This window comes from Garra rufa, chromosome 3, assembly GCF_049309525.1.
Source record: "Garra rufa chromosome 3, GarRuf1.0, whole genome shotgun sequence".
NCBI lineage: Eukaryota > Metazoa > Chordata > Actinopteri > Cypriniformes > Cyprinidae > Garra > Garra rufa.
The window spans coordinates 43852941-43925029 of record NC_133363.1 but is presented as its reverse complement, the minus strand read 5'-3'; the positions used below and the strand labels follow the sequence as shown (position 1 = coordinate 43925029).

Below are 72089 nucleotides of genomic sequence, written 5' to 3'. Positions count from 1 at the left end.
ACAAACTTGCCTCCTAGAGTTCTGCCTTTTTTGCTGAAAACCACCCACAAATCATCAATAAGAGGGTTAACAGCTGCAGCACATGAATGACAGTTCTGTCTTGGTCGGGAGAGAGAAAAACAATTCAAATATGTATGACTGTGTCACTTAAGGATCCTGGTCAGTGATTCGGCTTCACAGTTAAACTTATGCAACCTGGTTATGCGTGCTTTCTCTATGACAGCATGTGACAATGACAGATACACTGGGGGAATACCCACATAAAAATGTTGCAGAAACACTAAGAGAAACAGTAACAGATAATGGGGAAATGCTATGTGTATCCTACAACATGCATGCATTTGAATTACTAAAACAGAAGTTAGATCATAAACGGATGCTTTAAAGAAAGGAATGTCTTCAAAGCATGAAAGAATGAACACAATGTAACACTGAAAATGACAATGTAGACACAAGATAAATGGCAACTTAATGTTAAATCTTAGATGTATTACTCACCAGTAAGCAGAATCTAGCAGAAGCACATAGTTATGGAATAACTTCTAGACTTCACAGCTTCACTGAGAACCAACATCCCTTTCCAGTAGTTCCAATACTGTAGTCAATTGTTTAAAAGAGTCTACACTCTGATAGGTCCATGAGTACATGCTGGAAGGGGCATCATCCCACTAAGCATAGCAACTTCTGTCATGCAGACATAACAATCAGCCCTTCTGTACTTATTAAATACAACATAAACTCAAAACGCACATTCCAAATAAACACACATTGCTCTGATGCACTACAGTTGACAGCAATGAATTGATTCTGAAACTGTGGCATATTCAATAAATTAGCAGGCTTTAATCAAATAAGCATGCTCCACTTGCCATTTCAACCTTATTTAATCTGATATGGTACACAAATAACCAAAGGTGGACAACATGTTCTGTGTAAACACTGGCTGAACAAATTACAGCTGATCACGTACTATAAATAACAAAGTACTGTGATTTTAAATACACCTTATATATAATTTAAAATCAAAACAGAGCATATTGTTTAATGATTTTACATATCAAAATGATCAGATCTGTTTAATATTGATACTAGAAAAAAGAGAAAAGGACAAAATAGAAGCAAAAAAACAACATTTACATAACAGCAGTAATCTTAAAAGGCTAGTTCACCCAAAAATGAAAATTACCTCATGATTTACTCACTCTCAAGCCATTAGGTGTATATGCCTTTTGCCTTTCAGATGAATTTATTCAGAGTTGTATTAAAAAATGGCCTGGCTCTTCCAAGCTTTATAAAGGCAGTGAAAGGCTGTTGACATTTTAAAACAAAATAAAGTGCATACATCCATCATAAAAAGTACTCCACATGGCTTCAGGGGGTTAATAAAGGCCTTCTAAAGTGAATTGATGCATTTGTGTAAGAAAACTTGCAATATTTAAATCTTTATAAACTAATCTCTAGCTTCCGCTAACTGTCGTAAGTGCATTCACGGATATTTTTCTTATATGCATCGCTTCACTTCGGAAGGCCTATATTAACCCCTGGGAGCCGCGTGTAGTATTTATTTATTTATTTTTTTATGATGGATGCACTTTATTTTGCTTCAAAATCTTGACTTTCATTCACTGCCATTATAAAGCTTAGAACAGCCAGGACAACTCTGGTACAACTCTGCTTATATTCATCTGAAAGCAGAAAGTCATATACACTTAAGATGGCTTGAGGGTGAGTAAATCATGGGGTAATTTACATTTTTGGGTGAACTATCCTTTTAACCCTTTAACTGTAACCCCCATTAATGAACATTGATATGAAAGTGCACTATCCAAAATTAAATTGTTATAATTCATGAACAAATACATTTTCGAATATGATTTTGAAGACGCAATGTCAGATTTTAAAATGGGTTTCAAAGGATAAATTTTGAGGTTTTACACTTTCAACTGATATATAATTTATGATCAGAATTCCTGTTATGATGTACATTTTTGAGGTGCGCTCTTGTCATAAATTAATTTATTACTGTTCCTACATAATTTGTAACAAAAAACTGAGGTAAAATATCTATTTAGGAGTCTTAATAACAGATAATATAGTGAAGTAAACTTAGGCATCTTGCTGAGGGGACGGGAGACAGTTAAAAGGTTAAGGGATCACTTTATAGGGTCAATTCATCTCAAGTGGTCCAATGGAGGCTGCTTGACAAATTTTAATTCTCCTTTTCCTGAGAGAGAGAGATTACCTCTATGTATTGGTATTGCAAAACTTGATTTAACCACAGTGGCTGGTATTTGTGTCAAGGCTCACAACAAATTAAACATTTATGGACACCTCAATATCTTGGCTCAGGATAGTCTTAAAAAACCTGATATCTAGTGGACATAAAAAATTGATATTTTGCAATACCAAGACAGAGGTAACTGAACAAAAAAACGAAGGAAAATAAGAAAAATCTAACTTTAAAATAGTCCATGTCACATCAGTGGTTCAACCATAATTTTATGAAGTGAGCTGTCTATGGAGGGTCATAGAGCTCTCTGATTTCATCAGAAATGATTCATTTGTGTGCAGAAGATGAACAAAGGTCTTACGGGTTTGGAATGACATGAGGGCGAGTAATTAATGATGGGATTTTCGTTTTTGGGTGAACTAAGCCTTTAACTTGTTAACCATTAATAGTAACTCATACACAACTGTGGTTCATATTTTTCATGTAAATACTTCTCTCTAACTGACCATACCTACTTTCATTCAGGTCTATATTTCCCAGCTCAGTCTCTTCAGCACATTTAACTGGCCCGTGTTTATATAACGATGTGTGATCAGTGGGTGGAGGGTTATTAATGTGTCATCTCTGCTGGTCCAGATTGCTGCCCGTCAGCAGGTCTCCTCCACAGGATCTATTCAGCAACTCTTTCAGTGCTTCATTGACATCGGTATTAAACACACTGCTAAAGCTACAGTTTGGGAAGGTGACCTGGAATGAACCCACCACTTCCTGTACCCACTGCAGCTCAGCACACAGCTCCTTTTGCAAGGCCTCATAACGAATCTGCCTCTCCTTATATCGCTCGCTCACTCGGCTAACACTGGCATCCACATTCCTCATGTCTTCGTGAACGCCCCGCCTCTGGGCTTCCACTTTACGAAACTCATAACGGAGCTGGGACAACTCATGTCTGATGCTTTCGCTTTCCTCTTTGTACCACATCTCCTTCTCATTGTAGATGGACACTAGTGCGTCAATGTCTTCCTGCAGGGAGTCGTGAGCCGACGCCAGCTGTCCGAAACTGCCCTCCATGGCCGACACGTCCTCCTCCACCTGTGCGAAGCGTTCAAAGTTGATGTAAGTGTTGTTAGGAGGCATGCTGGAGTGGGACTTGATGGTGTACTCTTTGAGACGCTTCGTCTTCAGCTGCCTACGCTCTCTCTTCCTCTCTGGAGCTTTACTGCGTTCCTCTTTATGCTCATTAGACTGCCAAACAAAAAATGGGGTTATAACTGAGTGTGATGTTTCAGAATTGAGTGAGACAAAGTGCAAAAATGAATGCCTATAAATGTGACAATAGTAGCAATTGCCAACAATACATTGTATGGTTCAAAATGATCGATTTTTCTTTTATGCCAAAAATCATTAGGATATTAAGAAAAGATCATGTTCCATGAAGACATTTAGTCAAATTCCTACCGTAAATATATTAAAACTTCATTTATGATTAGTAATATGCATTTTCTCATCTATCTATAATACTGTCCTTAACAAACCATACATCAATGGAAAGCTTATTTATTCAGCTTTCAGATGATGCATAAATATGACCCTTATGACTACTTTTGTGGTTCAGGGTCACAAATGTCTTTCAGGCATGCAATCACACGATGATAACCTACCTTAATCCAGGGATGGTTCAAGGCATCTTGAATTGTGAGTCTCTTTCTGAAACACATAATTATGATGGTAATTTATGCCATATTACTAGCAACAAGCACCACATTTTGCTTTGTCACAGACATAAAGCTTACACTCAAACACACATGGATTCAGATGATCTCAGCCCTCTGGACTTACTTGGTGTCCTTTTCCAGCAGTTGTCGTATAAAATTCTTGGCAAGCTCACTGGTGTGGCCGAAGAATTCATCATCAAACTCATAGTTCATGGCTGAGATGTTTCCCAGAGTGTCTTGCTTTGTTTCTCCTAGGAAAGGAGATGCCCCGCTCAACCTACATTCACAATGTTAGCAACATATTAGAACTTTGCTACAGTGTGTTCATAATTATTAAGCACATTGATTTTCTGGTCATATATTTTTTCCTAGCACATTTTGCCAATTTCATACCACATCAATCTTAATAACTAAGTTTGTATTTAATCATTTAGAGCTGATATATAATTGCCCATGAAGGCTGGAAGTGAAAAACACCTTATATTCAGGTGTGCATTATTATTAAGCACATTTACTTTTACAGATAAAATGAGCCAAATAGAGATTTAACTCAGACTGGAAAGTCAAAAATTATTAAATGCCCACGAGAAGGATGTGATACTAATGAAATACTAGAATTTGCATGCAGTTAAGGCATGACCATTGGATAGCGAAATGCTCATTGGGTCTGCACAGGAGTTCATTTTTAGTCTCTGCAAGACTGACATTTAAGGATATGAAATGGACTAAAAAAATAAATCAGTCTTCATGTATTTTACAACACTTCAGCATGTTATTCTTATTAAGTGAGGGTCTCTGAGAACCTGTCACATTGCACTTCTGGAGACTCCAGGTAGGTTGCAGTTCTGGAAAAGCCAATTCTGTGCTTACTTGATCTAATATTTGATGTTTTTTAAAAATGTTAGCAAATGAGAATCACTAAAATTCTTCAATATATCTTGAGACAAAGTTCTTCTTAATGATTTTCAGTTTTGTTTAAGATAATTAAAGTAAAAGTTTTTAAATAACGAAAGAATATGTAAAAGTATGATATCTGGGGTAAAAAGCACCTATGCTGTTGGGGCTAAAAGGCACAATAATTAACATGGTAATTAACAGAAGGCTGACTTTTCTATTTGTTGACATGACATATATTATGTTGGGTGTCCATCTTGAAGATCACCATGTTTAGAAAGAAACCATCATATTTATAAACATGCTATTAATCATATCATATAATAAAATATACCAAATTTTTACTGCTGTAAATATATATTACATTACTATGGGATCTTCTTCAATGCTTTCAAAATCTTTACATTTTAAAATGATTTAGTTTCTGTTTTTTAAAATGTCTTTAACATATTTTAATGACAGTGTATTTATTGAACATAAATAATTATTTTATTTATCAAAATAAGCAGAAAATAGTACAAACTTTGCTAAAGTGTTTCTTTTTAACAGACATCATTTAAAAAAACCCCCATTATTTTAGCTTAAGTATTTGTATCAATACTCTGTGCCTTTGTGGGGCAAAAGGTCCCTCATTGTCACCTCATACATTTATAAGATTTCTAAACAAAATAAACAACTTGTATGATTTATTTTCACAGAAAATCTGTTGCTCCATCAATTTTTTTTTTAATACAAACGTATATATTTTTCTGCAATCATGCACTTCGGGCACAGTAAAAAGCAAATGTTTTTCTTAGGGTGTGCATTTAGCCCTGTTGTACTCTACAATTTATATGGTTTGGAATTGCTAAAATGTGCTTGGAAAAAAAAAAATATGACCAGAATATCAACATGCCCAATAATTGCGCACACACTATATCATCAGATATTACATTTATAGGCTTGACAAAATGAGGCTGGTTTTGTGTACTTACAGAATATAGGTTATAACTCCAACACTCCTATAAAAGAAAAGCATTTCATTATTTAAAAAAAAAGCTTAAATTTTGAGATGTTAACATTTACTTTACATTAAAAACTGATCTTACCACATATCTGCTTCCAGTCCCAGTGGTTCATAATTCACAATCTCTGGAGCTGAAAACAGTAAAAACAATGTGAAGCATAAAAAAATCTTAGAAGAGGAGGAAAAGTTACCCAAAAATGAACATTTGTTGAAAATTTACCAGATCATCCAAGATGTAAATGAGTTTGTTTCTTCATTTAACATACATCACTTGCTAAATGGGTGCCATCAGAATGAAAGTTCAAACAGCTGGTAAAAACATCACAATAATCCACTAGCAACCGACATGACTCCAATCAATTAATCAATCAACAAAAAGCAAAAAGCTGCGTGTTTTTTTCAAGAAACAAATCCATCATTAATGTTTTTCCAACATTAAACAAGGCCTCTATCAATAATATGGCATACTTCATCTGAATCAGGAGAGAAATATGCATAGACCAAGCACCGCTTACAAGAAGAAACTGTTCTAAACAATTCTAAACTAACATTTTGGTGGATTTTAATGTGATAAAACAACAGGCGATGGACTTTTTCACTGGAGCAAGATTATCATGGATTATGGATTTTGGATTTTGGCCAGATGTTAAAACGTTTTGATGTATTTGTTTCTAACAAACACACAGCTTTTCACTTAACAAGACATTAACTAATTGACTGAAGTTGTGTTGATTACTTGTGGATTATTGTGATGTTTTTGTTTAACTTTCATTCTGACGGCACCCATTCACTGCAGAAGATTCATTGGTGAGCAAGTAAAGTAAGTTTCTCCAAATCTGTTCTGATGAAGAAACAAACTCATTTTCATCTTGGATTGTCTGAGTGTGAGCAAATACACAGCAAATATTTATTTTTTAAATATACTATTCTTTTAAGAGTTTAAAATGTGTGTTAGAAGACATTCACACAGAACACACTGCGCTGTTTTTCTGTTATTTTTCTATGTCAAAATGCTAGACAAACATGTTTGACCACTGCACTAAAGTAAAGTATGAATGGCCGCTGAGTGTGCATATTAAAGGCTGCAGGCTTTAAGGTTTAAACAGAACATGTTATCATACCAACAAACTCCGGTGTTCCAAAGATGTTTTTAAATTCAACCCCTTCAGCGATCTTGTGGGCCAAGCCAAAATCAATCAGTTTGATTCGGGGAAGAGGGGCGTTCTTATCCAGAAGCATGATGTTTTCAGGCTGCAAACCAGAAAATAAATTACACACACAGGAGCACACCCACACTCATATGCACACAAAGCCACACTGTTTTTCTGACAGAGCGTTCTGCAGCACTCCATCTGTCAGCGCAAACGTTTAGGGGCAGTGTTATGAGACCAGTGGGTGTACTGTACCTTCAGGTCAAAATGAGCAATATTCCTTGTGTGCAAATAGTGTACGCCCTCTAGAATCTGTTTAATAAACTGTGTGGCTTCCTCCTCACTTAAAGACTCTTTCTCTGCCAGAAAGTCGAAAAGTTCTCCTCCAGACACCCTATAAACATACGTAATATCTTCTCAGTAACGAAAGGTAGGTGGACAATTTAATAAAATACGCATATAAAATATGATCCAAGCCCAAACTTATGCAATAGCGAAATCATTTGTATAAGCGTCTACTCACAGCTCTAAAATCAACACCACATCTGTCTTGTTTTCAAACACATCATGTAACATGACTATGTTGGGATGGTGTATCTGCTGTAGGATGTTGACCTCTCGGTCAATCTCTTCTCGGAGCACACCTCGCCGACTAGCGATACTCTGACGCTTCTTTATGAACTTGGCTGCAAATTCCCGGCCTGAGCTCTTTTCACGACACTGCTTAACAATTGCAAACTGCCCACTGAAAAACACATGAACAGTTATAAAACACACACAGTAACACAAGCAACAATCCTTTAAGTGTTAATACTGTATATAATATGGACACTTAAAGGACATAATGTACTTAATATATAAACATTTTCAGCTGTATACTGCAGATTGTTCTTAAATTCAGCTCATATCAGAAAACCAACTGAAGTGTTTTCAGAATTTTGAAATTGTTTTGGAGTCAGGCGATGACCCAATGGCCCACTTTATCAGCCATTCTACCGACCTGGTGCAAACTGCTGTCTCACAACCGGAAAACACATTTTAAAAGTGTATTTAAATCTTAGATGTTTCCTATGATCCTTCTATTATCTACTGAAACCAACAATAATATTTAAAGCTTGATAAAATCATCATTTATTGGGTACTTTCAACTGGGAGGTGGCTGTCCCGAACCCTAACCCCTAAATTTCAACTTATGAAAATTATTTTAAAATCTTTTTTTTTTTTTTTTTCATTTTTATTCCTTCATTGTTTAAATTTTTTTTTTATTTTGTATAAAAGTGACATTCAAAAAATATTTATTTGATATTTTCTTTGTAAATCATGAAACTTTATGTAGAAAAAATATATATTTTCTCGCATTTTTCATGTCATTACCGAAACAGCTGATATTTTAGTATTTTGGCTGAGACTGATTTTAACTACACCCTGTTTATGATCAGGAAATATTCATGTGTTTCTCTCTACAGTGAGATAGGCCGCATCATTTTGAGATAATTGTATACAAAAGTATGAAAATCAGTTTAACTTTAACCATACTTTTTTATTCCATAACATAACGGAACTGTGTTAGCCAACCATGTGCTAATTAGCATCTTTGAACTGTGCCCAAAAGTATCTAAAATTGTCACTTTTTTAAGGAAAAAAACCACATAATTCCTTATTTGGGGGAAATGAATATAAATTAAGTACATTTTTAGCATTTTAGTATGTTTTAATAGTGTTTTAGTATGTGAGGTAAAAATCTGTAATGTAATCAAAAGATTACTGTGACTACCAAAAATGTGCGAAACATGGGATGTTTTGTCAAAAATAATGTTTATTGAATTATCAACTAAGATGTTATGATAGTGTTTGGTTCAATGTGTAATCGAACTAATAAATCCATAACTTTGAAATCAGTATGATCAACTTTTTGGCTTTTACAAAGAAAAACAAAATACAAGAAATCTCATAAATCACACTTGAAATAGTGTTAAAATTGTAATTGTTATCGGTTTACCTTTTAAACATTTAAATAAAATTGCAACAAAATATATTTACAAGGTAGATGTAAACAAAATATTAATAAGTCAATACCCTTCTTATTAAATTTTCTGTGTTTCAGTAGTGACAAATCTGAGGAGAGGAAAATATTCCAAAACTTTCTGAAATGACTAGAAATAAGTACATTGAATATTAAACAATTTGCATACATACAAAATTTGACACTATTTTTTTTTAAATGTTTCCAACTCGCACCAATCCTGTAGAATAGCCCATATACTGTATATGAATGCAGCTGTGTAATGTGCATCATATTGCATCAATCAGCAAGTACAAGATAAACCACCAAGTAAACAGCTATATTTTTACCTCCCAAGTTCCTCTCCAATCTCATAGAAATTCTCGACCTGCTGCTGCTTGAACACAGCCATTGTGATCTTACTTAATAAAACAAAAAAGATTACATTTACTAGACCCATAACAAACAGTACACACAAAAATAAATTATTTTATACAATCTCTATATGTAAATTAACTAAATAAAATCCAATCCATTATGCATACAGTTTAATAAGCTAATCATATAGTACTATATAGTTTGTTGTGACCTAAATATTTCATTCATGATGGTGAGACAATTTTAGATCTTCCTGAAGTGTGCAAGATAAGGATGAGGCCTCACCTATATTTAGCCTATATTTATCCAAGGAAAGCCGGTGTCTAGAATATAGAAAAACAAGGGAAACTTACAAAATTCACAATTGAAAAAGTATATTTTGACCTACAAATTTTGCTTTCCACATTGTAAAACTTGTAATGTGCATTCGATGCTTCTCACAAAAAATGTTAACCTGATAAAGACGACAGTTTTAACTAACGTTACTATTCATCACGGAGGTAGGTCTGATCGTCACAGCCAAACCAGATCTCCAAAAAGACGGTGTAATACACTCCATTCATTTGTTTTTAATTTTCGAAATAGTTACACGCATACAAGCAGGCGTAACGTTAACTGTAATAAAAAATTAAAGTTGCCGCTGTGGTGGAGTGACTGGAGTAATACTTCAGTCGCTCCAATACAGCGGCAATATTTAAGGACTAATCCTAACCTTTGTGTGACAATTGCATGTCTATTGTGTTTACTAAAAACAGTAAGTAACAGAACAAGAAATGTACCTACCTGTCATCACCAGCAAATGTGTCACGTTTCTGAATCCTTCATGCGCTCACGAGACTACCTTCATAGACCATAGAAAAGTGCACGAGTCCGAGCAGCGTGTTTCTAAAAGTGGACGCGCCACCTGTTGAACTCATGCCTGAGCGTAAGAACGACAACACGTTGGCAGGGTTGTCCCATGACTTAAAAAAATATAACACAGCATAAAGGATTCTTCTGATTTAGCCTATATTCAGGTTGGACCTAATCGTTCAGTCACCAATTCTCTGACTGTGGGTCACAGTTTCAGTCAGAATGATCGATGTTGTGCGTTCGCTCACTCTTCTATTCTGTTTAATGCTGACATGTGCTAAAGCTTATCATTTTAAACATGTGACAAACAGTTGTTTGTAGGTTTTTAATGAGGTAATAAAACACTTACAAATACTTTAAAGTAAAAAATAAGAAAGAACATTCCAAACAACTACTTTGTGCTGTGTTCTTATTTATTTTTTATCTGTTTGACTCTATACTTCATTAAAAGATCTACATTTATATGATTTAATTTATACATTTTAAACATACACTACCAGTCAAAAGTTATTGAATAGTAATATTTCTGAGGTTTTTAAAAGAAGTCTCTTCTGCTCACCAAGTCTGCATTTATTTGCTCCAAAGTAAAGCAAAAACAGTAAAATTTTGAAATATTTTTACTATTTAAAAGGTTTACAGGTTTCTTTGATAAACAGAAAGATCAGAAGAACAGCATTTATCTGAAATAGAAATCTTGCAACATTATAAATGTCTTTATTAACACTTTTTAACAAATTAATATTGTTACAAAACATTTTTATTTCAGATTTTTTTTTCAAAAAAATTACTCAACTGTTTTAAATATTGATAGTAATAATAATAATAATAATAATAAAAAAACATGTTTCTTGAACAGCAAATCAGCATATTAGAATGATTTCTGAAGGATCATGTGACCCTGAAGACTGGAGTAATGATGTTGAAAATTCAACAAATTTTACTGTTTTTGCTGTACTTTGAATCAAATTGTTGAGCAAAAGAGACTTAAAACATTAAAAATCTTTTGTCCGGTGGTGTATTCCTCATAGAACAGCAGAAATTGCTATAGCATGAATTTAAGTTCAATAGCTGAATCTTTTTTTTTTTTAAATTTAATCTAAAAAACACTCTTGTTAAAATTAAATGTTACATGACAATGTAGAGGTACATATCCAGCTGATATGCAAATCGTGAGGCTCAGTATTAAAATTAAAAATCCAGATCACATTGTCTATCATGCTTTGAATCCAATAATCAAAATCTCATGAAAAATGTTGAGCTGAGCATATTAATTTGTTACATATTAATCCTGCATATGCAGTGGTTATAGTTCGTGATCCAATCTGCTTTCCAAATCGAAACCAGTTTTGATATTTATACAAGACTGCAATTCAGGCGGAAGAAGCTTCCAAAGATAGTGCAACAAAATCACACTGAAACAGTAAGTCGTTATTGACTACGAGCAGATAAACTCAAACAATAGAACCTTTCACGTTTGCAAGATCACACATTTACGTATGAGGAAACTAAGCAAATGAAGCATGCCAGTCTTCCTGTTGCAGTGAGTGATGTTATGAAAGTGGAAAGTTGGCTTTATTGGATGCACGCAGTGCATTTGCACAGGGAGGGAGATGCTCACAATGGAGCAAATAGAGGCAGCCTTGTACCAGAAGATGAAGATATCTCAGAAATTAAATGAGAAACAGATGGAGAGAAAGGGGGGAGATCTCAACATGGACAGAGGACTACAGAGAGAGCACATCCTCGAGTGGTTTGTGGAGACTCAGGCTGTGCTCATCCTGTGCGATGGAAGGTTTCCACCCTGGTTCCAGGGCTTCATCTCCAGACAGTAAGAACTAATGAGAGATAAGAGGTTTGGTAACTGTTTTATCATCAGCTGTAAAACCATCTGAACATATTAAATACTGCCTGTTTTCGGGTAATGGCGAATGAGATGCAAATGTTTATTAGGCAGCTGCACTGGTGCACTGTGGTAACTGTTGCTGTTTGCAGTGAAGCAGAAGATCAGCTCAAAGACAAGAATGTTGGTTGCTTCCTTATCAGACTCAGTGAAAAATCCACTGGATATATTCTTTCATACAAGTAAGAATAACAATTTTACCCAATTTGTTAACATTATTTAATGTATTAGATAACAAGAACTATCATTGAGCAATATATATTTTTTATTATACAGAATTTAAGATAACACTATTTTGAGGACTAATTCTCATTATTAACTTTGATAATAATCATGCATGTTACTAGCATATTCGCTGTTTATTAGTACTTATTAGGCGCATACTTACTAACTATTAATAAACAGCAAATTAGGAGTGAATATGTGTTCCCTAATCTAAAGTGTTACAGAGTTTATTAATCCTCTTAGGGAATAAACATACAAGTGTTCATTGTTAACGTCAGCTCAATAAAGAAAAACCTTTTGAAATTAACAGTAACTAAGATAAATAAATTCTACAGAAGTACTGTTCTTTGTTCATGTATTAAATCAGACCTTACTGTAAAGCGTTACCAGATTTAGTCATTTGAAGTAAATCCTATGTTAAAACCCCTACAATGTAGAGGGAAGTAAACTAGATAATGGCTTTGACCTTTAAAAAAAACAGTTTGATGCTGATGTGTGTTGAGTTGCTTCATTTCTCTAATGCTTTATGTTGACAGAGGACAGGATCGTTGTCGCCATTTTGTCATAAATCAAACCAATGCTGGATTGTTTGTCGTTTCTGGTGATTCCACTACCCACAATAGTCTCATAGAGCTGATCAATCACTTTAAAACCACACCGATCCAGCCATTTGGAGAGTACCTGACTTCATACGACACAGATATGGACTCTGTGGGAGAGGTATCAATTAAATAATTATTCTTTATTTAAAAAGTCTTACATATAAATAAATGAACAGCACTTTTAAAATTATGTTCAATTACACTACCAGTCAAAAGTTTTGGAACAGTAAGATTTTTAATGTTTTTTAAAGAAGTCTCTTCTGATTACCAAGCCTGCATTTATTTGCTTCAAAATAAAGTAAAAAAAGAGTAATATTGTGAACTATTTTACTATTTGAAATAACTGCTTTCTGTTGGAATATATTTTAAAATGTAATTTATTCCTGTGATCAAAGCTAAATTTTCAGCATCATTACTCCAGTCTTCAGTGTCACATGGTCCTTCAGAAATCATTCTAATATGGTGATTTGCTGTTAAAGAAACATTTATTATTATCAATATCTAAGACAGTTACATTGTTACAGAGTACATTTCTTTTCCCAGGATCCTTTGATGAATAGAGATCCAACGATCAGCATTTATCTGAAATAAAAAGCTTTTGTAATATTTTACACTGACGCTTGGAGTCAGTATAATCTTTTTTATTGTTGTTGGGAAAGACATTATAGAAATTACTACTTTCATTTAGCATGAATGAAGATAAAGACATTTATAATGTTACAAAAGATTTCTATTTTAGATAAATGCTTCAGCTTTGAAGTCACAGGAATAAATTACATTTTTAAATATATTAAAAGACAAAACAGTTGTTTTAAAATCGTAAAAATATTTTTAAAATTTACTGTTTTTGCTGCACTTTGAATCAAATAAAGGCAGGCTTGGTAAGTAGAAGGGACTTCTTTAAAAGACATGTTGGGCATACTGGCCACCACAACATACTAATACAAAATTACTAAGTACTAAGTTCACCTTTAAATATTTTACAATGCATATCCTTCTGCACTGTCATTCTTCCAGGATGGCAAAAATGAGCTTTATGATGTGGTTCAAAATAAGCCCAGAGTTAGTGCGGGTGTTAGCGTTAAGGCTCTAAGAAGTTTATGGGAACAATCTAGCAACATCCCGCAAGACACGCCTCCTGTTCTGTATTCTAAAAGTGGCCGGAAACTCGCAATCTCCACCTCTATTGACCGGAACAGCCTGTCTCAGGTAACCAAGTCAGCTGCTTACTTGGCAAATTCCACAGTGTAAAACTTTTTTACGTATCTAATGTTGAAATTCATGTATGTGCTCTGTAAATCATTAGGGTATGAAAGTCCCACCAGTGCCAAAGAAAAATGCACCACTTCGGAATTCCTTAAGCGCTGGGTTTCCCGGTACAAATCCGTCGCAAGAACAACACGGCTTTTCAGAATCAAGGACATCTGGAAGGACAGGTGGTGATGAGAGAAGTGATACCTTGGACACAGAGGGCTACAACTCTCAATTAAAGTTGCCACTCCACACTGAAATCAATAAATCTTCTTCTAACATCATGCCCTCAACCCCTCAACAACCTCCTTTAGCTCCACTCAAAACAGCCTCCTGCTCTTATGCTGTCCTTGATCTTAAAAAACGCCATAGTGGAGCTGTCCGAATGCCATATGCTGACCAAGAAGCCCTACAGCCCAATCCAGTCTACACATTTGCAACTGTGGTGTGCACTGAGCAGAAGGACCAGCCCGGGCAAGAGTATGACAACCGTATGCAGCCCGTGGACAGTATCCATTTAACAGAAAACACCTATCAAGACATACCTGAACAACGTGACATTAACACCTATGAACACATAGCTGAGAGCAACACCTATGAGGACATCCGAGGGACTGACAGCAACATGTATGCAAGTTTGGATGAGATGCAGCCACACACACCAAACATCTTGGGGAAGAAGGTAAGACCTGATATAAAAACAAACAAAAATACATAATTTCAGCACTGATTAGTTTGCATTAAAATTTAAAAACTGTTGTTATTTACAGAATCATAAGTGGTGGAAACTTCGACTGGAGAATAAGAAGTAATAGTCATCAGGTGAATACAAAAGATGAGAAAAAGTCATCATTTTCATGCTGGTGTGTACAGTATACATGTACCTTCAGTACAGTATGGTTTCTACAGTTACAAAATGCTGAACATTGTTTATGCAAATACATTGGTACAATAAGATGGTTATGATAAAACATATTTTGAAAATGTATTTGAACACTGCTCCGATTATATCTATTGTTATCACTGAATTTTCCACTGTTTTCCCAGGACTTTATCTTTAATGTAGACTAGACCTGTGTAATTTAGTATAGTGCTCACAGCACAGAGTTTCTGTAACATTAATCCAGCAATTCACTGTTTGTATGATACAGTAGTCTTTCTCTACACATCTGAAACTATAACATTGCACAGCATAACTCAATAAAGCATGGAGATAATATACAATAAGTGCTCTGTATGAGGTTAGTATTGAGTAAATTGATTTCATTGTGCTTCAAGTCTCCTTTAAAGTGATGTGCACCCCTATTTTATATTCTTACTGAATAAGCTGTAGAAAATAGAATATAGACCTACAAAAATTATCTTCTGTCAGTATTACGTGATCCATTTGATGTCAGATAATAGCTGACTTAATGGATGGTGATATACTCATATATCTGAGCCACTGAGACATTTCTGCATGGTTTGGACTCTAAATATTGATCCACTTTCAACCCCATGATGGATTGGTCAACTTTTGAAGGTTTCTTAATAGCCCTATGCTATCCACCTTATTTTTTAACACGGCAAAAAGATATTTTCTGTGAATGTGCCAGATCTCTGGTTTATTAGTTGTGCACTAAACGGTGAAAGTGTTTGCACTACAAACCAGTGTGTTCATAATTAGGATAACATAATACATTAAAATAATATGGTAAGACAGACCAGTTTGCAAGATCAAACAGCAAAATGAGCTGTTTTGTGCAACTAAAAATAGCTAAAAGTGAATGACGCCGGAAGCCAGACACATTCAATTTACAAATGGATACTGTTAACCTGTGCTTGCATTTTTAAGCCAACAAGCTTGTAAATTAAGCTAGCAGCTTGATCTTGATCTTTCAGGGGCTTTGCTGTAGACTTATGAAAAGCATTTTCTGATAATTAGCCATCTTTTTCTTTAATGCAGAAGTAAGCCAGTTCATTATCTGCTATAGGGAAATAACAACAAGAATAACAACGGTTAACAGTAAATGGTACAACTGTTTGTATTACAAACAAGTGTGCTCATAATTAAGATAATACATTAAAACAAAGGGAAAGAAAAGGATGTGACGTATGGCCAAGTATTGTGACCCATACTTGGTAATGGTGCTCTGCATTTAACCCATCCAAGTGCACACACACACACACACACACACACACACACACACCATGAACACACCCAGAAGAGTGGGCAGCCATATTGATGTGGCTTCAGCAGTTGGGGGTTCGGTGCCTTGGCATGGTATTGAAGGTGGGAGAGAGCACTGATTATTCACTCTCCCCAGAGACAATCCCTGCCGGAGTCCGACTCTCAAACCATTAGGCCACGACTGCTACAACTGGTGTGTCTTAACGGTCTTAACATAGTAAGACACACCAATTTGCAATATCATTATCAAGCAGCAAAACTACCTGTTTTGTACAGCTTAAAATGGCTGGACGTGGATCTGCTTTGGTGTGGCAGGGGGGGCCCAAACTCATATTTTGTCATAGGGCCCAAAATTGCGAGCGGCGCGCCTGCCCTTTGGGCAAGTCTTTTCTTCACACACACACACACACACACACACACACACACACACACACACACACACAGTCTGGTTTACTATCCTTGTGGGGACTCTCCATAGGTGCAATAGTTTTTACACTGTCCACACTGTACTGTCTATCCCCTTAACCTAACCCCAACCCTTAGAGAAAACTTTCGTTTTTACATTTGCATTTTTACATTCTGAAAAAAACTAATTCTGCACAATTTATAAGCTTGTTTCCCCATGGGGACCTTAAATCCTCACCAGTCTGTGTGTATTCAGGTTTAGGTCCCCACTCACACACACATCAACATCAGTTTCTTAACCACTCTTTGTCGTCAGACAACCAGATGTTCTAATCTGCTGTTATCGCTATTTTACATTTCAAGATAGATTAAATGCAAACCTGTTCAAAACACTGACGCAGTTGGAGATTTACTTATCAGTCCCTTTTGTGGCTCCAGAGCACGCATTCGGCGGTGATGAAGTTTCAGTCTTCTCCAGCAGGCGGTGACATTTAGAAACAAAATTCATTATGTCTGCCACAGAATGAATGCTTTAAAAACAAAACATGATTCATTGTTTACAAACAGTTCAGTATTTTCCAGTATACTAGTTTATCCTAGTTTGCCGGTTAACTACAACGGTTATTGTTACCTACTACAATAAACAGTAGCCTAGCCTTCGTTGACATCAAAACAGTAAATAAAATGCCATATATAAAATAAAATTATGATATATTAATTTATTACGATTCTACATTTGACGAAAACTGTTAGCATATGGTAAATTCAAATCAAGCCAAAGCTAGTAGTCCCTAAAATTATAGGGTAATTCAGAAACCTAGATGTAGGTATTATGGTAAAGTGAAATAACACCACATTATGAATAATTTCGACCAAAAAGTCCGGTATTTCCCCAGATGTATGTGAACGTTACAGGGTGTGTCTCAATACTCTAATAAATTGACGCTGCTTCGTTTATTTTCTCCTCCGTGTTACAGCCCGTGACCCGGAAATGCATCTAAGTACTGCACTGCGAGAATGGAGGAAACTTCTAAAGTAGTTAGGAAAAGCGAGAACGGCTGCGTCCCATGTGGAAGTCACTGCGATGAAGCAAGTCCCAATGAAATGATAATCAGTAAACATGATCAATTACAAAATACAGTAGGCTTTGATGAACATATAACTTACAACATATAGAAAAAATAGAAAAAATAAATCTGAAAATAGAAAAGGAAAAGCTTTACATAGAAGTAATTTGTATTATGGAAATCCTGATATAGAAATATATTATTAAATGCTTAAAAAAAGTTATAAAAGTACAAATTATGACAGTCATTATTTTGAGATAAAGAGTCAAAACTCTGAGGTAAAAAGTAATAATTATGAAATAAAAAAATTAGACTGTCATAACCTTTTGTCATAATTATGACTTTCCTCATAATTTCGTCTTTATAATAATGACATAATTATGACATGCACTGCCAGTCAAAGTTTTTGGACAGTTTTTTAAAATAAGTCTCTTCTGCTCACCAAGCCTTTTTTTATCCCAATTATAGCAAAAACAGTACAATTGTGAAATATGTTTACTATTTAAAATAACTGCTTTTAATTTGAACATATTTTAAAATGTAATTTATTCCTGTGACAAAGCTAAATTTTCAGCGTCATTACTCCAGTCTTCAGTGTCACATGATCCTTCAGAAATCATTCTAATATGCTGATCTGCTGTTCAAGAAACATTTATTATTATTATTATCAATATTTAATACAGCTGAGTAGGCTACATTTTTTATATTCATCAAAGTAACCAGAAAAAAATACTATATAATAGTAATAAATGTTTTTGTGAGCAGCAAATCAGAATATTAGAATTAGAACTTTTTAAGTCAAAATTATGAATTACCAAAGTTTCCTTACCGATCCTCCTTTGGCTCTTGACTTTCGTCTTCGCGATGACGTCACGGCAGACTCGCCCAGCCTCTTCCTCACTCCTGTGAGCACTGAAGTCGGAAACACAAGTTCAAGCGCATCTTTTATGTACCGTTAGACGAATACCGTTACTCTGCTACCGAGCCAAAGCAAGGTAGCCAGACAGGAGAAACAGAAAACATGGCGAAAACGTACGACTATCTGTTTAAACTGCTGCTTATCGGAGACAGCGGAGTGGGCAAGACATGTCTGCTCTTTCGATTCAGTGAGGACGCGTTCAACACCACTTTCATCTCCACGATAGGTCAGTTCAACTCAATGATTTGTATATGTATGTGTACACTACAGGAATGTTTATTATGTAGTCCTGCGGGAGGAGAAACAAACTGTTATAGAAATAGATGGGGGGTTGCATACATGTGACTCTCTGTTGGAGTGACAGGAAGAGGCCGTGGATGTGACAGCCCCGTTCACTCAGCTATTGTGTTTTATTAGCGTTTAACATGACAAACGGACTATTTTACATAATGAAATGTCAGGATCACCTGGAATATACCACTTTTATCTGTAATTTGAATTAGACGTTACAAACATGCTATGTTTGCAGAGCTAGCATGATTACATTCTGATTAGCTGTGCGCTAGCGCTGTGGGCTGGACTGCACTTTCGTTTCTGTGGTTAAAGAGACATTTATATTCACATACAACAACTAAACAAGAGTTAAAGGGCCACAGTGAGCAGTTTATTTGAGGAAAATTAAATTAAGTGGGTTTGTGTGCTTTCTCAGGTGGCTTATCTCATCTACAACTGACTGCTTACAACATAAAGATGTTACATCAGTTCTTACGTACACTTTAATTTTAAAGTTGACATGAAGTTAAGATTTATGTCATGCTAACTTTGTATTTTGTAAACTCATTTTATAGACCATATTTCAAGCAATTAATCTGCATATGTGCTTCTTAATGTTTTGACCTCATGGTGTTGAATCAAAGTGTCACAACTGAACCCTGGTGAAAATGACAGATTCCTCTTTGGTGACATATGCAGGACTTGTCCATGCATTTAGTCCGTTTAAACCCTGCATTTACAAGCACACATTCACCTGCCTTTACTTTTAAGTGCCACGCCCACATCTCAAAATCCAATGGACAACTGATGAATTTAATCAAGTCCCCGCCCTGCGTCTATTTCAGTCAAATGTACGTCACAGTAAGAAGAAAAGATCAGTCGCTGCTTCCTTTTCATTGTGACTTTACCACTATTATTACTAAATAAGCAATTGTTCCTTAAGTCAGCAGACCTACAGTGTTATACCAGAATATGAAACCCACAAAATCAGAATGCACACATACGTACACTACCACTGAACAGTTTGGGATCAGTAAGATTTTAATGGTTTTTTTTTTTTAAAGAAGTTTCTTATGTTCATCAAGGCTGTGTTCATTTGTTTTAAAAATACAGAAAAATATATAATATTGTGAAATATTCTTATGATGTAAAACAATGTTTTTCTATATTAATGTACCTTAAAATTTAATTTATATCTGTAAGTACACTTGACTTTTCAGAATCATTACTCCAGTCTTCAGTGTCACATGATCGTTTAAAAATCATTCTTATATGCTGATTTATTATCAGTGCTGAAAACGCTTGTGCTGCTTAATATTGTTTTAGAACCTCTGATACTTTTTTCAAGATTCTTTGATCAATAAAAAGTTAAAAAGAACAGCATTTATTTTAAAATCGAAAGGTTTTCTAACGATATACACTATTGTTTAAAAGTTTGGGGCCAGAAGATTTTTATTCTTTCTTTTTTTTGAAAGAAATTAATACTTTTATTCACCTAGGATGTTAAATTAATAAAAAGTGATAGCACTGTTAGGAAATATTTATATTTTGAATAAATGCAGTTCTTAACTTGTTAATTTATCAAAAAAATCCAGAAAAAAGAATCAGAGGTTCCAAAAAATATTTGGCAGCACTGTTTCCAACAAAATTCTATACTAATAATAAATCAGCATCTTAGAATGATTTCTGAAGGATCATGTGACACTTAGGACTGGACTAAGAGCTGATGAAAATTCAGCTTTGCATCACATGAATAAATTATATTTTAAAGTATATTAAAAATAAAAACCATTATTTTATATTGTAATAACATTTCACAATATTACTGTTTTTTCTGTATTTTTAATCAAATAAATGCAGCCTTGATGAGCATAAGAGACTTCCTTTAAAAACATTGCAAGTCTTAGTGGTCCCAAACTTTTGAGTGGTAGTGTATATGTTACAAGAAATTGTACAAACATACATGGACTAGGTCACCAGGCTTATAGTTTTTGACCATGTTACTTGTTGTGATATTTTTGACACAGCTCTAGGTAAGCCTGTCTCTACTGTGGTCGAACACGTCATTTCCTGTGCGAAACCTGTGCGAGAGTTCCTTGACCTTTTGTCATTGTTGTGCCACAGACTTCCCCTATTACCATGGACAATACTGCTGTGTCAGTTCCCGTCCCATGTCCTGTCCGAGCTTTCACTGGTGGCAGGATTAAATGCCTCAATACACACTGCCAAGTTTTCTCATAATTGTCATGAGCAGAGATCACGTTCTGTTGCTACTGAATGCAACCGGTTTACACGCATGCGCAAAGCCTGCACTACAGCAATTTAGTCGGTCAGCCATATGTTAGACCATTCTGACCTTTCTACACATTCCATCTCTGTGGTTACGCCATGAAAACGTGCTAAAGCGCTAGGCCCCTTTTCAGCGGAAGATTTGTGATGTTTTCTGAGATGAGTCAGTTTCACATTGTCTCATGATAGGACTGATTTCTGTTGTGCAAACTAGGTTTTGAGTGTAAGTGTTTCACATCACTTATTTATAAACATTTATTTGCAGGAATTGACTTTAAAATCAGAACAATTGAACTGGATGGGAAGAAGATCAAGCTTCAGATCTGGTAAGTGTACGAGTCTGCTATACAGTATAAAGCAGAGATGCCAAAACTTGTGAAAATATTTGGCAGCTGTGCCATATCGCAAAAGGGGGAGAAAATAAGAAAAATACACTACGAATCAATTTTTTTTACATTTTTAAGTCTCTTCTGCTCACCAAGCCTGTATTTATTTGGTCTGAAGTACATTAAAAGCAGTAATATTGTGAAATACTTTTACTATTTAAAGTAACGGTTTTCCATTTGAATATATTTTAAAATTTAAATGTATTCCTGTGATTTCAAATTTTCAGAATTTTTAACATCATTACTCCAGTCACATGATCCTTCAGAAATCATTCTAATATTGTGATTTTTTTTTTTTTTGCTCAAAAAACACGTTTTTTTAAGTTTGTTTATTATTATGTTGAATTTTTTTTTCAGGTTTCTATGATGAATAGAACATTCAAAAGAACAGCATTTATCTGAAATAGAAATCTTTTGTAACATTATAAATGTCTTTATCATCACTTTTAATCAAAGTAAATATGTATTAATTTCTATAATTTCTCCCAAAAAATCTCAAAAATTAGGCCGACTCCAAACGTTTGAATGGTATAGTGTATAATGTTACAGAAGCTTTTTATTTTAGATAAATGCAGATCTTTGGATATTTCTATTCATCAAAAAATCTTTAAATTACGCAACTGTTTTAAATATTGATAATAATTAAAAGATGTTTCTTGAATAGCAAATCAGCATATTAGAATGATTTCTGAAGGATCATGTGACATGATGCAGAAAATGTAGCTTTGATCACAGGAATATATATTTTTTTAACATATTCAAATAGAAAGCAGTTATTTTAAATGGTAAAATTTGCTGTATTTTGGATCAAATAAATGCAAGCTTGGTGAGCAGAAGAGACTTCTTTAAGAAAAACAAAAACCTTACAGTTCAAAAACTTCTGAATGGTAGTGTATATATATTTTTCATTTTTGATTTATACTTTTGTTTAAAATTAAAAAAAAATCTTTTGCATTAAATTGAATTTGATTTAACATTTTACTTAATATAATATTGTTGGATATTATACCAAACTTACATTAGGCCCACAGCCCTAAAAGTAAAAAGTTTGGGCATGCCTGGAATAAATTATAATCATGTACAAAAAATATTTAAAACGTGTGTTTTAAATTTGCCATAAAGGGATACAGCCGGACAGGAGAGGTTCAGAACCATCACCACTGCATATTATAGAGGAGCAATGGTAATTGTATTATTCTTTTAAGCAAATAATGCTGGATGTGCTGCTGCACACGGTTACTTCGGCTAATCTGTGTGTTTCTTTTCTGTCATTTTCACAGGGAATTATGCTGGTGTACGATATCACAAATGAGAAATCATTTGATAACATCAAGAACTGGATCAGGAACATTGAGGAGGTGAGAAACAGACCTAATGCTGGAGAAAATAAGCTTTAAGTTTCTATTTCACTTAAAGTGATATTCATTTTCCCTCTGTTTTATCAGCATGCATCATCAGATGTAGAACGAATGATATTGGGTAACAAATGTGACATGAATGATAAGAGACAAGTTTCAAAAGAAAGAGGGGAGAAGGTATGTACCATTAAAAAAATAATAATTTTATAATCTATTTTATAAAACAAATCTTAGTCCAGAAACAAGTCAGGATGTAAAAATGCTGATGTGATGTGTTAAACATTTCCTTTTTTCTGTTACAGCTAGCTATTGATTATGGAATCAAGTTCTTGGAAACCAGTGCAAAATCTAGCACAAATGTTGAAGAGGTAGGGGACATTGTCTTGTTAAAATCAATTGTTTTTGGAAAGTATTAATTATCTAATAGTGAGCCAATTAAATAATTTTATTGAGCAAGATGTGCATTTTCTTTACTGATCTAATCTAGTGTTTTGTTTTCTTTCAATGCCAGGCCTTTGTCACTCTTGCTAGAGACATTATGACCAGATTAAACAGAAAAATGGTGAGAATGATCATTTTACGATTATATAGACAATGTTTATCCAAAAAAATTGTTAAAGGAGACCTATTAGGCCCCTTTTTACAAGATGTAATATAAGTCCCAGGTGTCCCCATAATGTGTCTGTAAAGTTTCAGCTCAAAATACCCCACAGACCACTTATTATATCATTTAGAAAATGCCTATTTTGAGAAAGCAGTTTTCATACATGTGCTGCTGCTCCCAGCCTGCTTTTCCAGAATAGGGCTGTGCCTTTATAACTCGTAGCTCAGATACTCTGCCAAAAAACATGTTTAGTTTTAATTATCATCTTCATCGTGCTGAAATCATGCATTTTAAACCATATTAGTTTAAACTTCTGATATACGGTTTTCTCAGAAAGTGTCGGTCACATGGCATGCGAGTACTAAACTCAGTTCTCTTTCATGTCTTATTGCGCTTAAACTGTTGAGTACACGCAATTTTATGTTAAAAGCACATGAGTTGCAAAAACAGTCGGTTATGTCTGTAAAGGTAAACAACTGGGAAAGAAATTGCATGTTTATATTAGATCTATGTGCAGCATAATATACAGTAAATAAATCAATACTCTCTTGTCTCTTCTGTTGCTGGGACTCTAAATAGTGTTCTGTGCTCGTCTTCGCAGCCAACGACAGAACAGTTAGCATGCTTTGCTCGCTCTTTTGCCATGACGTTAGAATTGGCACACTGTTGTCATAAACAAATAGACGCTACTGTGGGTGGAAACGTGCAGATTAAGAGGTATTATTATTATAATAAGATCCCCTTTCTAAAATCTGATTGGCTTGTTTTTACCAAGGCTTACCAAAAAAAACTAAATTACTGGGTTGTTCTTTTTCACGTTTTCTGAGTTGCTAGATCCACCAGGGACCCGATTATAGCACTTGAACACGGAAAAAAAAATCTGATTTTCATGATATGCCCCCTTTAAGCTTAGTTCTACTCACTGACTCAAACACAGAAATGCAAGATGTTAATATTATTGAACTGTCTTTATTATGTCCAAAAACCTTAAATGTGGCTTTATGTGTAACACTAATGCTGAATGGATCCTTGTTTGCTGCATCTTTGTGTTTAGAATGAGAATAACCCTTCGGGAGGAGGAGGAGCAGTGAAAATCACAGAGAGTCGATCCAAGAAGCCAAGCTTCTTCCGCTGCACTCTGCTCTAACCCGGCAACTTCTGCAGCCTCAGTGTGTGAATGATTTCATTTCTCTATGTGTGTTTGACCTCAGCGTGTGCGTGTGTGAGTGTTTGTGTAAGGGGTTTACAGTACCACTGGACTTTCAGCTGTTAGCTGCTGCTGAGAGCTCTGGACTTTAGCCTGCCTCATCTATACATATTGAAGGCCTGAAGAGAGCGTGCTAGATAAAGGACTTTTGAGCTGTTCCCAAAACATTCCTTTTAAACCAAAATATCCATCAACCCCAATGGATCAATCCCAATTTAGTATAGCCTGATTTGAATTTTGAAAACCTTTTTTTTTTCATCTTTAAAATGATTAATTATATATAATCAGTTAGTTAGGTTAATTTTAATGGGTTTATTAAAGCACCATTTAATGAAGGAAAATATATGAAGAGATTACAGTATATCGAACTCTTGCTATTATGCAGTTTTTGGCAATAAAGATTGTGGACCTAAAGTAGCAACTGAAGAACCTGATGGTTTGACAGTTAAATATTGGTCAAACCGAAGGACATGCAATATATATATCATTTTTGATGTTGTTGAATGCTATGTTTCGTTATATTTAAGTCACCCATTTTATATGCAATTAATTTAGTTTTTAGTTACTGTTCCAAAGCCGCAATAAACTGTGGAATAGAAAGCAATTTTCCACAGATCATAGTCTTCCCCCTTTCCCTGTCTTTACCTTATTAATCTTAATAGTAACAAAGACCAAAGTCAAAAGAAATCGAAACTGTGATGGATACTAACAGTCAAAAATTTCTCTTTTTCTTTACTTTACTTTTTAGTTGTAATCTCTTATATTGAGCATGAAAAAGAAAGACAAAAGAATAAAGAGAGGGCTTGGAGCCGTTTCCTAATGCTTGTTGAAGCAGCAGCCAGCTAGGCACTGTATATTAGTATATGCAGTATTACATTTACTAATGGTATTATATTTTTATACTCTATCGACGTAAGCATCTTTTACTCACCACTGCATATGAAGCACCTGAAGCATGTTAACCAGTGCTTATGTGAGATTGATTTATTTGTTAATACTATTTTTTTAACTCATTTAAATGTCGTCACAGTATTCTGAATGTTGTCTTTTATAATTCCCTCTTTTATAAGACTCTTAATGAGTGTGAAGTCGTGTAGTGTTTACAACACCACTGCAACAGTATCTTCTTTTTTTGGTTTGTCGTGCACTGTTATCTGTGTGTGTGGGTCTCTTGTAGAACCTCCTCACTTTATAAACCACTTAAAGTCCCGCTTGTGAAGTCAGCCACTTAAAAAAAGAGTGCAAGATCGTGATAGTTTGAATGTGTTCAAGTGTCCTTTGAACTTACTGGGCTATTACCAGGCCCATATGGAATCTGCAGATTTTGTAGGGGGGAAAATACCTGGAATTCTGCATTTAAACATGGTTAAATTTGTTAGCAAGAGCCGAGAGTGCTTACCTCTTATTATCTTAGTGCGCAACAAATGTTCCAATTCTGTGTAAATCTGCAGATCTTTCCATGTACAGATTCCATGTGAGCCTGTTACAAATTCAGAACACAAAATTCAGACTGAAACTCTGAGAATCAACCTAGATATTTCAGAATTCACCTAGCTACTCGGAATGATTCTACTGTTTATGTTTAAGGGTGTACGATTGCTCGAGTTCTTTTGGCATTGTGCATCTGTTGCTCATGCTCATGAGGCATACCATTTGTACTTAAAGTGATAGTTCACCCAGAAATTAAAATTCAATATCTTACCCTCCTGTCAGTCCAAACCTGGCTTGCTTTGTTCTGTGAACATAAAAGAACATATTTTCAAAATGAGAAATATTTGCTTTTTGTCCATACAATGGAAGTCAATGATTTGGTTCAGAATTTGTGTTTTAAATGACACAAGGGTGAGCAAATTATGACAGAATTATCATTTTGGGTAAACTATCCCTTTAATGGCCCAGTAGTCATGTTTTGAATATGCATGCAGGCACATTTGCATATTTTTCAATGAAACAGTGACAGCACTCAGCCTCCCATATGAGCATAAAGTCTTACTGACCATTCAATGCAAGCTTTTATTTTATAACATGTCTTCCTTGATTTTCTTGTCTGTACTGTAATGTGTCAGAGTTACTGATTATGTAAAAAAGATTAAAATATCTTTTCTAAGTTATGTACATGTGCCCGATTTATTTTTGACGGTTTACCATATGAAGTAATAATATAGTTAGAATATATACAATATATTTTATAAAACAAATAGCTCCGGTGCTTGATTCTGATTGGTTGAGCCATGTTCAAAGCTGTTGTAAATTACTCCAAAAACATCCACCTTTGTTTATGTCTGTGAGTTGCTCAGCAACCACAACCGTTTCTGAGGAAATGCATTGTTTGCCGGAAGAATGTTTTTATTTAGCCATGGTTTACAGTGAATTAATAATAGCTAAGGGGGTTTCCGCATCGTGCTTAACAACGTCCCTTAGCTGTTATAAATTCACTGTAAACCATGGCTTCTTGGTGCTTATTGCTTTAATTAGGTATTTGGAAGTTGTTGAATAATAAGCAGCATTACTGAAGTTAAATTTCCCTTTATTGTGAAAATAATGGGATAGTTAATATCTACAACACAGAGGTAGACCCTAATTTCCCTTTTTGCATACCAGGTTTTATCATTAAAATTACGTACACTGCTGTTCAATCGTTTGGGAACAGTAAAATTTTTACATTTTTTATGCTCATTAAGGCAGTATTTATTTGATAAAAAAAAAATAATATTACGATGTAAAATTGTTTTTACATTTTAATATACATTAAAATCTAATTTATTCCTGTGATGAAAGCTGAATTTTTAGCATCATTACTCTAGTATTCAGTGTCACATGATCTTTCAGAAAGCATTCTAATATTCTGATTTAATATCAGTGCTGCTTAGTATTTTTTGAAACCTGTGAGTCTTTTTTTCAGGATTCTTTGATGAATAAAAAGTTAAACAATATAATAACAATAAAACAATATACACTATCATACAAGTTTGGGGTCAGTAATTTCTTATTCTTTCTTTTTTTGAAAGAAATTAATACTTTTTCTGAATTTTTGATCAAATAAATGCAGCCTTGATGAGCATAAGAAACTTATTAAAAAACATTACAAGTCTTAATGATCCCAAACTTTTGAACGGTAGTGTACCTCATAAATATAAATGTGTGAAAATATGCCTGCTAGCCAAGATGTCAATGCACAAGCATAACTAGTGTTAGAACAAAGTGTTCCATACTGGAACACAATGAAAAACAGCTTCTTTAAGCTCGCACTACTGCGATGATTTAGCCACGGCAGATCAAATCCCAGCGTGAGCGCTCATGTCTGTGTGCCTGTCCTCTCTCTGGAAGGTCTGTAGTCATTGCTGTTGACTTCAAAGGCCCCAGCCAGGTCTTTCACACTACTGGCAGCTCGAGGTTTATCCAGGATGTTCCCTGTGGCCTTCACCTTTCGTGGGTTAGTGTTCAGACTCTTAGATCTAAGCGAGGGGTACATCCTGTCCTCTGCTACATACAAGTGATCTGAGTCCGTCAGCTCCTCTCTCTTCTCTTCTCCTCCCTCTGTTTTAGTACTTTTGCTATTTGCCTCTGACTGATCAGTGTCTGTCTTCTTCTCACTTTCCTCTTGTTGCGTTTTGGTCCTCTTGCTCTCCTTAGTAGATCCTTCTTCATCTTGGGCCTCTCTTGGGCTTGTCTTGGGTGATAGGCTATATGGGGAGGGATGGACTTTGTCATCAAAGCGTGGTGGCCAGCGACCTAGCGTTGGCGACCTGCTTGCTTGATCCTGCAGGCCGTGGGGCTCCGAAGCCCACGTATTCCCAGGACCGCGCAACCTCGACTGTGGCATCGAGACGTACAAAGTACCACTCTGGGATCTGTTCTCATACGAAAGTGAGTTACTTTGAGCTTCAGTTGGGTACCGCCTTAAGGACTGCGCCCTTTCCAGATGATGTGAAACTGCTACATCTATTCCAGCTTCTAGCAGAGCTTGTGGGTTTTTAGGATGCTGAACGCTGAGTTTTGGTGATTGAGGAGTCTCACCTCTGTCTTGTGACTCGCAAGGAGAGATGAGGATGTCCACACTGGAGCTGGAGCGTGTTCTCTGCCGGAGTGGCACCACGTCCAGCGTGGGTCCGTAGCAAGAAACTTGTTGAGGGTTTAGAAGGAGGTCGCTGCTGCCAATGCTGCTACGTCTCTCTGCATGGCCCTTCCTGTCCCCTGACATCTCCTCACCACGGTCCTCGGCATCTAGGTGCCAGCGGTACAAACTGTAGCCGTCTGCGCTGTTGATGCTACCACGCCGAAGCAGGCCGGATTGGTCTACAGCCATTGAGCTGGCGGATCGAGCGCGGACTAGTTCGCAACGGTCGATGCCAGCCAACCGCTCCAGTGCGTGCATCATACGCCCGGAGAACTCCTCTAGCTGAGCCAAGCGCAGGTCTACTGTCTGTAGAGAGGCTTTCATGGAGTGCTCTCGTTCATTCACCTCCTCTAGGCGCATGGACATGTTCTCGACCCTGTGAAAACAAGTTTTAAATGGTTGTTGTGTGCTTTAACCTCAATAGTTATTCTAAATGTAGGGCTCAACGAATTTTGCATTCCACTGCATTTATTTGCAGTGTCTTACACATGACGGCATTCTAAAAACTGCAATCTTAATAGGATAGCTCAACCAAAAATAAAATTACCCCATGATTTACTCACCCTCAAGCCATCCTTGGTGTATATGAATTTCTTCTATCAGACAAATATAATCAAGAGTTATATTAAAGGATTAGTTCACTTCCAGAACAAAAATTTACAGATAATGTACTCGCCCCCTTGTTATCCGAGATGCTTATGTCTTTCTTTCTTCAGTCGTAAAGAATTATGTTTTTTGAGAAAAACATTTCAGAAATTTTCTCCATATAGTGGACTTCTATGGTGCCCTGAGTTTGAATTTCCAAAATGCATTAAAATGTGGCTTCAGACAATCCCAAATGCGGTTGTAAACGATTGCAGCCGAGGAAGAAGGGTCTTATTAAGCAAAATGATTGTTTTGTTTTTAAATTGCAATTTATATTCTTTTAAACCTCAAACACTCGTCTTGACTTGCTCTGCCTTAGTTTTTTCCGGTCCAAGACAGTTAACATATGTCGAAAATCTCCCATCTCATTTTCTCCCTTAACTTTAAAAATGATTTCAAAAGCATCCTACATCACTGCAGAAGTACCAACCAAGTGTTTGCAAAGAAGATCAAACACCCTTAACAAAAAAGGTAAAACAGCAATGTAGGAAGATTTTGAAGTTAAGGGAAAAAATGAGATTTGAGTTTTTCAAAATACCCTAACTGTCTTGAACAGGAAAAAACAGAGTTCAGGCAGAGCAAGACAAGATGAGCGTTTGGGGTTAAAAAGTATATAAATTGTCATTTAAAAAAAAGTGATTGTTTTGCTAGATAAGACCTTTTTTCTCAGCCGAAATTATTTAGAGCCCTTTGAAACTGCATTTAAACTGCATTTTGGAAGTTCAAACTCGCACGCACCATAGAAGTCCACCATATGGAGAACATTCCTGAAATATTTTTTCGCAAAAAAACAATTTTTTACGACTGAAGAAAGAAAGACATGAATGTCTTGGATGACAAGGGAGTGAGTAAAATATCTGTACATTTGTCTGATAGAAGAAATTCATGAACATTAAAAATGGCTTGAGGGTGAACTAATCCTTCAAAACATGTCTTGGCTCTTCCTAACTTTTTTATGGCAGTGAATGGGTGTTGAGATTTTGAAGCAAAATAAAGTGCATCCATCCATCATAAAAAGTACTTCACACAGCTCTGAGAGGTTTCTGAAGTGAATTAATGTGTTTGTGTGAGAAAAATATCCATATTTAAAACTTTATAAACTGCTAACTGTCGTACAAGCGTTCACGAGAGAGTGGCATTCCAGCGGATGAAGTAGGATGTAGGTGTAGTGAAATGAAGAGAATAGGCTAGTCTTACGAGAACCAAGTTTTGTTTACGGCTAACGTATCCAACATTTTTGTTTTGTTATGTGTTTACAGTGTAGCAGCTAAACTTTAGCTGTGGGCACGATTCGCTTGAATAAGGTGTTAAGTCATTATTTCAAGAACGGATTGGAGCACTATATTATTATGTAAAGGTGCATCAGGGTTGCCAAGTTTTCACAAAAAAACCCACCCAACTGCTACTCAAAACTAGACCAATCAAGTTTCGAGGCGTGTCCCCTGTTAAAAATCACTTTTCCAGGGTGTAAAATACACGCTTTTTATCGGGGTTCCCCTGGTAAATTCGCATTCCAGGGGCTAAATGTATAAATATAGCACTCGTTAACTTGCTCAATCATTCCTCTCTGTGCCAGTCACAACAGGCTTGTCCAGCTGACCAATCAGCACAGAGTAGGCTTATGGAAGGGAGGGGTTTACAGACATTATGCTCAAAGCTGCCTCGATGAACCGTTTCGAAATCATTGACAAATGACCTATGTATAAATGTATATTCTGAGAAAATTACAGTTTAAAATGATTAAATGTTTTCTGACCTTAGATGCATTTTGCCCTGTTGTAGGGGACCCCAACACAATATTAGGACACTTAAAAAAAAAAACATATGACCACCTGCTCTTTAAATATGGATATTTTTCTTACACTAACACACTTGACTTAAAGCCCTGTGTAATATTTAAGATGATCTCTAGACAGAGGTGCAATATAATATACATAACAATGTTTTCAGGGGGGTATAAAAACCTTACTTAATGAACCATTATGTTTTTATTAACTTAGAATTATCAGTTTATATCTACATACACCGCGGGTCCCCTCACATGGAAGTCGCCGTTATGTTTCTACAGTAACCCTAAATGGACAAACTGCTCTACAGATTGCGTTTCACCACTGTTGTTCGTGCGAAAAAACACTGACACAATGATAACACAGTACAAGTAACAGTAATATTCACAATAACATTGTTTTAGTGAATGATTAAGTAAATATAATTCCTTAATTTACGTTTTAAAAGAAACCTTTGCATTATTAGAAGCATTATTCTTTGCTGCCTAAAACGACGACGTCTTAATCCTGTGTGGGCTACCATAGCTTCTGTAAAGGGAGGGGTGAGCGGTGGACTGTTGCAATTCACAACCTCACCGTTAGATGCCGCAAAAATCTACACACTGCACCTTTAAGAAGGCCTTTATTAAACCCTGAGTACTTTTTATGATGGATGGATGCACTTCATTTTGCTTCAAAATCTCAACAGCCATTCACTGCCATTATTAAGCTTGGACGAGCCAGAACATTTTTTTTAAATAACTGATTGTATTTATCTGAAAGAAGAAAGTCATATACACCTAGGATGGCTTAAGGGTAAGTAAATCATGGAGTAATCTTCATTTCTGGGTGAACTATCCCTTTAAGTTTTTTATCTATGTTTTATAAAGGTGGTCACACTAGACTTTTCATTCCATTGAGACAGGAAATTTAAGAAAAAAAATGCATTGCTAACAATTGCTCATTCGTAACAACAAAAAATCCTTATTGTTGAGCCCTGACATTACATTTGCAGGTGCAGCTGTTGTTTTTCATCTAGTACCTCTGGGAGGTGATTCTGATTCGCTCATCATTGGAAGACTGCGCCTCGTCCTCCTTCTCTCTGAAGTACTCCTCCACACACTGTTCCTCAAACTCATACAGACTCTTCATTTCCTCTGGACTCAGTGTCAACTCTGAAAAAAGAAAACAAGTGTTTTAAAATAGGTCACCATAACATTGATACATTGAAGCCGTAAAAATGAGTAACAGGAGTAATAACTCAGCCCGCGGTCTCTCTCGTCCAGCTCCCCTTCCTGTTTCTTCCTGCAGCGGCAGCACAGGCGCTTCAACACAATGTATATGTGGCTGAAGATGATGAGGGGAGGAGGTAGCACCGGCCTGTCATGAAAAGTCATGATGAGCTGGTAGCGCTGAAACTTCCACACTTGGTTGGAGATGGATTTCACTTCAAAGAATGTGTTACTGTGAAGAAAAAAAAAAAAAAAGAGTTCTTTCAGTGTTATACTGCTGAGAATGAAATTATAAAAACATAAGTGTGCTATAGTGCAATGGCTCATCATTGCTTTACTTTAGTCTTTGACTCACTTGAATACAGCAATGAGCAGGTTGACCAGTAGGATGTTGGCTACCAATAAGTAACAGGCCATGATGGCAGGTGTGAGCCAGGCCCCTGGTATACATGGAGGGAGCTTCTTTCCATCTTCATCATACATGTTTTCACCACAGGGTGCTGCCATATATAAGAGAGGAGAGGTTTTCATGCATGACGTGACTACAGTGTTTGACAATTACATTTAATTGTGGGTATAATGGAAGAATTTTACACTCACGATTAATCTCCATCGCATAGACTAAGAGTATGTAAAAAGAAAGAGAAAAAGCACAGATAAAGATTATAGAAAACTAAACAATTTACGATTTCACAATCAGCCAGACATCTAAATAGTGCATTATGAGAAGTTAAATATTTTTTAAATAGTCATTGTTAAATATGTTTGTACATTTTAAGTGAAGACAAATAGTTCTAGGGTCAGAATGATGATACTTTTATTTCAGTAAGGATGCATTAAATGACAGTAAAGACAAAAAGATTTCAACAAATAATTTAAAATGAGTATTTCCCAATAGTACTATTTTTACTGTATTTTATCAAATAAATGCCCCTGTGAGTCTAAGAGACTTATATCAACAGCATGAAAAACTGACCCTAGACTTTCAAACAATATTGTAGGTTTGTACAATAAGTTGTGCTTTCTTTAATAATAGCAACTTTCACATATTTTTGTACAACTACCATGTACAGTTGAGGTCAAAATTTTTACATACACCTTGCAGAATCTGCAAAATGTTATTTATTTTACCAAAAAAAGAGGGGTTATGCAAAATGCATGTAATTTTTTATTTAGTACTGACCTGAATAAGATATTTCACATAAAAGGTGTTTACATATAGTCCACCTGAATGATCCACAGCTGTTTTTTTGTTTAGTGATCCCTTGTTTGTCCTGAACAGTTAAACTGCCTGCTGTTCTTCAGAAAAATCCTTCAGGTCCCACAAATTCTTTGGTTTTTTTAGCATTTTTGTGTATTTGAACCCTTTTTAACAATGAAACTTTCCAAAACGCTTACTGATGCTTCAGAAGGAAACACAATGCATTAATTTGAAGATCAGGGTAAATTTGACTTATATTGTCTTCTGGAAAACATGTTATTACCTTCTGTAGCTTCTGAAGCGCAGTAGTAAATAAAAAAAGTTTATACCCCTGGCTCTTAACGCATTGTTTTTCCTTCTGGAGCATCAGTGAGCATTTAAACCTTCTGTAGGTTGCATATGAGTCCCTCAGTTTTCCTCGGTGTGAAAAGATTGTTCTCAAAATCTCAAAAATGCTGAGACCTGAAGGATATTTCTGAATAACAGCAGGCAGTTTAACCGTTCAGGACAAACAAGGGATTAATGAACAACTATCACTAAACAAAAAAAAAAACAAAAAAAAAAAACCTGTGGATCACTCAGGTAACAACACAGTATTAAGAATCTTTAAACTTTTATTTGAACAGAGTCATTTTTATAAATTCAACTATTATTTTATTTTGTGGACTATATGTAAACGTCTTTTATGTGAAATATCTTATTCAGGTCAGTACTAAATAAAAAAATGCATTTTGTATGATCCCTCTTATTTTGGTAAAACTAACATTTTGCAGATTCTGTAAACGTTTGACCTGAACTGTATTTTTTATTTGTTCTATATTATCATTAAAAACATAATTTTTTAATTTTTTAAATTATATTTTTAATTTTAAAATTAAATTAGTAGCTAAATAAATAGCCAATCAAACGCATTTCTGTTGAACTTGTTGATGAATGTGCACGCTCGTGAATCCCCTCGTCATAAACAACATAGTGCAGATATGATGTAAATATTAATTTTATTCATGATGTCAATAAGAGATTACTTTTCTAGCTTCAGTGATTATAATGTGAGTTTTTGCATAGCTTGTGAGAGGCCTGGCTAACATCATGGACCGACATGTTTGTCTTGCGATGCCAGAATGTGACATGCCCAAAACGAAACAGAATGTATTATATTGTTTCTATATCATTATTAATAATCATTATTATAATATAAAGAGCAATAATTTACAATAATGATTTTTGTCATAATATTGCAGCCCTATGAAGTCCTGTTTAAACAGTCTGTTGTTATTGGCAACAGTTTTAAATACTGATTAAAGTAATTAGGTAAATTTAAGTGTTTGACAATAAAGACCCTTATTATATAAAAATTGCCCTCACAAATGTAAAAAATGACCCTGATGTATATATTTATTCATTTAGCTGCTCACAAATTAGAAGAATACAGACATTTAACCAAGCAAGGCAACAATGGTAGTACTACGACATCAAAAATACCAGAGCTGTACAAAGCTAGAGCAGAAGTGTAAACGTGAAAAATATGCCACTATAAACAGCAACAAGACTTAAACACCTGAAACTCACAAGTGGGGCAGGGAAAGACCAGCACTGTCACACTCAGTCCATCACACGTTTCAGAGTAGAGGGTGAATGTCATGGCAGTGTGAATGGTCACATGATCAGGAGATGATGATACACAAATCTTTCTGTATAGTTCACAGACACAGAAAGGGTGGAATGAGACAAGACGGATCATCCACACATGAATCAGGAAACAGAATCTTACTATGAATTCTAGTCTTACGGTCTATCGAGTCAGCAAACACTTCTCCATAGATCATCCAGTAGGGCATGTAGAAAATATTCCTCGCCAAGCGCCACGTCGGCTCCTCGTCCGGGTGCAGGATGGCCTGACGTGCCACGCCAAAACTCATGAGAACCACCAGCATGATCACCACAAAGTACAGCATGTCAATCATCTGTGCACACACAAATAAATATATAATTATTGTTCAGAAAAGAGAAAAGCTTTAGAGCCATTAATATAAGCTTTTCTGTTAGTTCTTACCATTTTACCAATCATCATGACATATGGTCCCAAATACTTGTTAACTCCAAAGATGTCAAGGACACGAATATACCAGAAGATGATGTCTACACAGTAAATGACGCGTCCGTAGCCCATGTAAGGCTCATTCTGCAATCGCAGTAACAGTCCCATGAGGAACGTGGTGATGGCAGCCAGGTCAGTGATATTCCAGTACTCCTCAAGCCATACGTTTATCTTCTGCTTCAGCTTTCCTGGCTCTGACATCAGGATCTACACACAAGCACATGTGTCTAATAAAGGAAAAACACACGAATATAACAATATAGCAACACATTTTTGTTTTGTGTACTTCACCTGTCTAACTTTCTCCAGTCCAAGAGTGATGATGTAGGAGATGACGATCCATTCTTGCAACGATGGCCATCTCTCCATTTTCACCAGGATGATGTAATTATACAGCATCAGATATACCAGGTAGGCGGTCTAAGTAGATATGTAATAATGATGTTTTAGCAGTTTATAATTTGACAAATGTGTGATTTTTTTTTAAGATGCGTTTGACTTTGATGTGTCTTTTTAAGTATTACATACCGTATTGAACCAGAACTTAGTAAACGGAGCGTTATAGAAATAGTAAATCTTCTTCCCAACAGGCACTCGTTTCTGTTTCTTTTTACCATCTTCCTCATCACCTTTCTTAGATGTTCCGTCCATGCTCACAGTGCCATCCTGAAAATAAATACCCACTTTAACCTCATAAAGATCCATTAAAAAAGGGAAGAAGCCACTTTAGCATATACATTTTTAAAAATATTTTAACTGTTTAAAAATTCTACTCTACTCAGCTGTTTTCATCATAATAATAATACATGTTTTTTGAGCAGCAAATCCGAATATTAGAATCATAGGATCATGTGACTGGAGTAATGATGTAAAGGAAGCAGCTTTGAAATCACAGGAATAAAGTACATTTTAAAATATATTCAAATAGAACATTTTTAAATGGTTTGATTATTTCAAAATGTTACTGTTTTTGTTATACTTTGAATCAATCAAATAAATGCAGGCTTGGTGAGCAGAAGAGACTTCTTTAAAAAACATAAAAAACATAGGCCTAGTTTCACAGACAGAGCTTAAACTAAGGCAGGATTAGGCCATAGTTCATTTAAGGAATTTTTATAAACGTGCCTTAGAAAAAAAACATTACTGGTGTCCATCTTGAGACAAAACAAAGGCACTGATATATTTTAAGATTAGTCAGTGCAATCTTCTTTCGCTTGAAACAGCTCAAACTTACTTTTAGTCTGGGGCTAGGTTTAAGCCTTGTCTGTGAAACCAGGGGCTACTGTTCAAAAACTTTTGACTGGTAGTGTACATATTTTTTACCTTGCCAGATTTGTTGTCATCCTCCTTGTCTTTGAGCTCTTCTTTCTCTTTGGAGTTTTGGTAAGACAGATCATCTCCAGTTCGGAAGTCTAGCAGAAGAATAGCTGGAGGAAAGATGATTCCAACGATTACCTGGAAATGATATGAAATGACAGAAATGTTGATATATATATATATATATATATATAATATTTAGTGATATAGTTAGTCAGTGACATATAAATGTACTGCGTTTAATTTTATTAATTAATATTTTGTATTGCAGACCTTGAGTCCATTGCTCTTGCCCACCCGCAGGCAGCCCATCCACATGTCAGTGAGCAGCATTTGGCTGCATGTGTGAGCTATAAAGTCTCTGTGTTTGGCAGCTACAGCCAGTTTCAGACAGGTGGAGTTACTCCAGTTCTTCAACTCATACGTCAACAGCTTCATGGCCACCTGTTCATCATGCTTGTATGACTGATCTAGCAGCTCATAGGCTAACTGACCAAATTCCCTAGTGTGAGAGGGAGAAGAAGAGAGAGGGTTTATGAGAGGTGACACTGCGACTTGATATCTTAAAGCAGGGCTGCCAACTCTCACGCATTCAGCGTGAGACTCACGCAATTGACACTTTTCACACGCTCTCACGCCACACATCCATTTTCTCACGCAGTCAAAAGCACCCTCAGTTAAAACTGTAATAATAAGATATTGGCTAAACAGATTTGGCAAAAGCTCCTGTGCGTATTTGTGTTTGTGCTCTGGAAATCGCCAAAAGACGTGTTTTCGTAGCGCTGAGCAATGTAGCCAATCACAGACATTTATGTTGATCTAGAACGCCTGTGATTGGCCATTGCGTTCTGAATTCACTCACCTCTAAACGCCAGATTGTACTTGTGAATTCTCACTGCAAATAAGCGGTTCATTGATAATAAAATGACTTTTGCGATTAACTGAAGCGACACGTTTTAGTGATTATCAAGAAAGGGCTATTGCGCACTCCAAGGCTACGTATAATCCGTTTAGAATTTGAATAAAAGTTTTGTTTTTCGTCCTGCTAACAGCTGTATACCTGGTACAAGAAGCAGAATTTCGGGAGTGATAAATCCCTCATGAATTAAGGATAAAAATATAATTTCTCAGAACAGCAGACTACAGAAAAATATTTTAATTTTCGTGTCAAAATATATTTTTTTAAATGCAGTTGCAATTATTTATAATCACTAAATCTAAGAATTCTTTTACTGCACATAACTTTTTAACTCAACAAGAAAAGTAAATAGTTTTACAGCACTGCAACAGTTATTTTACATAATTTTATGATAAAAACACAGTATGACATTTTTATAAATATATTAAAAAATAACAAATAATTTCACAATGCTGAAGTCAGACCAAATTTTAATAAAAAAACTGCTCATGCGAACATGTGTGTAGCACCTTTTTTGTATCATGATTTAAAATGCAATGTTTAGTTCTAATTTTCAATTTATTATTATTTTTTTTAACTGCAAAAACAGTTTCATTGCCAGAAAAAAAAACATTTATGGCTGGTAAATTCTCTCAAATCACCAAAAAATGTTGTTTGTATCATGAATAAAATGGCAGATATGGCAAAAAGTTTTAGGCCCTGCTTTTAAGTGTAGAAATTACAACAAAAGTATTGTAATTCCCCTACTGTAGAATAAGAGAAAATAACATACTGGTGAAATACTCATTTTTATTTACTTTACAGAATTGTTTTCCAATATTACTGTCTTTGGAATAATACTATAAAATTATTATTATTATTATTATTATTATCATTATTCTTTTTTCAAATTATTTTTTATTCTAATTTAGACTAAGACACTATATCACAACTAAAAAGAGGATTAAGTCCCCTTTAAACCTCAAGATCAAGTCAATTCACCAGCTTTTTTCTTTGTTTAGTTTTCATACTGAAACTGTTTAGGAGCTCTGAATTGTGGACTCTCAAAATGCACCAGATACATGAATTTAACTGTAAAATGTAAAAAAAATTCTTACGGGGGAGCATGCCCCCGGACCCCCCTAAAGACACTGCTGTGGGAATTCTCACTCCAAGCTGAACTCAAAAGTTGGCAGCCCTGCTTAAAGTATAGTCTATTCAGTCACATGCAACCTAATACTACCTAATAATGTAATAATTGCTCACTTTGAATTATTATCCAGATCCTGCGAGATGTCGTCCACTAGTTCACTCCGTGAAGATTCGTGCGCCATCGCTTTGTAGAGTTTACATGCCACCAGAGCTTTCGCCATGGCCTCTTCTCCCCTCTGCCACAGAAAGAGCGCCATCTTTTGGCGCTTCAAGAGAACAGCCCACACCATCAGCTCATGGAACGGGTACTGGAATCGACTGACCTCGGGGTCATCAACGTCGATGTCGATTTCTTCCTCTTTCTTCTTCTTCATCTTCTTTTTGCCTTTAGGTCTAGGGTCATCGTCCTATCAAAAACAAAACGAAGTGATTGTGTCTCTGTAAATACTACACGTTTTAGCTAACAGTCGGATTTCTTTTGTGTGTGAGAGTATATACATATTTCTGGTACTGAATACATAACATAATCTACCAGTCAAAAGTTTTTTAGTGTCTTTTTAAATAAGTCTCTTCTGCTCAACAAGCCTGCATTTATTTAAACCAAAGTACAACAAAAAACAGTAAAAATTAGACATATTTTTACTATTTAAAATAACTGTTTTCTATTTGAATATATTTTAAAATGTAATTTATATTATTATGTGTTTTCAAAGCTGAATTTTTAGCATCATTACTCCAGTCACATGATCCTTCAGAAACCATTTTGATATTCAGATTTGCTGCTCAAAAACATTTATTAGTAGTGTATTAGTAGTTTCAGGTTTCTTCGATGAATAATAAGAATTGTCTGCAACAGAAATCTTTTGTAACATTATAAATGTCTTTATCATTACTTTTGATTGATTTAAAGCATCCTTGCTAAATTTAGGAATTAATAATAATAATAAAAAAAAATATATATATATATATATATATATAGCGTGTAATGTTACACAGGTTTTTTTATTTCAGATAAATGCTGATCTTTGGATCTTTCTATTAATCAAAGAATCCTGAAAGAATCCTGAAATATTGCTATAAATAATAATAATAATATTTGCTAATAATAATAATAATAATAAATGTTTCTTGAACAGCAAATCAGCATATTAGATGATTTCTTAAGGATCATGTGACACTTAAGACAGGAGTAATGATGCTGAAAATTTAGCTTTGATCACAGGAATAAATTATATTTTAAAATTATATTAAAATAGAAAACAGTTATTTTAAGTAGCAAAAATATTCACAATATTTCTGCTTTTGCTGTAATTTGGATCAAATAAATGCAGGCTTGGTGAGCAGAAGAGACTAAAAACATTCAAAATCTAACTGTTCAAAAACATTTGACTGGTATTAAAAAATCCTGCCATTTTTTATTTTAAATGTTTTAGTGGCTTACCTCCATACCCAGGAGTTTCAAAGCTTTAGGCTAAAAGAGAATAGAAAAAGAAAGAATTAGACATGTATGTGAGCATATTTACTTATTTAAAGACACATTGGAAAATAATTAGTTGATTTTATTTTTTATTATTATTTGTCAAAAGCTACTATTATTAGTTATCTAATTAGTTATAAGTCAGTCATTTTGGCTTTACAATTTTACCTTAAAATATTTCATATTTCTGCTCTTAATATTGAAGTTTTCCAGCCACTGGAAAAATCTTGGTTGGTCACTATGATATTATTAATAAACTAAGCTGTTGTGTTAAGCTGTTGTATAATGTGTTTCAGGGGGAAAAAAATGACTTTGTATTTTCAGAAATGCATGAATATATAAGGGTATAAGGTGGTAACTCACTCTTTTCAGTCCATAGAGGTTATTATAGAGTGTGCGGAAACTTTTCCTAGTATAGTGACACCGATACGCTCCTCCCATGAGGTACTCCAGAACCAGGCCAATGTCAATCAGTGTGATCTGGTAATCTGGCGGTAGGTTTCCCTGGAGAAAACAATCATAACTCCATAAAATAACTTGGTCTTAACTGCTGAAGCAAAACTATTCATGCAGTCCTCTTATAATCAAACACACATGAACAAATTGAAACTCACACTTGCATTCACACACTGTTAAGATTAAAGTCTTATTCTTTAGAACAATAGGCCATAAAATGACAAAAAACCCAGTGTATGTTTTAACTCATTATAATAATCTCAAAAACAAGAAAGACCATAGCACAAATTATTAATAATGAACTTTACCTTTTTTACATCTCTGACCACAAAATGCAGTGTGTTCGTCGGCCCTAATTTCTGAAAGAAAAAAAAAATCATAAAACCATATACACAATTCAGCAAAAAGCCATCTTCTGTAAAACACACAGATGTTTGTGGGCTAAGTGCTTTCTCCTCAACAACAGATTACGTTATATGATATGATAATGGATAATACTGAACACACAAATGACATTTTCAACCAAACTGCATGGAAAGAGAGGAGGGGACAACAGTGAAAGCTCTAATAACTGGACACAATCTGTATTGTTAAAAGCGCTATATAAATAAAGGTGACTTGACTTGACTTGACACATGGGTCACATTTGCCATTGGTTGTATCATTAAAGCATAAATCGCTAAAACGCAGCTACTTGACCCTCTAATATTCCATAAATGTATGATTATGTGCCAACTGTGTTATAGAGCTCTTCCAGCCGCGGGATCGTCAGGAAATGGTGGATGTTGACGCCATTTTCAATAAGGAGCTTCACAAAATCCACTCTGTCAAGCACGAGTGCATCCATCATGGCCTGCTCCAGAGAATTAACCTATTTTACACATCAACATACACACAAACATGAAATTTAATTGACCAGTGAGAACATACATACACACACACACACACACACACACACACACATATAAACAGAATTACTTTAATTAAAATATATACACAGAATACATTCAGTGTATTCTGAAAATGCTCACTTACACAAGATTACTAAAGAATAAATCTTACCCAGCTAAGCAGCTCTAGTTTTCTAGGATCAGTCTCCTCCGGAGGCTCAGGTTTGGATTTGGCACCTTTGCCCTTCTTGGCCCTGGCAGGTTTACCCTTGCTGGGACGAGTGGCGATGGGGCTCTTTGGTTTATCCTGCTGGCTCGTGGATGAGGTGGGCAGGGACCCAGCAGGCTGATGAAAAAGATATGTATTTAAAAAAAAAAATTATAATACTGAATACAAATACTATAATATATATCTGAGTCTCTGCAGGTAATCTGTGTGCTATGTTCCCATTAACCCAGCTTTGCATGGTATCACCTACAGGCCAGTGTTGTCCATGAACGAAGATCTGACTACGAGCAATATCCACCCGGTTCCAGGCCAAAGCCAAGCTCAGCTGGTCTGGAGCTGAGGCATTTGTGCCTGAAAAACCCAAAGAGTGTTAATGGAATAAGAAAGAAAACTGCATTAAAATATTTTTGAACTGCGAAATATTAATATTCTGAAAAAATTACTTTTCAGAGATGTTACATTGCAATATTCAGAACTGGTCCTATAGAGTGTTTTCACGACACATCATCAATCGGCCATTTTGGGGGCACTGAGTGTAAACAATGCCACTGAACCAAATGAAACTTGCACATTTTGCTTCTGAAAATGGTCCATTATTGCCATGTTTTGGGCTGTACTAATCAGTCGGACTGGGAAAAACATTTGGAGTACTACAGACTGCCAAAGGTTATAGCAAAAAAAGGAGAAGAGTGCAAAAGACTGTCTGAGGAACAAATGCGTTTGTGGTTGGCCAAACTGAACAGTGATTTCCAGGGCAAGTATCTTGACAACATTTGTATTTGTTCTTTTCATTTCCAGTCAGGTAGGTGAAATATTAGGCTAATATCTTAACCCTTTAACTTTCACCCCTAAAATGAGCTAATAAAAAAATTATTTAACTTAAAATTCTTGTTAGTAGACATCTAATAGCCTCAAGCACTTTTTTAAAATTTATGTTTTTTATAAAACTCTACCATAGGTTGAGATGTCAGTCCATGGTAAATATCGTTTTAAATTCAGAGAAATATTTCATGAGATATTTTGCAATAATAAACATTCCTTTAACTTTTTAGTCTCTTGGATACATCTCATAATCTTCAGGGTCCACAAAGTTAAAAAAAAATTCTTAAGTGTCTGTATAATATATATAGCAGTATGGCAATGTACATGCTATACTATGTTTTTTATTGACTTATCAACTGTATGGTCATAATATTGTTATAATTCTGTTCTTTACCCTCTACCCCATTCACAACAACTTTATGGTTTCATCCCTACTTCCTTGATTGCTTGTTTGACCCTATTATCTGATGAAAGTTAGCTCAACCGTATGGTAGAGATATCAGTTAAAGGGTTAATGAATACTGCTCATATGTATCTTTACCACCTATTAACTTTAGTTTGTCAAAATATTGCACCCTTTCCTACTTGCTAAGTCTCTATATACTCTATATACTTCTCTATATAATTTAACAGCTTTTTTTCCAGGGTTTAAACAGCATAAATTAGCATGTTGTGCAATCCATGCTGTTATTTACATTCAAGTATCACCAATATAGCCGTGCATCTGGGTAACTGGATGACCAAATCGTAACATAAGTGCAAACCCTCTATTGTACACTGTGTAACATGTGGTCTGAACAAGAGTTCACCTTTCAGCAGAGCAGTTAAGATGGCCATCTCAATATCCTGTTGACCCTCTGAGGCCGTGCGGAAAACTGTGATCTGTTACAGCACAAAAGGTAAAAACTGTGGAATGCATGTAATAACATAGTATACAGAACATACAATCCACCTTTTTCTTCTCATAAGAGTGGGCGCAGCCATTTGTGAAATCCGCACCCAGCAATTATTAACTGTACAAAACAGCTCATTTTGCTGCTTGATATTGCAAATTGGTATGTCTTACCATATTATTTGAATGTATTATTTTAATAATGAGTGCACTGGTTTGTAGTGCAAACAGTTTTATCATTTACTGCACGTTGAAACCGGAGTCTCACCCACTTTCGTGTTAAAGAAAAAGGTGGATGTAAATATAATTATATACATACACTACTGTTCAAAGGTTTGGAGATAAGTTCTTTCTTTTGGAAGATGTCTGTTATGTTGATTAAGGCTGCATTTCTTTGATCAAAAATACAGTAAAATCAATAATATTTTGAAATATTATTACAATTTATTTAGTCATGTGATGGCAAAGCTGAATTTCCAGCAGTCACATGGTCCTTCAGGAATCATAATATGCTGTTATAGTTATTATTATTAGTACTGAAGACAGTTGGACTGCTTAATATTTTCTGGAAAGTGATACATTTCTTTTAGAAAGTAAAAAAAATAAAACAGCGTTTGAACATTTGAAATACAAATCTTTTGTAAAGTCCTTACTTTCACTTTTGATTATGTTTAAGCATTCCTGCATTTTTTAATAATAATCTTACTGACCCCAACCCATTGAGAAGTAGAGTAACTCTATGAAGGACAAGCACAAATTGAAATGTACGTGATTACTTCATGATAAAGCATGAAATAAACAATTATAGTATTTGTTTATTAATGTTTACACAAGTGTTTTTAATTATCATGGTTGGACAGAAAAGACTTGTGTATTTGATCTGTGTGTGTATGTTGAAAGAAAATAAATAAGTAATAGAGAGATCATAATGATTTGATGATGAGGTGAGGCAGTGAGTGAGTACTAATATGTTTTAAAAACATGCATTTATATATATCATTATGCAAACTTTTTACAAGGCTCCTAAAGCTAATTCATATTCACAGCAACAGTGATTTTTTTTGATGATGACGATGATGAATTCAATATCTTAAACTTAAAAAAGTAAGATCTGATACACTACAAATCGCTACCCAGAAGAGCCAAGATGTACAAAGATGTTTACAAATAATAAAGTTTCCCATAGCTAAATCATGTGTTCTTCACATGGTTTTGAGGAACTTGCCTCAGTGTCCCCAGGTTTTGGAAATCATTTTAAACCTCATGTCTATATTACAAAAGCACTCAGTGAGATGACAGGGAAATGCGATTGTGAAAATTGTGAGCTGTTTTAAAATTACAACACCGAAAAAAATAGCAAAACATTAAAATGAGAAAATATTAAGAACAATGTGTAATATGAAAGAGGCACATGAGGCAAAATGAATAACAGTCATGTTTATTATCATATCTATAAAGTATAACACAATATAAAACAGTACTTTGTATTATGGCAAGAATCTTGAACAAAGTCATCTTTAATCTGTTTTTTTTTTTTTTGCCATTCCCTATGTTTTACTCACCAGCTCTCTTTTCTTCATGCACTCCATCACCATGAGATAAATCTGCTGTGCCTGATTCCGATTGTAGTTGAATGTCTTCTGTATGGTTACTAGAAGCTGGTCTCTAACACTGTCATTAACCAACCTGCACAAGAACAAGGCAATGGAGACCAAGAGAATGAGTTTTTAGAAACAGTGAGACCAAGATTCCGTTTAAAGGGACCTTTAATATAACAAATGTGACCCTGGACCACAAAACCAGTCTTAAGTAGCACTTCTATATTTGTAGCATTAGTAAAAAATACATTTTATGGGTCAAAATTGAAGATTTTTTTTAAGCCAAAAATCATTAGGATATTAAGTAAAGATCATATTCCATTAAGATATTTTGTAAATTTCCTACCAAAGCTTAATTTTTTAATAGTATTATGTATTGCTAAGACAACTTTCTTTTTTCTCAATATTTAGATTTTTTTACACCCTCAAATTCCAGATTTTCAAACAGTTGAAAAAGATATTGTCATATGATAACATACTATATCACATCATACCCTTATGACTGGTTTTGTGGTCCAGGGTCATAAATCAGTTTTTTTTTTTTCAGACAGCACAATAACCTATCAGTAAAAACTTTATTTTTCTCCTTTTATGTAGTGAATTTGCCTTAAAAAATAAAACATTTGAAGAACTGCACCTTTAAAATTCATTAATAGTTACTGAATCATCATGAATATTTTCCTCACCCATCCTCCTCTGAGTACTTGTGAGCGAATGATATGATATCTGATGCTCGTCCGCTGCCGTCGCACACAACCACGGGTACAGGAGGGTCCTCACGCAGACTCTCCAACACAATGGAGATTACATTCGGCCCTCCTTCAAGAATTAGACACACCAATGGGACCCCCTGACCCAGACCTGTACAAACACATACATATAAAACATACTCATGTACAAATATGCACAGTGATTAGACATGAAAATGTGCTTCTGGGCATGATTACAGTGGTTGTTTTGACTGCAGTATGGGATGACATCTGGACCTCCCTTTGCTGTCCCAGCCTCATTGGGAACTCCAGGCATAGGATGACAAAGGGAAACCCAGGAGGTCACAGACTGGGCTTTCCATCACTAGACCAACATTCATGGACTCCAAAAGTGTTTTGACAATGTGTTTCATTAAAATTGTTTAAAGAGCTACTAAAAGTTCTCTTACGTGTGTTGATCTTCTGCAGAGAGATGTGTTTTTCCAGCTGCCTGCGCAGTCTGACTTCTGCGCCATACTTTCCGTGGGTGCCGTTGTCAGCCAGAATGAAGTGGGAATGGCTGTTGTTAAGTACAGAAAGTTTGCTGAGAGGGTTGGACATGGTTTGGTAGGGGCGCGTCACCTGGTCCAAGCAAAAAACGCAGACAAAATGGTGATACATCGCTGAAAAACCTTACAGAAGCCAAACCTCAAACATCCACTTATGTTGATCAAAACAAGTACATTCTTTCCTGTGCAATGAAACAAATGGCTTACGTCTCGTCCGATCAGATCCTCTTTATTTTCCACAATACCCCATGGTGCAATTCCGATGGCACAAACTTTCCCACGGGACTTGGAGGAGTGGTCTTTCAGCGCATCTCCTACATGCCGAATCACTCCTGTGTAATGTGACAAGAGGGAATAAACCTTTAATTATCAGTGTGTCATGTGGTGGAGTCATTCACAGTTTCTTGCTCAACAGGAAAGCAGATGATTCAGCATCTGAAACAGGAACAGATGACCATTTAATTGAGTTAAGTCAGTTAGGTCACACCATGACCTGACCTTCTTATTTTCGTGCTGCACTTCTTTGTGTTGACAAAACCCCACCTGTACTAACTCCTCCAGTGAAGATCCAGGCCCCAGTGGTAACTGCTGCTTTTATCAGGCCCTTTCCAAACACTTGCTTGAGTTTGGGCTGCAAGTCGAAGTTCTGCAGGCCTCCATGCACAGAGATCAGCAGGGTGGGAAGCTCCAGCTGCCAGTCTTTCACCATCAGATGCAGAAGGTTATCAGGCTTCGTATCATAGGATACACGGATATACTGATGATAAACAAGGAGGAGTGGAGAAGAAAATTATATGACTTTTATGGAACAAATGTTCAGGACAATTTTTAATTGTGTAGTGTAGTGAAAATCACATGAATCACAAAATACCATGGCCTTGTTGATATGACCTCCTCCCTGGAATTCAACAATGCCGTATGCATCAGTGGGTGTGGCTTGTGTGTGCTTAGCAACCGACCATTTCTCTTGTGGAGGCTCATACTGCACCCCCTGGCCTTCCTCTGTGCTCTTATTGGTGGAACCAGGAAGAATAGCCACATGTTGGTTTACCAGCTGACCGCAACTACACCTAAAACAGTCAGCAAAAAAGAAAAAGCCACCATTAACTGCAATAGCATACCTCACTAAAGAGATAGTTCAACCAGAATGGAAAATTCTGTCATTAATTATTCACCCTCATGTCGTTCCAAACCTGTAAGACCTTTGTTCATCTTCAGAACACAAATTAAGATATGTTTGATGAAATCCGAGAGTCGTTCAAGGTCCAGAAAGGTAGTAAGGACATCAGTGGTTTAACCATAATGTTACGAAGCTATGAGAATACTTTTTGTGCGCAAAGAAAACAATAATAACAAATGTATTCAACAATTTCTTTTTAAAAAAATACTAACTTTCTAACCTTACTAACTTTCTGGGCCTTAAATGTAACAGTTGCATTGCTGTCTATGAAGGGTCAGAAAGCTCTCGGATTGCGAAGATAAACAAAGGTCTTAGGGGTTTGGAATGACATGAGGGTGAGTAATTAATGACAGAATTTTCATTTTTGGGTGAATTTCTACAAGTTTAAATAACCTCTCTTGAGTGCTAAATGAACAAGCATGTTTATGGATTTATAATTTTGCACTAAGCAGAACGATGCTTTCATTTTAGTTTTGTTTTAATGAACTGTGAAATGCGCTAGGCTGTATTGTACTCGTCCCTTTCATTCTACACCAATACAAATACGTGCGCAGATTTCTCATGTTTTGCTTGCTTCATGAGTGTTTCTGCATTATATGAGTCATTTGATTATAAATCGCAGTACGTTTCAGATGAAAAAAACGCAACTTATATTTTTTGAAAGTGTATTAGTTAGGTTAGGAGATTTATAATGAGTGGTTCCCTGCATTATTACAACAAAATGCATGATTACAGTACTGAGACACTTTAATGTAGCAAAAAAAAAAAATGAACAGTGAAAATAACAAAAGTACAAAATACATTTTAATAGGTGTGAAAATAACTGAAGGATATACAAACCAAAAATTATTCAGACACTAGATATAATTTTTTATATTTTTTTACTAGTGTGTGCAGGACACTATAGTTCATTTATATAAGTCAGGATAGCAAAATAAAGTAAACTGTGACATATTATGTCTAAAAATGAGAAAATCTTAATACAGTGGATTACCAGTAAAAACTGATTAAAAACTGGAACCAAAAAATTTTCAAATAGAATCTGGGAAAAAAATTAAGTTTGGGTTTGCATGAACCTGGCTGACAGACTACAGGCTGTCATTGAGGCTAAGGGTTGTCAGACAAAGTAGCTGTGTAAATATTGTTATACTAACAGTTGTCTGAATAATTTTTGGTTGATTAGTAATCCAGTACCTTTCTATCAAAGTTATCTGACATTATCAAGATGAATTTGTTCTGACACAGTTTAACTCTGAGTTCTTGCCATTTTTTAATCTATAGCAAATATACTGTGATAATGTGTTGAAGGTGCCTGAATAATTTCTGGTTTGACTGTATCTATTTGATAAATGAAGTCAACCAACTAACATTATACATGTTCTTTTGGTTTCTGTACCCAATATTTTAAAAAATGTATGTAAATTTAGAAATATCGGTATCAGCAAGTACCAAAAAGAAAAGCATTGGTATCGGGCGAGTACTGGAAAAAGTGGTTTTAGTGCATCACTAATTTTAATATTAGTTTTAGTAATTTTTTTTTTCCGTTTTTTCTTTAGTTTTAGCAATTTTAGTATTTCAACGTATACTTATTTTATATCTATAAGCTGCCAATGCAACATTTCTCTTTAGTTTTAGTTAACAATAACAACACTATTACTCACTTGTTGGGCTCTTTGCTGGGAAATATGTGAATGCACTCCCTTTTTAGAAATGTCCTTTCAATCCAAGCCCTCTGAACCTGAAAGACACAAAACTTGTGTAAAACTTGAGAATTCAGTTCACTCAGTCTCAGCCATTTAAAGTGGAATGTCAAAACATTTCCTAAATCTCTTTTGTAATCCATTACTTAAATTTTTCCGTAGCTACAAAAAAGAACAAGCTGTTCAGCAGCTTATCTGTTTATTAAATTATCTCTGACTAACAACATGGAAAACAACACAAATTGTAAGAAGATTGTGATTATATATATAGGTTACCTATATAGACAGTGCACAAATATGAGGTGTGTTAGAGGTTTTCGCAACAGCTGTAAAGCACTCTGGGTAAATGAAATCACTTTAGACATATTAAAATTATGAAAACATCAAAACCTTCTAGGTCAATGCACAGTCACATATTTACACAGTAGTACTTTTCCCACTCACAGTATTTATGAATCAGTATTTAAGACAATAATGTATGAAAACAGCCTTGTGGTGTATAATAAACTAATCAGCTTACACAATCATCCTAATGTTATTTGTGTAACACAAGGGCATTTACAGAAATATTCCTTCAATGCTCCAACATCAAAAGTAAGCAATACTGCTGTGGAGGATCTAGCTGACAATATTCCACCAATAAATATCTGAAAATGTAATATCTAAGCACAAACTGACTTGCTAGACAGGCACTTACCCTTGAAGATTGAGAAAAATACAAAAAGCTTATCATGAAGCTTATCTTCCCCCAGCCTGCCCTCAACTGCCTGTGGCCTTCATTTATGGAGCAGAGGTCTGGACCACGTGTGCTGGACCTCAGTCTCAGAGTCCCATGACCACTGCTGAAGATAATCCTGCTGGAACCTCATGACCAATCCACTGGAACACCACAAACTAAAGCCTACTCTGAGATGAGGGGCTCTCCTCTAATCTGCCTCATTGGTCAACATACTAATCTCTCCCATTAGCCCCTCCACACTTCTTCTTAATGCTGTTTGTTGAGGTAAACTGGGAAGGATAGGAATCATATGAAAGATACCAGTGCCTCAAGTCCTTACTGAAGACTTGTAACTGAGTTTTTATAAAACTGTTCTATAAAACTGTCTCATAAATCAAATTAAGTACAAGCGCTCTCATTCACAAAGAGCAGTATCGCTGAAACATAATCTGGCTCTGTTCCAAGTACATATGAGATTTGTGTTTAGACATCTGTCGACAGCTTTTGACATCTTTGGATTTAGGCATTTTTGAGCTTCAATTCTCTCAAATCCTAAAGGGTTTAGTCATGGAAACACACATGTGGAATTTCCCATGTGGAAGGTGAAGCTGCAGAGTCACCTAAACCACTCTCTGAAACTGCACAAACAATATTATTAGAAATTATATTTTAGGCAAAAAACTTTTGTGTATATTTATATTTTTATATGATATAAGACAAATAAATATGGTATGCTGAGCAAAAGAATTAAAAAATAAAGCATTTTTTTTTTAAGAGAAATTACATTTTACAGTTGAGGTCAAAAGTTTACATACACCTTGCAGAATCTGCAAAAATGTTAATAATTTTTCCAAAATAAGAGAGATCATACAGAATGCATGATATTTTTTATTTAGTACTGACCTGAATAAGATATTTCATATAAAATACGTTTACATATAATCCACAAGAGAAAATAATAATTAAAGGTATAAAAATGACCCCGTTCAAAAGTTTACATCCCCTTGATTCTTAACATTGTTGTTACTTGAATGATTCATAACTGTTTTTTTAGTGATAGTTGTTCATGAGTCCCTTGTTTGTCCTGAACAGTTAAACTGCCTGCTGTTCTTCAGAAAAGTCCTTCAGGTCCCACAAATTCCTTGGTTTTCCAGCATTTTTGTGTATTTGAACCCTTTCCAACAATGACTGTATGATTTTGAGATCCATCTTTTCACACTGAGGGACACATATGCAACTATTACAGAAGGTTCAAACGCTCACTGATGCTTCACAAGGAAAAACGATGCAGGACAAACAAGAGACCCACAAACAACTATCACAAAAAAAAACAAACAAAAAAAAAAACAGCTGTGGATTATTCAGGTAACAACACAGTATATGTAAACTTTGAACAGGGTCGTTTTAATAAATGTAACTATTATTTTCTCTTGTGGACTATATGTAAACATCTTTTTAATGTGAAGTATCTTATTCAGGTCAGTGAATAAAAATAACATGCATTTTGTATGATCCCTCTTATTTTGGGAAAATAATTCACATTTCGCAGATTCTGCAAGGTGTGTGTAAACTTTTAACCTCAACTGTAACATATTAAAGAGCTTTAATGATTATTTCTATAGATTTTTTTTCTGTTTAATCTGCACAAATGCATAACCAACATTGTCCCCAGATGAGCTACCTGATAAAGACTGACTGGTAAATTAAATAGAAAGTAAAAACCAGAAAAATCTGCTTCCACTGATCCATAATTACAATTTAGTCCCTCAAAGCTCTCTCATTAACACATGTCAACCCCGTGAGCAGCTACATAAAGGAGCTCTGTGAGAAGCTCAACTCAGATAATCCTCATCTAAGCAAATACAGCAAAGAACAACTCAACTATATCTGCCAACAGAAAACCAAGACCAACATTTCCACATTGTATACAAAAAGAAATATAATTTCACAGAAAAATACAGTAAGATGTATTCAGTTCCAGCAGATTTTGTAAAATGGTTTTGGTGTCCTTATTCGGAATCGAAAAGCCATGCTCATTCACAAGGGCTCATTATAATTCCCCCAAACCATATGATTCTGGGAGATTGGTGATTAAGTGCTTTTTTGTGAAAATGGAATTAACAAACATTGTTACAGAACATGCTCAGTTGCAAATTCTGAGTATAAGCAAGGGACTTTGCTGGTTGTCAGTTTGTACCTAGACAAGGATAGAACATTTTAGTTCAGACAGTTTGCAGAGTTAGAAGGTCAAGTGAATCATGACCTTGCTCAAATTTTTAATGCAACCTTGATTTTTCACAAACTCCAGAACACTGTTTTCCATTCCCTTGAAAACACAAGCTGATTTGAAATGATTTCAGGGCCATTGTAAGCCCACTAAGTGTGTTTTGTCCACTTGCATTTGGATTCGTTCCACAGAACTCTGCATTAATCACATAAGATTGAGACTTAGAAATAACAGGGGTTTAAGCTACCCGGGCCAGTGCTCTTTACTGGGCCATTATCAGAGATTAGAGGACAATGCTGAAAACAGGTTGTGTACACTCAGATGTCAAGACCGCCACTAGAATCAATGTATTGATCAAATAAGTTTATACACATGTACAAAATCACTGCAGATATAAAAAGTTAACCAACGGAGATCCCAGTTTTTAGTAAAATTATACAGACCTGCAACATGAACTTTTACAAAGCTTTTGTATAGTGCTAAAATCAGTCAAATCATCAAACATGCCCAATCCTGAATAAATTCAACATAGGATATAACTTCAGCTAATTAGAATGATTCCAGATGCTCACAACCATTTCTAGATTTTTTTTTCCAAGCTGGCTCTGCTCCCAAACATAATTCAGTACAGGTATATTTTTTCACCAGCTCAAGAAAACCCAGTCAATTTCAGCAGGTGGAGAACAGGGTTTGTGGAGGTATCTTACCTTCTGAGATCCAGAGGACGTGCGTTTAATAGATGCACGCTTAAAAGACCCCTCTTTGCCTTTTTTCTGTCCAAAGCCCCTGTTGTCCATCTTTACGAGCTCCTAAAGTCCAGCCATCACTATCCAACCTTACAGTCTCAGTGACCAGCAGACAAAACAACCAAGAACTGAAAAGAGTGATGTCCAACTCCAGCATTCCACAGCCAGACTGATTAATACAGACACAGTGAGATGCAAATAGTATGACGCTGACACAAAGACCCCCTTCCCTGACTACTGTATGTGTGTGTGTGTAATCAGGCTTAATGGAGTTGCCCTATGAGTGATGCTCTTTAATGCAGGAGATTTAATAAATGGTGATTGAAGGTAAATCTGGGTAAAAGTCAAACAAAAATGGCTCTAATGCTAAATAAAAAAACGCATGGTTAGGTCACGACCTGGGAAGTATTAGGAAACCCAAAATGCAGGGCTTAGCTGTGAATAGGACAGTGCAACATAAGCACCAACATTCAGGTGATGGAATCAGTTGACTCAAAAATAGATCATTTCCAGATACAACTCTATTATCTTGTTCATTTGAAGAAAAAAGCCGATACGTGTCCACCTTTTTCTTTAACACGGAAGTAAGCCTACACTTATAAAAAAAAAGGTGCTTTACGATGCCATAGAAGAACCTTTTTGTCTGAATGGTTCCATTAAGAACCTTTAACATCTGAAGAACCTTTCTGTTTCACAAAAGGTTCTTTGTGGCAAATAAGGTTCTTCAGATTATAAAAAGGTAAGCAAGTAATGGTTCTTTAAAGAACCTTTGACTGAATGGTTATTTGTGGAACCAAAAATGGTTGTTCTATGGCATCGCTTGAAGAACCTTTTGAAGTGAGACTTCTGGTTCATTATCCGCTATAAGGAAATGACGAGAAGAATAAAAACGTGCAGTAAATGGTAAAACAGTTTGCACTACAAACCCGTGTTCATAATTAGGGTAATACATCAAAATAATATGGTAAGACTCAATCAAGACCAATTCGCAATATCAAGTAGCAAAGCGAGCTGTTTTGCACAGCTAAAAATACCTGGACGCGGATAACACCGGAGGCTAGACCCATAAAATGTAAACTTTCATTGGAAGGTAAAAGTGGATAAGGAAACTTTCTTCACAACAAGAGAAGCCAAAAACCATTTAAAACAAGTTTATTAGAGAATAAGCTAAATAGTAACAAACTGAAAAGCATCGGCATTTCTATGAAAATTATATATATTTATTTATAAAAAGAAAAATTTCACGTGACATCCAAGGCCTTGTGTGCTCCATACGTTTGTCAGTCCTCCGCTGAGCAGGTGGATGTATGAAGGCTGGAGAACTGTTTCTTGTAATAAATAATATATACACAGTCCCCACCGCTGTGTGCCTCGACTTCCATTCTTTTCATCCTTTCCATCAGCCAGCAAATTCAGTTCACTTCTCTTTCTCTCTCGCTCTCCCTCCACCTTGGTTTCACTCAGCTGCATTAGACCCAGTGTCTATAACAAAGAAAAGGTTCAATTAGAAAGACTGCATCACAACACTAAGTATGAAAATATAGAATCAGCAAAGTGAATCAGATGTCTTACTTTTGCCATCACATGCTACAATTTTTACTTTGTCCACCTTGACCAGATCCGTCACCTCCCGGAACTCAACATCATTTAAAACAAACGTCCAGACGTTATCACAGAATCTGTATGTGTTCAGAGATCCCTGTGTATAAAACAAAAAGCAGTGATTTTTGGTGTCACAACTATGTCCAGTTATCCAAATAACTTGCATAAGAAGACAAAACATAAACTTCTTACTTAGAGGAATAGTTCACCCAAAAATGAAAATTCAGTCAATAATTACTCACCCTCATATCGTTACAAACCCATGTGACCTTCACTCGTCTTCAGAACACAAATTAAGATCTTTAAGAGCTCTTTAAGCCTCCATAAATAGCAAGGGTCCTACCACGTTCAAGGTCCGGAAAGGTACCAAGAACATCGACAAAATAGTATTTACAAAAATAAGAGAATACTATTTGTGCACAAAAAATTAAATAACTTTTAACTGCACTTAAACAATGCTTGTGTTCAGCGGAAAGCATGCGCATGCTCCGTGGTACTCTCCAAAATGGCGCTGGGGTGACGCGGAGAAGAAGAATTGTTACAATAGAATATATATAATATATGAGAAAGTAGTTATTGGCGCACAAATTGTGTTCTCATAGCTTCATATAATTACGGTTGAAAACACTAATGACAAATGGACTATTTTGTCTATGATCTTGGTACCTTTCTGGGCCTTGAACGTGGTAGGACCCTTGCTGTCTATGGAGGGTCAGAGAGCTCTCGGACTTCATCAAAAATATCTTAACTTTTGTTCCAAAGATGTAAGAAGGTCTTACGGGTTTGGAACGACATGAGGGTGAGTAATTAATAACAGAATTTTCATTTTGAGTGAACTATTCCTTTAAGGTTACTGTAGAGTATTAACAGTTGTTTGACTTACCCTAAAATTGACCCTGTTGCGGACCCGGTTGGCCAGTGCTGTGTTGATGGCTTTATCAAACTGTAAAAGGACTTGGAGGGCTAATTGTGGTGTGATCTGTTGAGTCTGTGGAAGGATGGAAAATACAGTTGAATGTGTTCCATTACTAAGAGAACTCATTCATATTTAACACACTGTGTTCATTAAACACTAATAGGCATTCTGGTTTTATGAGTGGACTCACACAGGTATTCCATTTTAAATCACGGTTAATATTATTAGACATAAACGTGTTTATACTAAAGAGCAAAGTCTGCCTATGTGATTGTTATTATTTACCACAGACAGGGATGGTTGAGTATTCTGTCCCAATCCGCGGTAATGTGAAAATAATATTTCACACAAACATCTAAGAAACACTAAAATAGTTCATTTATCCCTCACTGAAGCAGACAGCTCTTGATTTATTGTGATAAAGATCAGCTAAATTACAAACACAGCTGGTGTTAGCTAACACTCATTTACTTTAATGCACCGACACATCACTAACAACGATCAGAACAAATTACAGGATTTTACACTAAGATATGATATAAAGGCAGATGACTGCTTGTACAGCAATCGTTTTTATTCCGTTATCTTTGTTTGTGTATCACACCAGTCTTCGCTGGCTAGCAATCAAGCTAGATAACTTCACTTTGATTCAACACTCTCACCTGAATAAGTTCATCAAGACTCTCCTGTAGACTGTTCCCGAGTGTCGTGTTTCTGTAGAGTTGATATGCCATAGTGTATTTTTCAGTGCGAACGCTGTATGCTCTTCTGGTTAAAATAACCGTAGGATCTTCGCTGATGCTTTGTGATTTGCCCGCTGGCTGAGCACTTCCTCAAAATCCAAACTTAGACCGATCGCGCTACGGAAACACGCGAGGGACATAAATGTCCGATTGTGAAGGTAGGAGGATACAAATCATCTATATACAAGGGTTCGTACAACTTCTTTAACATAATAAACGAAAATGAATATTCTAAATTATTTATCCTAAAATAAAGCTTTTTTTGTTTTGTTTAGTCTTTTGTTGTTTTTCTTTTTTGCTAATAGATTTTCATTAGACAACCTTCTGTAAACTTTAAGTACAATGAAGAGATATGTGTCACTGTTTATTATTCACATTAACATTATTAGCCTTATGTATTTCTTACCGGTCTTTATTTCCCGTCCATGTTATGTGAAGGGTGAAAATTATGACTTTGGCACGAATTGACATTACATTGCCAGTAGATGGCAGCAGATGACAAGTCCAGCCCTATGGTCCAGACATTTTATGATCTTTTCAATCGCATGAACGTCCTATATTTGTTCCTTTGTACGACGCTGAAAAAACTGTACATTTCTATTCATAAATCGGGAGTTTTTAAACTTTGGACACTTTTGTTTTCCCCATAGATTTTTTTAAAAATCAAAAGATTTCAGATTTTCTTATTTATAAAAAGTCCACAAATAAAACTTTGAATTTTCGTTTTAATTAACGTCGTAATTTTCGTAATCTGTTTTTAGCAAAACTCTACTTGTTTACCATGTTAAGTAGATAACAATGGCAATAAAAAACACGACTGAGATAAAATATGAGACACCGTATATAGGCAATTTAATAAGTAATTTATCAATTACAATCAAGATGCAATTTGGTCAGTTATGCAAACAAGATTTGATCAATATAATGTAGCCTATTCGTGGGAGTTTAGAATACATAAAATGTTATCTTTATATAATTTGGTCTAAGTACAAAGGAGTCACCCATTTCATTTAAAAAAATGTTTAAAGTGTCATTTTAAAGCATTAAACCACATTTGAGATGTGGAGGAAATGACACTGTAGTAGTAATATTCATGACTTCCATTAGCATTGAAATTTTCTGAGCATCATCTGTGGGCAATCTACAATTCTTAATGAATTTTAATGATTTCTCAGTGAATTCAAATAAACTAGTCTACACTACCAGTCAAAAGGTTTTGGAAGGTAAGATTTTTAATTTTTTTTTTTTTTTTTTTTTTTTTAAAGAAGTCTCGTCTGCTTACCAAGCCTGCATTTATTTGATCCAAAGTACATCAAAAACAGCCATTAAAAATGGCTGAATATATTTTAAAATGTAATTTATTCCTGTGATTTCAAAGCTGATTTTTTTTAGCATCATTACTCTGGTCACATGATCTTTCAGAAATCATTCTAATATTCTGATTAAATTTTTTATTATTATTTTGTTAAAAACAGCTGAGTAGAATTTTTCAGGTTTCTATGATAAATAGAAATTTCAGAAGAACAGCATTTATCTGCAATTATAGAAATCTTTTGTAACATTATACATGTCTTTATCATTACTTTTGATAAATTTAAAGCATCCTTTCTAAATAAAATTATGAATTAATTAATTGATTCCAAGTCAGTCAATGAATGGTATAGTGAATAATGTTGCAAAAGCTTTTTATTTCAGATCCAAGAATCCTGAAAAAAGTACTCAACAGTTTTAAATATTGATAATAATAAAAAAATGTTTTTTAAAACAGCAAATCAGCATATTAGAATGATTTCTGAAAATCATGTGACACTAAAGACTGGAGTAATGATGTGAATATGTAGCTTTGATCACAGGAATAAATTACATTTTAAAATATAGCAGTTATAGTTAAATAGTAAACATATTTCACAGTTTTACTGCTTTCGCTGTATTTGGATCAAATAAATGCAGGCTTGGTGATTAGAAGAACTTCTTTAAAAAACATTACAAATCTTACTGTCCAAAAACTTTTGACTGGTAGTGTGTGAAATTAAACTCGTTATGATTTCAACTTTGTAACTCAAGTTTTACTTTTATTTAAACTCAAGTTTTAATAAATAATTGTAACTCAATTCATCATAGGGATAGGGGTTTAGGTTTAGATCCAACCGAAAGCAGAAGCTGGGCCTAAATACAGCTCTTCATTAGTAACACTTTACACAGACAAATGAAGATGCCAGCAGATGCTGGAATAAGCATCTACACATAGAAAACCACTGATAAATCATAGTTTGGAAGAAATTTGGTCAAATACTCAACTGCGCTTTAGCTTAATAAACTGATGCTGATAATGAATGGAAGTGTTTATAGAGATATTTGAAACGACACATCCTTGTAATGATTTCATTTTTAAGAGAATGCAAATAAGGCACCTGGTAAATAGATGAAAAAATGGTATGCAATTATTTGGATACAATGAGAGAATGAGGGCTCGCCACAAACCGAACCATCAACATTGATCAATGGTCCTGTTCGCTCTGTGTTGGAATAATGGCATTCGTTTAGCTTATTCATCTCCTCTTGAGCGTGTGTTTGTGTGCAGTGGAGGATGGTGGGCTTTAAACGATGATGGATACAGAGAGGCTGGCAGAAATGGGAGCTGCTTCCTTCATTTAATTACTGTGTCAAACTGAATTACCTTAGAAATCAGAAAACATGACCACTACACTGCAGATTTATTCATACTTCATTTCATGCTGGACTTTTTGCTTTTTCCCTCACTTTGATGCATTTGTTTAGTTATTTGTTGGCATGTGGAGTATTCCAACATTTATTTAGTATCTCACTTTTGCTGGATGATGATTGTTTCAACAACTCTTGTTTTGCTGCGTAAAGACTCTCTTTAATGGGACTGCAACAGCATTGTTAAATAAGCAAAATTAAGACTGATTTGTCCCTCTCAAAATGTTGTTTCTGTAATTGTCTCAGTGGTCAACAGAGGATACATTTATTAAATAATGCTTTTAAAAATATTTTTACATTTATTTCAAGAAACAGATTCTTTGCGATGTTTAAATTAGGATTTAGATGCAAACACAAAATGTTTAAGAATGAATCTATGTTAAAAACAGAATATAAAACGATAGAGTGTAGTCTTCGGAGGTCAAAATTGTTCCTACATGACCTCAGTAGCCCATGTTATTTACTGGGAACTTTCACCCTCTTTTGACCTCTGACCTCTCTCGGAGCAAAGGTGGGGTCAGTGCAACTCATTTAAACGGGACACAAGGCAGTGTACTGTGATACTACGTCTCTAGTCATGAGTTAAGCTGATTTTCATTAAGAGAGTCTCATTTTACAGCACACAGACTGTTACAGACAGCGCAGCTTATCACCAATCATTACACCATTCATCAGCAGGATTTTCAAGAGTATGCAAATTTGATCAGCAAACAAATAATTACACAAGTCAATGAGAACAATTAACACAACAATGCCCCAGAGACTGGGATAAGCTTAATTAATTTTCCCATTGCCGTATAACAGCATGATTAACCACAAACTGGATATTTTCTCCAACAGCTCCAGCATTATGAATGCAAAACGATTCTGAGGCCATTCATTCTAATTAACAAAAAGACGTCACGTTATAGAGCAAAATGAACTCATACAATCACATTTAATCCAAAATATATCATATATTGTCAAATATGTACTGATCAAGAGCATCCTTTCAATGCCTGATTTTCTTTAACTATGGCATTTTGGGGAAGACCTGGAAAACCTTCATGAAAGGCCTTTATTTTATTTAGACATATTGACTCCACTGACACTGACTCCAGTGACAGCTTATTGTCTTTGATGGACAGCATTTTCAGCTATATATTTCCCCGTTTCAGATGACTGCCTTTCAGCCCACCAGACCAAAGCTCATCGTCAACAGGCACAGACGCTGTGATGCTGGGTTTTCCCTGGTTAAGCGGTGAAGATGAGCGCAGCATCCTCCCCCACTGCTGGAGCAGCACAGATTAGCCTCCCCTTATTCTGCTCCTCTGCCTTTATTCAGTGCTAGGGGTTCATTGTAACTCATTCTGCTATTGTGATGGAAAGACATTAAAAAGAATAGTCTGTTTAGTGACAATGGCTAATTTTATTTAGTAGAATTAATTTAGTAATGATAATATATATTAAAAATTAATTGAACGAAACCCACTGTTGATTGGTTAGCATAAATAAATAAATACAGTCCAACCAAAAAATATTCAGACACCAGATATCACTTTTGATATTTTGTTACTAGTGGGTGCAGGACACTGTAGTTTATTTATGTAATTGATGATAGCAAAATAAAGTAAACTGTGACATATTATACCCCCAAAAATCTTCATACAGTGGACTACCAGTAAAATTGATAAAAGTTTGGGACCAAAAATAGAATTTGACACTTTGACCTGACTATGTTTTTTTTTTGTTTGTTTTTTTTACATACCTTTCTATCAAAGTTATCTGACATTATCAAGATGAATATGTTCTGACATAGTTTAACTCTGAGTTCTTGTCATATTTTATTACCATTTTCTGTATAGCAAATAAACTGTTATAATGTGAAAACTGCTGACGGTGTCTTACTGAATTTTGGTTGGACTACATTGTTAAAGAAATAGTTTATGGTACATATCCACACCAGATGTTTTTTGATTTGGGGTTAGTACATTTTTTATGTTTTTTAAAGAAGATTTTCTGCTCACCAAGGCTGCATTTATTTGATAAACATTATAGTAAAAACAGTAATATTGTAAAATATTATTACAATTCATGTTTTTCAGTTATAATGCTTTATAAAATGCAATTTATTTCTGCGATTCTGTGTCAGTTTTTAGCAGCCATTACTCCGGTCTTCAGTGTCCTTTAAAAACCATCTAATATGCTGATTTGGTGCTGAGGTATCAATTCTTATTATCATCAACATTGAAAACAGTTGTGCTGCTTAATATTTTTGTGGAAACTGTAATCACAGCACAGCCTTTGTAACCCCAAAAATGCCGTTATTTCTACTTTTGTTCAAATGATTAAACCCTGACCAAATAAAAGTAACTTCTTCAAAGCATTAAAGTAATGTATTAAAGGGATAGAAAAATTCTGTCATTAACTACTCACAATCATATCGTTCCAAACCCGTAAGACTGTAATTTATCTTCAGAAATTATTAAAATATTTTGGATGAAATCTAAGAGCTTTCTGATCCTGCATAGACAGCAAAACAAACACGTTCAAAGCCAAGAAAGGTAGTAAGGACATCGATAAAATAGTTCATGAAATCAGTGGATCAGTGGACTTTATTTACCAATTTCTTCTCTTCTGTGTCAGTCCTCGCCACATGTTCAGATGAGTACACAATGCTATTTTAATAATGTCCTTACTACCTTTCTGGCCTTTAATGTGTCAGCTTAATGTGTCAGCTGTGTTGTTGTCTATGCAGGGTCAGAAAGCTCTCAGATTCCATTAAAAATACCTTACTTTGTGTTCTGAAGATGAACAAAGGTCTTACAGGTTTGGAACAGCGTGAGGGTGAGTAATTAATGACAGAATTTTCATTTTAGGGAACTATCTTTTTAAAAATACATTTTACTTTTCTGTACATCTAATAATTTTATTTTTTAATTAGAACTACTTGTTAAATATACAACATAATGGCACATATCTTGATACTAAACCTCATTTCTCCGTACTCTTGTCAATAAATGCTGTTCTTTCTGCAAGTTGCTGATTTTTTGTTTAAACCAGACCAAAAACTTTATCAAATGCACTATAAAATGAAACCCTGGTTGCATTGAACACTGTGAGTTGATGAACCTGTTAGTGTTTGTATGCATGGTACTATAGATGTGAGGAGGACCCTGTCATCAACGAAGAAGACCACCACCCACCAATAAAGCAGCTGTCAACTCATACAAGAAATGAAATACTGTCTACCCACGTTCATTTACGCTTACACACACCCTTAATCTGGAGGGAGGAGCAAAAATAATAATTTCCTGTGGGAATACTGCCCCCCAAATTAATTACTGCGATTCAGCATTTTTAAATGGACCACTTAATAAAGTGGCAGCATAATTAAATTTCCAGCCCTGTGACCTTGAGAGCACTTCCTAGATAATTAATGATACACGCAGATAATCAATGCAGATAATCCATCTATGCGTCATCTACACATATTGTACAATGAAATACTGACCTGTATATAAAAATAAATATGACAGGCAAACAAACTAACAAACGAAAGTGACATCAAGCACACACTCAAGGTCATGAAAATGCTCTGGCTACTGATAAACAGCCATTAAACACCTACATATACAGTATCTTCATTATCAGTTTTTACTCATAAAACAGGCAATTTCCAAATAGTCCAAGTCCATTTTTTTTAATGTTAAAGTTCTGATAAAGTCATATAGTGAAAAAAACTCATTCACATAAATTTTTTTATTTCCATATTTGCTGTCCAAAAATGCAAGTGAGAAAAGTTACCGATATCCATTTAATTTACAGTGTGCAGTGAGCAGATCTTATTTTCATAAAGCATTCTGATTATCTCTTGATTCACGACTTGTTCAACCTCTGCTGAACAGAGAACGCATTCCATTAGTGTCATAAAGATTATCATTCATAAACCCAGCAGAAACTACATTAATGTGCTAATTCACACTGATGATGAGATTAAGCAGAGCATAGACAAATGAAGTCCAATATTTTTACAGAACTACGCATCGTATGAAGTTGGAGGTTCAGTTAAATCACGAGAAGTGGTGTTATTTTACTCATGAGAGATTTCAAATTAAGATTTCACACTTGCGTTAAACCTTGCACTTTTTTCTACTTCAGCACATCAAATTAATTGACAAATTTGACATATTTGACATCTTAATGGCCTTTGCTACCACAGAACTGACTTTTCTGCCATTGTAAAGTAGTAATAACTTGAATGAGAGAGCTCTAAACCTTGTATGTGTGTGTGTTTAAGTGGTCCTACCTGATTTATGGTGGGCACAACAGCAAACAATCCATTTACTACACATTTATCTGCCTAATTCTCAGCTTAACCAGAATGCCAATACTGTATTGACAAAATGTCAGCACATTCACACCAACACCACTGAATCCAGCACAGTCTCATTTATCTCTCCTCAAACGTGGAGGCAAGAACACACACACACACACACACACACACACACACACACACACACACACACACACACACACACACACACACACACACACACACACACACACACACACACACACACACACGCGGTTACATGTGCATGCAGAGTATGAGAATACAGCAGTTCAGAACAGGAGGAAAACATAGCTGAGGAAAAATGAGTGCTGTCAGAGCAGCTCATGATTAACCTTATCTGTACACTATAGAAGAGCTATTGATCTCATACTGTGAAGATACAAGACATAACCTACCTACTCTACCACACACAAACAACACAGAAAACTCATACATATAGATGACAGCAAACACACACACACACACACACACACACACACACACACACACACACACACACACACACACACACACACACACACACACACACACACACACACACACACACACACACACACGTTGGGTTTACATGTTTTATGGGGACATTCCATAGGCGTAATGGTTTTTATACTGGACAAACCGTACTTTCTACACCTACCCTACACCTAAACCTAGCCCTCACAGGAGATTGTGCACACTTTTACTTCCTCAAAAAAACTCATTGTGCATGATTTATAAGCCTGTTTCCTCATGGGGACCTGAGAAATGTCCCCACAAGGTCAAAATCTACTGGTATTCCTATCCTTGTGGGGACATTTGGTCCCCACAACGTGATGAATACCAGGTACACACACACACACACACACACACACACACACACACACACACACACACACACACACACACACACACATGTTGGGTTTACATATTTTATGGGGACATTCCATAGGCATAATGCTTTTCATACTGTACAAACCATATTTTTTGTTGTTCTCAACTGATTTTATCTGGTTAAACAAAGGTTAAATAAATAAAATAAAAGAAATTCTATCGCCCTACACCTACCCTACACCTAAACCTAGCCCTCACAGGAGATTGTGCACACTTTTACTTCCTCAAAAAAACTCATTGTGCATGATTTATAAGCCTGTTTCCTCATGGGGACCTAAGAAATGTCCCCACAAGGTCAAAATTTACTGGTATTACTATCCTTGTGGGGACATTTGGTCCCCACAACGTGATGAATACCAGGTACACACACACACACACACACACACACACACACACACACACACACACACACACACACACACACACACACACACACAGGGTTTCATATTTTTTTCCTATGAGGATCCCCTTGCGAGGGACCCCTTCCTAAATCATAAAAGATATTTACAGCTATTTACAACTAGCTAAATATGTGATCCTGGACCACAAAACCAATCTTAAGTAGCACCGGTATATTTGTAGCAATAGCCAAAAATACATTGTATTGGTCAAAATTAGAGATTTTTCTTTTATGTCAAAAATGATTAGGATATGAAGTAAAGGTCATAAATTTCCTACCGTAACTATATCAACACTTAATTTTTGATTAGTAATATGCAAATATAAGAACTTAATTTTGACAACTTGAAAGGTGATTTTCTCAATATTTCGATTTTTTTGCACCCTTAGATTCCGGATTTTCAAATAGTTGAATCTCGACCAAATATTGGCCTAACAAACTATACATCAATGGAAAGCCTATTTATTGAACTTTCAGATGATGTAGAAATCTAAAAGACTCAATTTTCAAAGACTTTTTGTGGTCCAGGGTCACATAAAAGATATATTTTCATGTATACAGACAAATTTATACTGTGGGAGACAAACAGTACATATGATATTAGAAAACATGTTGTTTCTAAAATTAAAATATCAGTTTTTATGTCAAAGCCAAAATGATATTAAATTAATCAAATGTTTTTTTTTAATTGCTTTTCTATGTATAAACTTTAAATATCTTACATATTTAAAATCTAATTCATTCCTGTTATGGCTAAGATACATTTTCAACATACTTCAGAGTCACACAATCCTTCAAAAATCATTACGCTGATTTAGGTGCTCAAGAAACATTTATTATCTTTATTGAAAACAGTTGTACTGTTTGATATTTTTTGGCAACTGTGATTAGGGGTGTGTGATAATGACAAAAAAATTATATCTCTGTATTTTCTGGAATTTTGACGAAAACGATAATTATACAATGTGGCTGAGCATGTTATTGTACTGGTAAAATATACTTTAAATATAAACATAAAATGCCAGTAGGTGGTGGCAAATCACTGCATGACTGAGTCACTGAGTCATTCATTCAACCAATATGTTCAAACGCCTGATTGATTCAGTAACCAAACACCATAATGTTTTGTTCAGAGATGTACGGTAAAACAGTTCTGCTGTGGCTTTGTTTGAAACTATAGAGCAAAAACAGGAACTTCTGTCTAAAACGGTAAGTCAGTTAATATTAAGTAAGTTAGTTAATATTCTTGTTTATTGGGCTATTTTATAAAATCAATATCACATTAAGGACGTGTCATCAACCGGCTATATTAGTGGCAATGAACGTGAACAATGCCACTGAACTGAACGAAACTTGCATATTTAGCTGATTATTGCTGCTGAAAATGGTCAATTATTGTCAAGTAAAAACATGTTCTAATCGGTAAAGACATTTGGAATACTATAGACTGCCAAAGGTTATAACAAATCAAGGTAAAGAGTGCAAAAAACTGTCTGAGGAACAAAAAGGTGTTTTTGGTTATCCAAACTGAACCAGGATTCCCAGGGCAAGAATCTTGACAACATTTGTGTTTGCTCTTATTATTTCCAGTCAGGTAGGTGAAATACTAGGCTATTTTTATTAATACTGCTTGCATGTCTTTACCACCTATTAACTTTAGTTTGTCAAAATATGGCGCCCTTTTCTGCTTACTAAATCCTTCTCTATATGTTTTAGCAGCTTCCACATGTTTCTTCCATGGTTTAGACAGCATAAATTAGCAGAACAACATATTCAGTAGTACATTAATGTGAAATCAATGCTGTTGTTTATATCCGAGTATCGCCAGTATGGCCTCACATCAGGGTAACTGACTTAAGTGCCAACAGATGCCAGGACGTTTTTAGGTGGATCAGGTAGGAAAGTGGCCGATAAGCCCTTCTGATTCAGCTGATGATGCCTGGACTCTTCATGAATGAATGTAAGGGTTGAGATATTCTCCTGAAGGCCTGGTGACTTCTCTATCTGGACTGAGCCCTTTGAGACCTTTAGGCCTGACAATCTCACACACGCACCACAAAACTACAGTCTGACTACCTCCACTCGAGTCTGACAGTAGCTAAGGTGATAAATGGCCACGATTATTAAAAGAAGGTTACTTTTAAACACTGTTCTCTGGCAATGAGAGAGAATAGCAGCTGCTAAATCACTGTCAGGGGAACTAATGATAAGATATCATAAGACACGCAAGACACAAGACAAGATGGAGTGGAGCTTCTACCTCCTTAATCAGCTTCAGCTTCCACCTCTCGCCACTCTCACGTCTTTATCAAGCACACAAACGCACTTATTCCTGTTCACGGCGGTGTATCCATCACCTCGGCTCTGTGCCTCTCTCTCTGTGGCTCGACTGTGGACTGGTTCTGTCGCTCAAGCAATTTCATGCAGACAGCATGATTATGATAAAGAATTGACGACGTCTGTTATGTGCTTATACGTACTTTTGTAGCAGGTGTGACGCGGTTACCGTTATTTCTGATGAATGTGAAGTTTAAGTTATTTTTTCTCTGTGTAATACTCTGCAAACATCAGGCTTGTAATGATATTTTCTTTCAGACCCTGAAGATTAACCCTTAAAGAGGTCCAGGTTTGGATAATTAATAGGAAGGATATAGAGGTCATGCTGTGACAGTCATGTCAGAGCCTTAGCAAGGGGACAGATATGTTTCTCTCAGGCATGCAGAGTTAATCACACTCTGAGTAAGGGCCTCTAGATTAATCTAATTAATAAAAGTCATGGTCTGTCCCAGCATAGCTAATACTTTAAGCTAACGATGTCATAAATCCACCCTGCTAATATGGCAGGTGGAAAGAGGGTGGTCGGAGGAGGTGAGTGTGTGTGTGTGGCGATGATGGAGAGATAGCACAATGTATTTATGTGTGTACTTAGGAAAGCTTGGGTCATCAGTGGCAGCGGGATAAGAATACACAACATCTTGTATTAACCACTCATGGATGCTTGATAACATTAGGTGGTATTGGATCATTTCATTTAGATCTAAAAAAATTTAAAGTCAAGTCAAGATTATTTATACAGCACTTTTTACAATACAAGTTGTGTCAAAGCAACCTTACAGTATTAAAATAATAAAATAAAATGTCAATAATAATGCAAGAGTTCCATATTGCAAGTCAAATTGGGGAGGACTCATCTGGTTCCCATGGCCTTGTGCCGGTGGCCGTTTAGGGTAGGAGTTCTTTCTTGATGATCTGTCTCTGGGGCTCATCTAGTTGACACGGTATCCGCTGACATTCGGCTGTAGGTGTTGATCCACCATCTGCTCTAGGTTTGGACTGGAGAAAAAATTTATTGACTTTTTACAAATATATAAATTTATAATTAGGGCTGTCAATATCATTTATTTTGGTAATCGAGTAATTATTCTGACGATTAATTGAGTAATCGCATAATTTAATTTATTTGTGGTAATAAAAATAGGCCTAAGCGAACAACAGCCTTTAAAATGACTTAAAATACATAGCAGCAAAGAGGCAATAATAATTAGTTCAAATAAAGTATCAAAAGCAAGTAATCATATGGTTTTATTGAACAAAACTTTTAAAATGCATAATGTGTTAAAACAATAGAACTAATGTAAATTATGCATTATAACAAATGACTGCAGAGAGCGCCAATGGCCTGGCGACTTAATAAAGTGTCCTATTACTCATTAATATTTAGACATTTCTTTACAACAGAAATGGTCAGCCTCTGTAATTTCTTGAATATGTGGACATCAAAACGTGTAAAAGAGTGAGGGTTTGACCTTTTATTTTGAAATGCGATGAACAGTTAGCATATTGAGAAAGATACTTAAGTTTTCCCCTGTGTTTGCGTTGATTTATAAATGATTTACTTTACAATTTTGATTAAATGGGTAGGTTGCATTTCCATATGAACAGATAACTGTTTGTGTGGAGCAGCATTTACTGTAAACGGAGCCGCTCTGAGACGCACATACTTAACCTACACACATGTAATCGTAGTGTTTGTGAATTCACAAAAGCATCATGCTTTATTATGATTATTAAATGTGTTTAATATATCACACAGCCTTGGAAAATGGTCTAATAATGCATTTCATAGATTGTCATCCGTGGAATGTGCTACTTCTGTATTTTGCCAGTTACTCTACATGGGCAAAATGCAGTTGAAGATTGAAGAAGTCGAGTACTCGAATTGAACTGAGGAATCGTGACAGCCCTACTTTCTGTCAGTTTACTTCCACAGTTTCTGTTTTATAACAGTGACCTGCCAAAAAAAGTTAGCATCTTGAGGATAATCATCATCATCATCATCATCATGTTAATTTATTTATCAAGATAAATCAATAATTTATATTTATAAATAATAAATACATACTTTTTATCCTTAAAACCTAAATCCTTAACCTTGTAAAGCCTGATATATGAAATAATAGTCAGACCAAAAATAGGATTTTGAAAAAGGATCAGAATATTGCACCTTTAAAAATAGTTTTAATCTTTAAAAAAAGATTTAAAAATATTTTTTAATCATATTTAATACAGGTTTTTATGCCTCATATTTAAAAGAATAAGGGAAAACCCACCTACATTTTATTCAGAAGAAGCCCAAAATGAGCAAAAATATGACATTTGGTACAGCTGCTGATATGTACATGGCCAAAGATAAAATTCTTAAAGCTTGTAATGTAAATCAGTGAGATCTACAAAACAGTATAACAGACAACTTACATAAAATGCATATCATTGTCACTTCCAATTATATGTTTAAGTAAGGTGATATTTAAATGGTTAGCTTTATAATCAAAGCTCTATAGTTTTTTTATTGTGGGAGGCAAAACATGTGGTGACCATATAATGCAATCCAATACAATGACTCGCATTTTAACATTATTTTTTTTTTGTAAAAAAAAATTATCCATGGAAAATCAAGTAAACCAAAATTGCTTTAGTGTGTTCATCTTGAAATATGACTAACAATCCAAAAGGTACTTACATTATAAAAATCAGTAAAGACTTCACATCAGAAAGACTGATGTGTACTATGACCTGAAGGATATGTTTTTATAATTGTAATTTAGTACCTTTAAGGCATTTTACTAAAAAAGTACAAACTATCAATTAGACAACAGAAGGCATGTAGGTTGTTTAAAACAGTTTCGTCAGCAAACTTTGATCATGCTGATAATTTAGAGGCATTTTGCATATCAAATATGATACAGTAGGCTTTATAGAGTTAAAAAACTAAAGTTTTTTGACATACCCTAACTGTCTTAAACCAGAGTTCACATGCACATTGCAAACCTAGACAAGACGAGCATTTAAGGTGTATAAATATTAATTTATTTAAGAAAATGACTGATTGTTTTGCTAGGTAAGACCCTTATTTCTCGCCCGGGATCGTTTAGAGCACTTTGAACCTGCATTTAAACTGAATTTTGGAAGTTCAAACTCATGGGCACCGTTAAAGTCCACTATATAGAGAAAAATCCTGAAATGTTTTCCTTAAAAAACAATTTCTTACAACTGAAGAAAGAAAGACATGAACTTCTTGGATGACAAGGGGTTGTAAATTATGGAAGTGGAAGTGAACTAATCCTTTAAAGAAAAGAGAACAAAATTATTATTCAGCGTTGTCTATGATTACAAAAGGAACAAATACTTGGACTGCAAGGTTGCATTGAGATTTATATCACCATACAAACATGATATTTACTATTGATCAAAAACAGCATAAGCTTCCGTCCCGGACAATGACACAAATGCACATCAAGATAAGTGGTCTAGCTGAGACATTGCCATAATTAGAGTGGTCCATTTTACAAGTGTTCTAATAAATCTGAAATCTGCTCTGATAAATTTGAATAAATTAACAGGGCATTACCACACTACCACATTCCATTTGCATAGTGCATTTGCTGTAATGAATATGCAAGTGTAAGTGAAAATGCTGCTACTCTGAATCTCCTTAATTAGAATAGCTCCTCCCACTATGTTTTCTGAAAGAGACATCTCATTAGCATATTACTGAGCGAGCTATAGCCTCACACAGACTTGCATCCTTTGATCAGACTGATACTGCTTTAACTCTCCTGACATCACAGAATATGGGAACCACCCATAACGCTGCTCATCATTTAATTCACAATGCAATTAGAGTTGTGATGACTCCTGAGGAAAAATTATGTTGCTAATTATTTATTAAATATTCACAATGCCCTCCGAGTGCAAGGGAGGGTAACAATTAAATAACTGTTGTATTGCTGCATTACTTTACTGTAATTACAACTCCTTCTAGTCAGCATAGTCTGTATTTTCCAATACATGTGTGCAAAAACTTAATTTCAACTTCATTTCAGTTAATACATTTTCAATAGTTTTAGTTTCACAAAAACAACAATAGCATCTGCCACACTTTTGACCAAATGACAGAACAAAATGTCACAATGGCAAAACTCAGGATGAGACCCTTTGTAATGAAAAACCTTAGCATGGTCACACATTACCACTGCATTTGAGAGGGTGCACACAGTGGCACAATACTTCCTCTGGTCTCATTACCATCTGAGAGAAGACATTTCTGCAGCAGGACCAGAAATTCACAGCCATCTTAAGAGGAGCAAGAGCTGCATCCTTGCATGAAACATGCTCATCATCAACCATCGCACTTCAGAGCCGTTCACACAGACTCCTATCAGAGAGCGTAATGTATGCGCATAGACGCATTCATACATAAACACACACCTCTAAGCAGACACACTTGAGCATTAATAAACAAGAGGGCAGAAACAAACACGGTGGGGAGTATGTTCTGTGACTCTTGAGAACGAATAAAGAGGCTGAGAGGTCAATAATCCACTTTAAAATCTGATTACAATAACTCTGAGCAGTACTTGAAGGAAACTGACTACTCAATGCTTCCATTTTAAATGACAGGGCATCTATGATCTCACTGGCAGTGTGCACACAAATTT

At 35.3% G+C, this 72089-nt stretch overlaps 4 protein-coding genes across 4 annotated transcripts; 1 reads left to right on the top strand and 3 right to left on the bottom strand.

The window, feature by feature from the left end:
* Window positions 1–2478: 2478 nt before the first annotated feature.
* Window positions 2479–9412, bottom strand: dapk2a (death-associated protein kinase 2a). The gene is made up of 9 exons (XM_073836220.1): window positions 9349–9412; window positions 7520–7741; window positions 7252–7390; window positions 6967–7096; window positions 5928–5976; window positions 5814–5840; window positions 4070–4222; window positions 3892–3937; window positions 2479–3475 (listed from the first exon to the last, which is right to left on the bottom strand). Exons 1-9 carry the CDS (start codon window positions 9408–9410, stop codon window positions 2849–2851), a joined length of 1455 nt encoding a protein of 484 aa, XP_073692321.1. The 5' UTR covers window positions 9411–9412; the 3' UTR covers window positions 2479–2848.
* A 9311-nt stretch (window positions 9413–18723) lies between these two features.
* On the top strand, window positions 18724–26995 carry rab8b (RAB8B, member RAS oncogene family). Its single transcript, XM_073836219.1, has 8 exons — window positions 18724–18993; window positions 21595–21655; window positions 22838–22898; window positions 22996–23073; window positions 23161–23250; window positions 23376–23441; window positions 23585–23635; window positions 24732–26995. The coding sequence occupies exons 1-8, from the start codon at window positions 18870–18872 to the stop codon at window positions 24822–24824; spliced, it is 624 nt and encodes a 207-aa protein (XP_073692320.1). The 5' UTR covers window positions 18724–18869; the 3' UTR covers window positions 24825–26995.
* Window positions 26996–27908: 913 nt separating this feature from the next.
* On the bottom strand, window positions 27909–50563 carry trpm1a (transient receptor potential cation channel, subfamily M, member 1a). Its single transcript, XM_073836218.1, has 26 exons — window positions 50510–50563; window positions 49774–49850; window positions 47804–48002; window positions 47476–47689; window positions 47140–47264; window positions 46834–47005; window positions 46361–46535; window positions 45639–45762; window positions 43994–44066; window positions 42613–42713; window positions 41980–42114; window positions 41547–41602; window positions 41151–41310; window positions 40752–40781; window positions 39425–39717; window positions 37534–37762; window positions 37267–37398; window positions 36472–36609; window positions 36235–36363; window positions 35899–36150; window positions 35635–35809; window positions 33245–33265; window positions 33000–33144; window positions 32674–32876; window positions 32455–32587; window positions 27909–29377 (listed from the first exon to the last, which is right to left on the bottom strand). Exons 1-26 carry the CDS (start codon window positions 50543–50545, stop codon window positions 28180–28182), a joined length of 4725 nt encoding a protein of 1574 aa, XP_073692319.1. The 5' UTR covers window positions 50546–50563; the 3' UTR covers window positions 27909–28179.
* A 4077-nt stretch (window positions 50564–54640) lies between these two features.
* On the bottom strand, window positions 54641–56854 carry gtf2a2 (general transcription factor IIA, 2). Its single transcript, XM_073837518.1, has 4 exons — window positions 56684–56854; window positions 55989–56093; window positions 55076–55202; window positions 54641–54985 (listed from the first exon to the last, which is right to left on the bottom strand). The coding sequence occupies exons 1-4, from the start codon at window positions 56753–56755 to the stop codon at window positions 54960–54962; spliced, it is 330 nt and encodes a 109-aa protein (XP_073693619.1). The 5' UTR covers window positions 56756–56854; the 3' UTR covers window positions 54641–54959.
* Between the last annotated feature and the right edge of the window lie 15235 nt (window positions 56855–72089).

Coding starts and splice junctions, on each gene's coding strand:
- dapk2a (XM_073836220.1), bottom strand. CDS start 9,410: ATGGCTGTGTTCAAGCAGCAGCAGGTCGAGAATTTCTATGAGATTGGA. Junction 5,841..5,927: donor GGACTGGAAGCAGATATGTG/GTAAGATCAGTT, acceptor TTTCTTTTATAG/GAGTGTTGGAGTTATAACCT. Junction 3,938..4,069: donor CTGCTGGAAAAGGACACCAA/GTAAGTCCAGAG, acceptor TATGTGTTTCAG/AAAGAGACTCACAATTCAAG.
- rab8b (XM_073836219.1), top strand. CDS start 18,870: ATGGCGAAAACGTACGACTATCTGTTTAAACTGCTGCTTATCGGAGAC. Junction 18,994..21,594: donor CACTTTCATCTCCACGATAG/GTCAGTTCAACT, acceptor ATTTATTTGCAG/GAATTGACTTTAAAATCAGA. Junction 23,251..23,375: donor CAAAAGAAAGAGGGGAGAAG/GTATGTACCATT, acceptor TTTCTGTTACAG/CTAGCTATTGATTATGGAAT.
- trpm1a (XM_073836218.1), bottom strand. CDS start 50,545: ATGATAAGCTTTTTGTATTTTTCTCAATCTTCAAGG. Junction 40,782..41,150: donor ACCTCTATGGACTGAAAAGA/GTGAGTTACCAC, acceptor ATTCTCTTTTAG/CCTAAAGCTTTGAAACTCCT. Junction 36,151..36,234: donor GACTGGAGAAAGTTAGACAG/GTGAAGTACACA, acceptor GCTTGTGTGTAG/ATCCTGATGTCAGAGCCAGG.
- gtf2a2 (XM_073837518.1), bottom strand. CDS start 56,755: ATGGCATATCAACTCTACAGAAACACGACACTCGGGAACAGTCTACAG. Junction 56,094..56,683: donor GTCTTGATGAACTTATTCAG/GTGAGAGTGTTG, acceptor ATCCTTCCACAG/ACTCAACAGATCACACCACA. Junction 54,986..55,075: donor TGTAGCATGTGATGGCAAAA/GTAAGACATCTG, acceptor TCTTTGTTATAG/ACACTGGGTCTAATGCAGCT.